General features: G+C 39.9%; 1 protein-coding gene across 1 annotated transcript; it reads left to right on the plus strand.

Annotated features, from left to right (window-relative positions):
* Window positions 1–23,291: 23,291 nt before the first annotated feature.
* TMEM170B (transmembrane protein 170B) lies at window positions 23,292–43,457 on the plus strand. Its single transcript, XM_021536525.4, has 3 exons — window positions 23,292–23,858; window positions 31,131–31,301; window positions 35,235–43,457. The coding sequence occupies exons 1-3, from the start codon at window positions 23,762–23,764 to the stop codon at window positions 35,363–35,365; spliced, it is 399 nt and encodes a 132-aa protein (XP_021392200.1). The 5' UTR covers window positions 23,292–23,761; the 3' UTR covers window positions 35,366–43,457.
* Window positions 43,458–62,277: the final 18,820 nt, after the last annotated feature.

Raw genomic sequence — 62,277 nt, forward strand, 5'->3', positions numbered from 1 at the left:
GTCCCTCAATGGGAGATTAGTGCTTTAACAAGATGTCTCTTTATTAGTATTGTTGTTTGCTCACTAATGAAACAGGCTTGTGCTGTGTGCTGTTGATTACATCACAAATCATGTAATGTAATGACTCAATACGTTTTGTTTTTTTTTCCTTAAAGAAAATGTCACTGCAAGTTTTATTCAGTCTGGTTGTTTCATGGCTTCAGAATTGAATGGCTTCAAATTCAGAATGTCCAAGTTCCTCATTACTGCAGGTGTAGATAAAAATGTGAAAATCTGAATCTCTTAAGGGGCAGGAATGTGATGGAAAATAGCTCCCAAAAGGTCACACACAGTTTGGTTCTCTGGGAGAGGACAAGGTGAGGAAGAGGAGGAGGAGATACAAAAGCTGGTGCAGGCTATTTGCAGCTAACACTGTTGTCTCAGTGGGGGTGCTGGCAACATGTGGCTCTTGGGGCTTCTTGGACAGTTTATGCTGTTTAGCCTCAGAATCTGGATTCTTCCAGCCTTGTTTAGTCTTTCTGGGCTCTTTTAAAGGTCAGCTGAGGGAAAGCATGAATTAGCTCTTCCAGAGGGACCTGCTGCTCCTCTCTCTCTATTTGGCAATGCAGGGGAAGTGTTTAAAGCATGGTGTTGGGAGAGAAAATAGCTGCTTTTGCTTTCTCCCCTTCTCTTGTAGGGAATCTTGTTCCCTGAATGAATGAGATAGATCTAGTACAAATTTTATTCCCAACAGTCCCCAAAAGGCAACCTAAAAATACCTCCAACCCCACATATGTCCCATGTATTCCACAGCTTTTTCCAGAGCTGAGGCAAAACAGAGCTGATGTCATGGGCTATTTTTATACAGTGACATCTAAAATATTTTTATAATAGTAAAAGAGCACACTAGACTTTTGGTAAATAATTTCGATGTTATTATTTCCATTTATGTAAATTGATGAATAAATGAACTTAGATGGAGCAAGTGGGGTTTTTTTCTTGTTTTTGGGGGGTGGGTTTGGTTTTAGGTTTTTTGGAAATTCTTTTCAACTTCTTAAGCACCAGTTCCACTCCTGAGTCTCCTCCAACAGCAAACACCAAGGTAACACCCGCCAGGCATGGGTCAAGACAGTGGCCTTTGGTCTCCAAGTGATAGCAGGTGAGTAACTGCACGCCTACTGCCCCAGACATGGGCAGGGAGTGCTGCAGCAGAGCTGCTCCTTCACTCACAGCTCCTGTGGTCCTGTCAGCCTCACATCCTCATGCTGTCCTGGCAGCTGTGAAAAGCCACCAAAGCTTCACAGAAGGAGTTCCTGGTATGGTGGCAAAGAGCAAGAATCCAGATGTCCAACTTTGAAACATGATGAATAGTTGTCATTAGGCATGTCAGATACAGGCTGGGTGCTTTTCCAGCTTCTGGTTTTCTTCTCCCTCAGTGCCGCTGAAGTGTTGGAGCAGACAGTCTGTTCCCTGTCAACTCCCACTGTCACTTTTTCCTTTAAGGTAATATCAAAAGTGCTTGTATTTTTTTTTTTTTTAATATCAAGAGTATCCCAGTCTCTCCTGCTGTGTTTACACTTCTGCCAGCAAATCACTGCTTCTCTCATGTACTTGGCATCCACTTGCTGCTCACTAGCAACCCAGGTGAGCACAGCACAGCCTTTGTCTCAGAGTCATCCATTGGAGTAAAAAGCTTTTTTTGGCAATTCAAGTGATTACTAGTCTGCAAAATTGGAAAATAGAATTTTGCTAACTGATGAATGCAGCGCTATTTCAAAAAAGAAATGGAAGCAGTGCAGGTTCTCTCCATTTTTTATTTTCTAAAAGTCAAATCAAGGAAATTAACATGTTGTCGGTTTTATTCAGGCCCTACTTTAGCAGCATCTGTCTTACCTGAGGGAAACAGGTGTGGCATCTATGTTACCAGAGAAAATGAAGTGGTAAGCAAAGGGCTTTTCTCCTAAAGGATTCAGGTACCTAATGTCAGTTTGAGATACTTCTGTCTAAAAACATCCCCAAAACCTCCATGCTGCACTAGGGGACCTGAAAACCTGACTCCAAGCCTCAGGCAATTATCACAGAGCTCTGCCTGGGCAGAGCTGCACGAAATGGTGGTGGCAGCTTTTTAGCCACCCATTTCTGAAAGGGGAGCCAAAACCATTGGTATTTCTTTACTGCTCAAGGACATTTGAATTGGTGGCTTTCACTTCCTCAGGGAACATCCTAAGCAGCCAACTAGAGCGTATCCTGACCTGGCCCTCTCTTTGTTACAGCTCTTCCTGGTTCAGAGTAATTACATGTGTAATTATCAGGGTAGAGACAGCCATGGAAGGCTGACTCTGCCTGGGTGGTGGCTGAACAGTCACTGCAGGCCACAGGTCTTACTCCGAGGATTGTGAGGTTTATTTATCTAACTAGTATTCAGTGAATTGTTTAGAAAGGAACAAAGTTTACTGAATCTTCATAAGCACTTATATTGATTCAGATGCAATGTTTGAGTCCTTTCTACATACAGAGCGCACAGCCTCTAAAGGTCCATGAGATTTAGCTGAGCAATGTTTTGAGACAGCCGTGTCCCGCTGCAGACCAGCACTGGCAGCAAGCACCAGCCTCATGACAGAAAGGAAATACACTTTAAAAAGGAGAGGAAAACACAGTGTCATACTTCATTTACATCTTCATACACTTCATACTTGCATCTCCATCATTTAAAGGAAAATAAAAGGCTAATCTTCCTGTTGCCATCTTCTCTGCTTCCAGCTTTCTGAATTACTTTCACTGATTTCATGGCAGGACATGCTCATCCGGTGTTGCAAGATGTAGCCCGGCCTGGAATAGTAATTTAATTTTGAATCCTCAAGGTAGAAAACATTCCATTAACGTCTTGCCATCTAAAGGGTCATGCTAATCAACTTCTAGCAGTTTCTTCTTCAAGTCTTACTCAAGTAATTATTAATAATATATGTTTTCCACTGTTTTTTTTGATATAAAATTTTCTGACCACTATTGCTAAACCATCTGCATCTGGAGCAAGTACAAATACTTTCTCTGAACCTGCACCATTCTTACATATCTGTGGACAAGCAGTCATTGACAACAGCTGCTGAAACCCTTGGTTGTCACCAAGATGAGTGTGTTGTACTTCCTTGAGACATCACTGGACAGTCTGCCTACCTTCCTCAGCTGCTGTGAGACAGGGAAGGGGAATCTGGGCTGGGAGAACTGGGAACAACCTGAAAGGGTTTAAGTGCTTCTGTCCACTGAGGCTGAAGGAAGAAAGAGATGAACCAGTGACTGGCAAAGAGCAGAGCCATCTGCATCACGAGAGAACGAGAGGGGGACTGCACACCCAAGGTCCGTGTGATTTACATAGTGTGTCACATGTACATGGCAAAACACTGCTTAGAAGATCTTGACCACATCTTGGCCACTAGAAAGGTGCCTTTAGTATTTTTAGTTCAACCTGCTAAGAAAATACAGTCCCTCAAGCAGGGCACTGTAACTAACCTGCAGAGCCAGGGCAAGCATAGGGCAAATTTCACACTGTGCAATTTCACTCTGCATTTACTAAGACAGTTACTTCCCTCTCAGGAGTTTGTCCTTTTGAATGCCCAAGTGTGACCTCAAAATCTCCATCCTTCATGGGTACTTGCAATTGTGACCTGCCTCCTCTGTGTCTTCTGGTTTGGTGAAAATGAGCATAAACCTGCATGGTGTGGCTGCCCTTAATTCTCTCTCACTTTGAGATTGAGCAGCAGTTTTTTATGAAGAACCAGTCTTTCCTTTTTCCAAGCCTAGCCCTTCTGCACTGGAGAAATGCCTTCTCCTCAGAACCATGCCACTTTCCTCAGAGTGTTTATGTCCTCTCCCCAGGAAAAGATTACAAATTATGTCGGGAATGGATTTTTTTTTAAACACACAACCTCTTATTACTCAGTGTTTTAAGTAAAATAGCACGTGAACTTGTTAACTCTGTCTGCCCTTCATCTCATGGAGGACATGTTTTTTAAACAAGTTTTAATATCCTTTACTAAATAAAAGTTGTTTTCAACAGGAATACCTTGAGCATAATCATTATATATATACCTACCCCTTTTTTTAGTTAAAAAAAAAAAAAAAAGAAAAAAACAATAATTGCCATCTGCCACTTTCTTGTAAACATTGTGATATGTCATGAACTCAATTACACAGATCACTGGGGTGTGGACAACTGGTTGCTGCTTTTTAAAAACAAGTGTTGAAATAAAACTTTGCTTTAGGTGTAGCAAATCCATTACTGAATGTCCATCAAGGGAAGGGGCTCCTTTCAGCCAGCTGTGTGTGTTCCCTTATGTCAGTGGAAAACTGCCTGGGTAAAACCAGCTCACTTCTCATTGACTCCTGTAACTGCAGGCAGGGTTAACGAGTGGCAGCAGTTACTGCAAAGGCCGCCCAAATTCTGCATTCTGTCTGGCTGAGTTGAGGAGCAATGATAAATTTCACCAGATCTTCTTTTTGGCTAAAAGTTCTCTGTGGCAGGGGAGGCCACATTCCCTGCTGAATGAGATGCCGTGGTCTCGGTTTTAGAAATAGGTTTATTTATTTGAAAAAGTCCAGACTGAAGGACTGAGGCACTGCTAGTACAGGAGAGAAAGAGGAATCAAAAGAGAATATGAGGAGAAAATTCTGTGATCCCCTTGAAATCTGAATTTGGAAGCTGCTGGGAAAGATGAAAAATGGGACTCAGAATCGGTGGGAGGGTGTCTAAATTATGAGAGCAAAGGCACTGCATAGAGGTAGAGCCATGAAAACAAAAGGCAGAAAAGTGGTAAAAATATTCAACAATCATTTAATGAATGTGTGGTGGGAGTCCCTTGTCCCTTTTCCCCAGCTCCTAAGAAATCATAGCTAATTTATTAAAGGAACAGTGAAAGCTTGAAAGCTAAGAACTCCAAGGTTAAGATTTGCTTGTTTTAATTTGAGTCTTTTTAGACAGAAACAGTTAGAAATAATTCTTAATTGCACAATAGATGAGACCATGCAGTGATCCACATCTGCTAATTGAACAAGGGGAACATCTTCTAGAATGGGAAACAAGTTACAAGTCCAGAGGCAAACTATATTGCAAATATAAGAGATGAGTCATGGTTATGATTCCTAATTTATGGTTCACTGGTTCAATGGTTTAGGGCATTGAATCATCTTCTCTGGAAAACATACAGAAATCTGCCGTCTTACACCAGATTCTGAAAAAAAATTGTATCCTTTTTCAAATTACTACTGGCATCACTTTCAGATGACACTTCAGGTGTCTCTAAATATCTATGTAATTGCCTTATTTTATATTCATAGAACATATGGGTCAGACTCCTGTCACCCTGCCTCAGTATTCATTGTATGTTGATATTACGTTGGTGAAACAACTTCTGGGACAATTTAACACCTTCTTTCTCTCTTTCATTTTGGCCTATCTTCTTTCACCTTTCTACACAAACCAACCTGCTCTCTCTCAATGATATTTTGATCAACTAACATGGTGGGGAGGAAGCCAGTTTGTGAGAGCTTTGATGCACACAACAAAACTCCTGCTGACTTTATTGGAAGAAGGATCAGTCCAGAACCTGTCTCTGCTTGTTGTTTTTGTTGTTTTTATTGGGGGGGGGGGGGGGGGTATCAGTTTTTAGTTATTTTATTTCATTTTGTGTTTATTTTTGGCCAAGATGCACCAACATGCTCTGAATATGTGTGCGTTCAGTAAGGCACAAAAAAGAGCTTTATAAGGTTCCTGTTTATTGTTCAGGAGCTATCTGTATTTGATGTGGTTCTCACATTGTGCCCAGTTTGTCACACCTATTTGCTTCTCAGCTGAAACCCGCTGGTGCAAAGCTGCAGCCCATTGTGCTAAGCACACTGGCCTCTTGTGAGAAAATTTAATGTATTGCCCTAGTTGAGTGAGACCTTGATGAACTTGTATCAAAGGGTTTTCTGAACTCATTTTTAGGAGCGTGATGTGAATTATATGGAGCAGGTGTGAGTGCCAGGGGAAGGTGGAGGTCGGTGTCACACTTCACAGCAGAAAGCCACCCACCATCAAGGCTGCTTTTCATGTGCTCAGCCAGTGTGAACCCTCCTGAAAACAGAAGGCCCTCTGAGGCTGTGTGCAGCCCTGAAGGAACAGAGCAGGCTTTTGAGGGAGGAAATCAAAGACATTGGAAAAATTCCTGCTTCAAATCAAGGTAATTTTTAATGACTCGTAAGTCAAGACTGGACTGAAGAAAGAAAAACATAATGATTTTTAAAAGGCCTCTCCATTGCCTTCAAAGTAAGGAGGACACTTTCCAGATCAAATCAGCCACCTCAGTCACCTTGGCAGAGCAGAGGATGACTCTGTAAAGGGAGCTGGTCACAATTCCTGCACTGGGGTGCTGCCCTCTGTGAGGAGGGGGCTTGTGCTCTCCTGACCTGAGAGAGCATTCTTGAGGGTGGCAAACAATTGCCTTGACTGGGAAACAGAGTCATGCTGTGTGCTTTCCTCCCAAAAGGAGCAGTAATGCTTGGGTTTGACCTTTTTGTGCTGTTAGTGTTGGGTTAGAGCTACCCAACCCCTGGAGTCTTTCCTCCTGGACATATGATGTCTGATGATGTCCTAAGGCTACCATATCTTAGGTAAAGTGCCTTGCAAGGGAAAGCCTCTGCCTTTACTTACAACAAAATTCGTGAGTTACTACAGCTGACAGAAGTTTTTGAAGTGTGGGGGGAAAGTGTGTAAGGGTTGACGAAACTTTATTTTAGCAAAGCAATTTTGGATGGCTCCCAGTGGTTTGTACACATTCAATAAGGTCAGCTGGGAAATCATTCTTGTTACCATGTTTCCCAAGACACTGATATCTTAATTGCTGTTGTTCGGATAATACTCCTGTGTATTAGTGTTTGATGCTGTGAAAGCCACCTCAGCTTACAGGAGAAATTCCTATGCATTTCATGGAGACTTCATCTCTGGTTCACTGTGGGATAAACCTGAATTATGAGTAAGAGAGCCTTGGATATCCATGCTCTTTGACCTGCTCTGGGAAGGTATTTGGATTTTGTACCTTTTTTCCTTTTTTTTTTTTTTTTTTTTTTTTTTTTTTTTTTTTAAAGTGAATTGGCTTTTTCTTCCTTTGAGGAAAGGAAGCCCCAGGAAAATCCTGCCATAAAATATTTCTTTGCAGCAGTCCCACTTGGCTAAAATGGAAACCCATCACCATGAAATTGTTGTGCCTCTGTGAGAAGTTTCGCCTGTTAAATCCTAGTGTTTCCAGCATATTTTGGTGTTCAAGGTCTTTACATTCTGCTTGAAGGGAGTTAGGAAAGGGGGACACCTGCAGTGATTATGACTTAATTGTTTGATTTCAGCAACTGGAATTGGGGGTGGAGGAAACAAACAGAAAAGTAGAAGTGTTATGAAAAGAGTACATTACTAAGAATGGCAAAAGGAGTCTGAAAGACTGACATACAAAGCAGACTTCTATCTAAAGCTACATAATTTCTTTGCTATGTTGGCATACATCTGAAAAGTTTGGTAAGATTTCTTATGTATTTCTGATTACTTAAAAAAATTGGGAGAGCCGGATCACTCAGATTAGTGTTACCCAATATCAGCCTGCATTATGTAATTCTAAGGCAGTAGAGCTACAAAAATTCCAAGAGAGTTTGTTCAAGGGTTTGCTAGAAGATGTTAAATGGTACAATGTGTAATAACAGTTGCTACCTGTGAAGGGGGGAAGAACATTTTCTGCCAGTTCTGAAATCAAGGGTTATGTAATTTGCAGAAGTGGCTTTGGCTGAGGCTTTGCACTTCAAAGCTGCAATCTTCTGAAGCTGCTCCTAGTAGAGCTGGGTTCTGTTGGTGCAAACTGTCGTGCCTCACATGCAACAGGTAGTGTTTGAACAAAGCCTTCTGGCTGGATTGAAACCTCTCATAATATGCAGATAATAAAAAAAAATCCAGTTTCTCAAAGCCAGCATAAACCCCCACCAACCTTATTGCTTAAATTATGCAAGAGAAGATCTCAAGTAATGCACTGACATCTGCACATCAGAGTTCATTATTGTTTGCAATACACTTTAAAGGAGAAAAATCTCCTTTATCACTTCTTGGTGAGAAGCATCATCTGCCAGTAGAAAGAGCAGGGATAGACCACAATCAAGTATGACACACAGAGCAGCAGAATGCGGCAAGAAGTAGAGTTGGGTTAGCCAAAACTAAATATTTCACCTCTCTGTAGCCTTCATTTGGTACCTTGCTTTAACCTTCAACAAGTGTCAGTTGTGCTGTGCACATCCTCTTAAACTTTGCAGTCTGGAAATACACTGAAGAATATCCTTACTTCTCAGATTAAAATCCTCCTATCAGGGCTCATTTGAAAGAACACAATGCCACAATGAAGTCCAGATGATGAAGTAGCAAAATAAAAGGTAATAGAATAGCAAATTTATAACCATGAAGTAGGGGGTACTTGACATCAGTAAGTCTTGGGATGCTAAGAATGATGACTCTAATTCTCCTGATGTTTTATTAAGGATAGAGCAGCAGAAAGGACTCTAGGTTGCTATAAGAAAGGTGAGAACTGATGCTTTTCCAGGCTAGCATTTGCCAGCCAACACAGGCTGCACAGGATTTTTAAGAACATAGGTGAGTGCAAAGGACATTGAAAATAAGTGCCTGAGGGAGGGTTAGGCTCTTAATTTTCCCTCTCCTGGGAGGAAGATGAATGATGTAACACCTTCAACCACCAAATGTGCTTTGTATTTGTTTGCATTGTTTTCTATTAGCCCCATCTCTTTCACCAGTTCCTTCTATGCGAATGCTTTTGGATGCACATTTACACTTTGATGGCAAGAGTAAGAACAGCAAGGACAGAGAAACCTTTTCTTGGACATCCTGCTGCATTCTAGAGTTCTTCAAACTTCATGGTGGCCTGGTTGCATTGCTGGTTTCTTTTCCCTGTAAGTGTTGAGTGACGCTGTCCATGATGGAAATCACAGATGTAGGCCAGTTTAACACTCCCTCCCTCTCATCTCCACCCATGGCTTATGGTCAGCTTAGGTTCCTTTGCCTTTTTTAATATAAAAAGGGGCAGGTGCTGGTGGCCTAGACTAAGGAAGTGTGATGTAATTAGCATTAAATATGATTTATGTTTTCTAGCTACTCATTAGGCTAGCAAGGGGTATTCCTTCTTGCATCAACCTAAAACATAGTTGAAAACTACAACTATCAATCAGAAGCAAAGACTAGGAAAACTAAAACCAGTAATTTGGTGCTCCATACAGCTCATTTTTTGAGTGGATATATTGGAGGTACTTCCTTAGATGCCTCCTCTGGACCAGACACCATGAGCTGCACTTAGGTTAAATCCAGTTTCTGAAGTAGTCCCAGCGCAGTTCAGGCATGGACAAGAGGCACAGAGCATGGCAGTGCTTGGAACAAATATATATAGGACAGAAGCAAGGCCCTCTCTTTCTGGTGTAAATGTGTCAACATGCACCTTGCTCATATTTTACCAGTGACTTAGTCAAAAGAGGGGGGCGGTGATGGTGAACACAAGCTAGTAAACTTAAAAGCCTTCTTCTCATGAATATGTTCACTCTGTCAGCCTTGTTTGAATTCAGCTGGGTTAAACCATGAACAAACAATTAATAATTGTTTGCCAGGAGTATGATGATCCACAACAACAACTGTGTAAAAGAAACAAGCTGAAATGCACAATAACCTCCTCAACACCCAGCAATTATGCTGGCACATCATAGAGCATAACTGAAGTGCTGGTTAATAAAACAGTTAATGAAGTAATTCTAAAACATTTTTTCTACTTTTCTGCTGAGCAACATGTGAGAGGTTCCTAACTATCGGTGGCATAGAGGGGCCTTTACAGGAACAGGGATGAAAGGAGGGAAAATCTAGATAAAGAGTCCAGATATCTGAGCGTAGAGTTTCCCCTTGAACATAGACAAATATTTTATTTTTTCATTTTCTTTTCTAGAAATACGAAAGTTGTAGGATGCAGTTACCTGAAGCATTTTCTGTGTCAGCAAGTCTCATTTAAAGAGACTACTGTTCTCTTGCTCCTGTGTCTGTGCTGACACATCCCAGCCTCTCTCTCCATAAGTGCACCTATCTGTGGTGCTGCATGCTGGATAACTTCCCCTGGCATGAGAAAGGCCCCTGACCACCTCCATGTGCAGCAGCAGATGCTGTATTGAAGAACCTGACTGGTTTTTCTGGATACAGACACAAAAAACCAGTAGCTGATAGTGCAGTAATAGGCCATTCAAAGACACAGAAAGTAGATCTAGGAACTTTGAGGAGAAGCCCTTAGGAGGGCATGGGCCTTTGATTTCTGCTTACAGATGTGCTGTTAATTTTTGAAAGATCATGTTACTTTCCAGAACATTGTTCTGATCCTTGTTGCCATATTTTCAGAAGTAAAACATATCATATTGGGATATCTAAAACCTCTGCTTCCTGCCTTCCTGATAAGATCTCTGTGAACCTTCTCTTTTCCTTTATTCAGGAGACAGAAGCTACAGACGTGAATGAAAGCTTAGACAAGTAAACATTCAGCAAAATTTCATTGCCCTGCAGGAAGAAAATGTGCCTGACTGTCCTCAATTACTAGTTTCTGTGCACAGACTAGTCTTTTACAACTTCAGTGCCTTGTCACAGATATTGTTGTCGATTAATCAACACCTTGTCACAGATACTGTGTCGATTAACCAACACTTACCGCTAATAAATATTCTAATTGTCCTGAGGTATAAATTGGGAGCAGGGGAGGATTGCAGATCATATCTTACATTGTTGACAAAGAATATGCAAAAGCTTTGTCGACCTCCTGAATAAATGTAAGGTATATCTGCATTTTCATTAGAGTAACCTCCTCCTAAGCAAGGCAGAAAACGATTTGTGCCCTGAGGAGAGGTACGTGACAGAGGTCTGTGTTCTTAGAAGGCAGCAGTAAGCAGCGCCAGCAATATCCGGTAGATCAAATGTTTCTAGGCTCTCGTGTTTCTTGTCTGTGAAATCAGATTCAACTGATGGCTCCCAGGGAACTTACAGCGTAGCATTCTCAGCTAAAATACTGCTTTGAAAACTAAACAGCACTCAATGCATATTATGTCTCCTTCACCACTACTGCTGGGCATCACAGCAGGCAGTGGTTAATTACAGCTGCATCTATAAGTGGGCTCTTGGGCAATGAAACATTAATTCTCCAATGTCATTTGTTATGCTGGCCATAAAGTCAATGCTGAATTACTCACATGTCTGTCAATGTTTGGTTATTGTACCTGAAGAGATTCTCATAAGCTCAATCCCCTTGTTGTCTTTGCTAACTAAATCAAAAAGTGAAATAAAATTGTCTTTCAGCCAAAGCCTATAGTGGCATATGGAGGATCTCTTCCTTATGACTAGGAAAAATGATGCACAAAGACAAGTATATGTGTCTCCAGACTTGCTATACACCTCCAGCTAAAAAAAAAAGGTTATATATATATATGTGTGTGTGTGTGTGTGTGTGTGTGTGTGTGTTTGTGTGTATCTGTGTGTCTGTGTGTGTGATGTGATATATACATATATATATATATATATATATATATATATATATATATATATATAATGCCTTGATATTTGAATTTTCCTTCCACTTCAGCCTATGGCTGAGTCAGCAGAGGAGTCAAAATGAGTTGCAGATGAATGTTATGGAGGTTAGATGTAAAGGGAGCAAATGGCTGTGCCCAGTGATATAGTATAAGAATCAGAAAGGAAATCAGAGTAAATCCAGGGGATTGGCTTTAAAACACTGAAAGCAGCAGGTTATAGTCACTCACAGGCTTTTTCTAGGCTTCTGGTGTTATTATGTGAGTCACATGAAGACATGTTTTGGACTACATTTAATGTGTTGGTGATAATAATTGTGGTGTTAATTACGCAACGATCTCACCCTTCGTATGTGATGCACAGCTGATGTTATCTCAAAGGCAACCTTTTAATTTGGCACTGAGACCTCCATGATCCTCAGCATATTGAAAGAAGCCTGATAGTGAAACCCAGTAGGCACTGCAACAGAAAGCAGTATGATAAATTGAGTGATTTCTGAAATGTGCTTTTTTGGTTGTTGTTTCTGTTTTCATCAAGGGTGACATTTCAGCCTTAAATATATAGCCTAACTAAAGCCCAGGCAATACTTATGCACCATCTAAGCTTTAACTTATTTGGAACACTGTCAGAGCAGTGTGTTTTTGGACTACTCACTCTGGTGTGGAATTTCAATCTTTAGGTTTATATTATCATGCCTCATTGCAAAAACCTGGTAAAAACTCAGCCTGAATATGACTACACTATTCAAATATGCCTCCCTGAAGCTGACCTTTTTGCGCTCCTTACCTGGCTACATGTAAAGCTGCTGACACTTTAATGTAAAATTTGGTATCATTTACCTGAAATGGAAGACAAAATCCATCTGTGTTCTGCAGTAAATAAGAACAGCTACTGTAACTTATTTGTCCAAGTGGTTGTACAACACTCCCTGACCTTTTGTTAGGTTTTCTGGTTGTTGGACTTTTCCAATTAGCATCCTAGAATGGAAAATTTGTATTGAAACAAAAGTTTAAGCACTAAGGATCACTATCTCCTCTTTAATGCCATGGCAGGGGAAGCTCTGTTGGACAATTTTGTTTTTCACAAATGACATGGCATTACTATCAATACTGAAGCCTGTAACAGGGTAAAGCAAATGGGGTGTCAGAACCTGGCCTTGCACCATACCTTCTTTTGGAATCTTTTGTATTTTCATTGTATTAATGATTCACTCCATGAATATCAGAGAGAGCTTTTAATGCTGACATTGCAAACCACTGGATCCAACATCAGGATAACTTCCTGCTTAGCAAAAAGACTTCCATGGAGGGTAGACACAAAAGGATTATCTGCTCTGTTAAATCCCATCCCTGCAATCTCATGTACCAGAGGCTACAAAACTTCTTCCAGCATCTTGTAGCAGCTGTGAGGTCTGTGGTGAAAGACATGCCATGCACCAACCCATTTACCTTTGCCTGCCCCTCTTTTCTGGGTCTTTTAACGTCTAACTAACATTTTGTTCTTACAAAATTACTCTGAATGTGATAAGCTTTTGCCACATTGTGGTATATTACAAAAGGGCATTAGGTGCAATTCACCACTGTGAGGCATCTGGTCTTGCCTGTACACCATTTGCCAATGAGATCTCAGCTCAGTTTGGAAATGTGAGTGATGTTCTAATTTTGCACTTATTTCTTCTTTTCATAGAAATCCTTACAAAACTGCACTATCAAAATTTAATATAATCAGGAACCCCATGGCACAAAAACCAGATTGTATTTGCATTGGTCAAAATAAGAGTAATACAGCTGAAAAGAGTCAAAAGTGATCAAAGCACCTTCCACTATAAAACTCTAGGAATAGGCTAGGAATTTTATAACTAAAAGATGCTTTAACTTTGCTTTAAAGCAAGGGCTGTAACTCTAGTCTCTACAATCCCCTGCATGCTTATAGATGCTGCTGGACAGAGTGGTTTGCCTCTGAACATGTACAAGCAGAAGAGTTGAAGGTGAGAGAGGAGTTGCAGGGAAGATTCCATCTGAACAGCAAGGAAGGCAGACAGCAACTTTAAGGTACATCTTCAGTGAGCACCTTTCCCTGAGCAAGCCTTGCAGGTATCACATTTCCAGTACAGCGCCCTGCAGGCTGGAAAGGAGGGTGGGTGAAGGGAGGGCAGCTGTGAGTCCTGGGCAGCCCTCCGGGGGTTGCCGGTGGGCACTGCTGAACCATTGCAGCCTGGCAGCACAGCTCTGCTCAGCCAGCACCCCCGGATCCTGAGCAGCTCTGGTCTCCTCTGGTAGCTCTGGCTGCAAGAAGGCTGCAGCCACTCTCTCCAGCTTCCTCCCCAGACAGACAGTCTGTCTGGGAGGCTACGTGCCAGGGTTCGTGCTGTCCCAGGGGTTCAGCCCCTAGTTAGGAGGCTTTAGTTACTAACACATTTGTAATTCTGATGCTGTGAGTACTTGCAGCACCGTCATGGGTTTTACAGAAGCTGCATTTGTTTGCTCCTACATGATCGAGTAGAAACAGAAAGGCTAAATTTTCCTTTGTAGTGGGAAGTGGAAACCAGCGCTTAAAACCTTTTCCCTGGTGTCCTCACCCACTGTGCCGCTTCACCATAGAGGCTGACAGAAACAGAGAACTTGGGCCAACATGCATTTCTCCTCGTTTTGCAAACTGACCAAGTTCCCCTTTCAGATGTGAGGCAGTACGTGTGTGTGCACACTGCGAGACCAAACAGTTAGCTAATCCTCTGCTCTGGAATCTGTCTGACAAAGTAGTAGAGCACTGGGACATTTTTCTAAGTTGTTTAAGTAAACAGAATTAAATCTCTTCTTGGCCAGTTTTAAAAATCAAGTCGTAAAAGCCTGGAATAGTTCTGTTGTATACATTTTCCTTGGAAAGTATCTGCTTCAGTTTTTCTCTTTGTTAATCAGGTCCGAGACCTCCATTCGAGAAATAGTTTATTCCCAGCTTTAGTTAATATTTTTCAAGTGTGCTGTATTTGTGTACATTAATTCCCGCCCTCTCAGCTCTCAGAGATTATCTAAGGACAAGACATCTAATGGCTATCTGAAACCAGTCAACTTTTTTTCCTGATCAGAGTAAGGACAGGTAAAATAGCAATAGTCTTAAATTTGCTGTGGCCCTTTTCCCTTTTGTAAGATTCTTCTGATTTTTCTGTTGTTTTCCTTGAGTTGTAGATTGTTTAAAAGTGGGTGCATTATTCAGTGCATATGACTAGAAAACCTATTTAAATTCTGATGTCTTTGGGAAGTTTGTTCACATTATGCATTTATCTTGTGTTATAATTTCTGTGATAACTGCTACCTGAATGCACAAATTCTGCTGTACTGATTCTGATACTTTCCAAGCAAGCATAAGGTGAGGAAAATCTTTGTGAGATGATCTTTATCATCTTACCTGGACTTGAAATATTTTTAGAGCACAGTGATAGCAGCTGGTGTAGTCAAAAGCTAACATTGTGTAAAGTGGGAATATTACCATTTCATTTGTTGCTGCTTTGGGTCAGATCCCACCTTTCCTAGCAGTAGTAAGTTTGTTTTACTTCTTTCTCTTCCACTACTGCCACAGGAAGCAAGGAATTAGAACATACTCATGTCCAGTTCCATCTACAAACATTTTCAGAGTGATGCCACTTTAACTGCTCATTTGTTTCCCTTCCTACAGGTGTATTTGTTTTCAGACCAATCTGTTTATTATTCTAGTCTCAGAATAATCTCTGCATGGCTTTGTCAGTGCTGTTTTCAGGGAAGAGTAGGAGGATGGTCATTTTCAGGGTCAGCGCATCTGTGGGCATCCTCACACCGATTGTGATCTACACCTCTAATTAGGGCTTTGGACAGGGAGCCTGGCCTGCATTGAGTACATTTGTTTGCAAAAGCCCCTGACCTAAGGCACTCCCATGCAGGCAGGTGCACATTACTTTCATGTAGTTCAGCCTGAATGAATCCTTGAACTGTCAGTGCAGGAGAATGAAATGCAGAAGGCAGAGCTCCTCCTGTTGGGCACAGCTCTGTGCAAATGTGGCCAGGCTGCTGCCAGACCCAGGGCAGCAAGAGGATGCTGCACGTGTGGCCCTCTCGGGTCAAGTCTCCATCAGCTATCTGTGCTCTGCACAGCTAAAGTGGCAAAATTTTACCATCCTGTAAGAAGGAGATTTCTTAGATTCGATCAAAGAGGACATTGTAGCCCAGACATAGTTCATTCTTTGAGTGAGAGAACACACTTCCCATCCTCACCTGACTCTTTCACCCTGTTCTTAAGACTACTGAGTATCATGACAGCCCATTTTAGAGGGAACTGGAAGAGTGCGTCTGGAAAAATACTGACAATGAAGTACTTCACCTTTTTTTCCCTCTCCCCACCTAAGTTTTTTTATCAGATAGAGCTTACAACTCTATAAAATCAAATATTTCTCCTCCTGGTGGCAATAAATTGCATGCAAAGCTCTGTGGGCAGGTAGCCAGAACAAAAACAAAGCCACCTTGAAAGTATTTCTCTCTGGCAATACTTCTGACTTCTGTTTGTCTGAATTTTTCAGTGCATTTTAAACTGTCCATTAATTAAACCCTGCAAGTAAGGTTACCTCATTTTTCCAATTGTAGAAACCAAATACCAAATGGGTTACAAATAGAATTAGGAGACTTCTTTGTGTTTGAGCACTATGCAAGGCCACTGGTGATAAGAGGGCTGTTCACAGAGCGTGATACTGCCCGAAGTGATTCTGGTCCTGTGACTCACCTGTCAGCATGAGTGATGCTGCTGACTCTTTATTTTCTATAGAAATAATGTTACTCAAGAGTTGGGGAATATTCAAGGAAGTACAAACAACAAGAAAATATTTGGTGTCCTGTTGGATCATACCTGCAGAATTTTATGCAGTATCAAGACCTGATCCAAAATTGTTACAATTATCCATAGTTACACATGATTTTGGTTTTCTTTTCCAGCAATGGGACTCCCTTGCTCTAGGAATGAGCTATTTTTTTTTTTCTCTTTATGTCTCCCTTGAGTTTTGCTCAGCACTGCAGAGGGAGGTATTTTTGAAAGCATAGTTCTGTGACATATTTATATGATCAGCTTGAACTGCGAACTAGGAGAGGAAAATCTAAAGGGGATGACAGGAAGTCAAAGGCTTCTTTAAATAGTTTGAAAATTCCAGGAATTCAAATGGGACTCTCACAACAGTCGGAACTCATCTATGCTTGTGGTGGTACCAAAAATTTCTAATTAACCCATAAATTAAAACCATGGGTCATATTTTGAATTTCATGGGATTGTGGTAGGGTTGAAGGAATCAGCAGTCTTAAAAAAAATGTTGACAACACAGGTGTTTTTTTAAAAAATGAGGGAGATGCCCTCAAAGACCTTCTCTGCAGTAGACTGTACTGATAAAATGGAAGTTAGGGTAAATAAACCAGTGCTGAAAACATACTGGGGTAATCAAATAAGTGGGTAAAACTTGTTAGAACTGGCCTACACTAAAGAGGAACAAAAATATATGGCCCTTACTGGCAGAACAGAATTGTTTCTGCCCTAAGGCAGCTGAATCTCTAGAAACACCTGTAACAATTCTGCTAAACATAATTATAGTTGTCAGATGAAAAGGAGACACGATAAGATCAGATAATTCCCCCATTGAGAACTGGAGTCCACTGAAATCAATTAGGCGTTTCCAGGTTTCTTTAGAGGGTGCTGTGTCAGGGGGAGTAGGACCTGCTTAGGAACTGAAATATTTGTGGTTTTGCAGGTTTGTTGTATCAAAAAGCACTGCTAAGAGGGGGAAGACTAGAAGTTTTGAGGAAATATCCTGCTCTGTGATGCTGATGTGTCCTCTCCTGCCTGCTCAAGAATGCATCAATTGAGAGGCAAACAAGGGGAGAGGAGGAGCTCAGTGTGAGGATATGAGCAGATACAGCTTCAATTGTGAAGCTTGAAGTTACAGGTATTTCAACTAAACTCACATATTTTGAAGCAGAGTTTTCTTCAGTTCTAAATCAGAAAAAAAATGCAAATGTATTGCAAATCAGATGAGCCAGAGTTTAGGGCTATATGCAGAAGCTAAACTTAAATGCCTATGTACTATCTGGACCATGGCATGCATATGTGAGGGTTAAACAAGAATTAGTTTAATGAAGGAGCAGGTTTCTCTATCAAACTTCCAGCAACTCCAAAACAATCTAAAAATAGAATATTTCAAAACATAATAGCTTGACAATGTTTTTGATAGCTAATGACCTAAGCATATGAGAAACCTGATGTGGCTACCACACATCAAATTGTTGACATGGACTGTGAGAGTCCGGTATGTTATTTAAAAAATAATTGAAGGAGGGAGGGCTATTCTGAAAGAAATAAGTCTTGCTGGAAGCAAGTTTTTTTGCATTTTAGCCAAACAACCTTTTTGAACATGACAATGAAGAGAACAAAGAACAAAAGTTGTCCCTCACTTTATCTTCTGAAGGAACAGTGAAACTGGTTTCATCCATGTCTTGAAATATGGTTGTCCCTGCTAGACTGTTCCAAATGTCTCCTAATGATAATGTTAATGATAATTGCCTGCTTTGAGTCAACTTATAAATGAAAACACAAACGATAATTTAGAATTCACAAGAACCCCGATAACATTCTTAGTCATAAGAAAGGATTCCTGTGGAGTTCACAAGGAGTAATAAAATTCTTTTATAAGTAATGGCATAGTAGATATTAACAGTAATCCTTACTTTAAACTGCTGCATGCATGTGAATGCACACGTGTGTGCATGTGTCTGTGAGTGTGTGCAGAGAGAGAGTAGGAGAAAGCTTTATTTTTCTGAATAATGGTATTGTTTAAAAAAAATAGGTGAGTTGATCTTTTAAGCAGTGCAGATTTAAATGTTAAAAAAAACATAGATACAAGTCTAGGTAGTTTTACTTACGACTGTACTTGACAAATCTTTTTAGAGTAGTCAGTGGGACTTTTCTATTTCATGGTGGGTCCAACCCTTCAGACATTTCAATACATGCAAACCATTGGCTGAAAATCAATGTATTTTACAGAGGGATATTCTCTAAACAGACCAAGCAGGATTTTTATTCTTTTTCCCTCTAAAGTTTTAATTAAAAAAAAATCTGACTGCCGTTTCTAAGTTGTGTTCTTGCAGCAGCATTGCCAAGGAAGCCCTGGAGCGCTCCGGCTGTGCGGAGCAGCCTCGGCACCGCCGCGCTCCATCTGCCGGTGCGTGGGGAAAGTCTCCCGTGCGCCTCTGCCTCCCTCTGCCGCCCTGGCAGCCGGCTCGGGATGATTTCTGACCGCTCAGATCGACCTGCGACGCCGCTTTCATGCTGGGGAGAGTTGCGGTATTTAGCCCGTGGTGTTACCTTACTTCCTTCCTCTCCTACAGGGCTGCCCCGGCATCTTCATCCGTCATCGAGGTTAGAGGCTGAGATCGCGTTTCAGCCTTTTGAGAGCTGCGATTAGGAGGCCAAGGATGTCTGAAAGACCCACTTCTCCAGCCACAACTAGCTGTGACTGCCAATTCTTCTGATTGAGTAGCGACTGCTGTGCATAAATTGGTGGTCTAGAAAAGGGACAAGTAGGAAGAAAACTATTGCTAACGTCAGAGAAATTAATTTATTATCTGTACTTGTAACATCTTGTCAGTGACTTGGGTCAAAGGCCAAAAAACCCCTTTGAACTGAGGGAAAAGTGTCTGCAGATATGAGCAGTGCTGGGATTATCCATTCAGTTAAAACAGATCTTTAGCTGCAGTGCCAGTCAATCTACATGGCCAGCTCTGGCTAGAAAATCTCAAGTGAGAATTCTGTTCTTCAAGGAGGTCAAAAGGGGTTGCTATTTGGATTCTGATGTTTTACTATGATGAAAAGCCGTATTCACCATGGAAAATAAAATATTTGTTTCAGAACATGGCAATAGAACATATTCAGTCTTGTCTGTTTCTCTAAAAAGATGTGACTTAAGAAATCAGTTCATTTTGAAGAGCATTACCTTTGCAAGTGGAAAATCATTCAGCCAAGGGCCCTCCAATTAAATTTATCATTATTTCTTCAGCTTCTGAAAACAATACCAGAAGTTAATAACAACTTATGTATTCTGATCTTTTGCAGGGCAGAGAAACTAAGCTGACCCTACTTTTACACCTGTAAAACTAATTTCCTTTGGCTGAAGTCAGTTTACAGCTGTCTCCTTGCAGTGCTTTGCACACATGCAGCATGGGGAAGCTCCCAAATCTCCCAGCTGCTGTGAGGGAATAGGGGAATGGGGGAAGGAAAATGAGCTCATCTGGGATGAAGATCAGTTCCTGCATAAGCTTTCAGGTTTTCCCCATGGACCCTTTCACTGGTGGGTTTGCATGTGTAAAGGAGGCCTGGAGTCTCTCAGGCATTTGTGGTGGCTCAGGGCTGGCTGTCAGGCACTTTTTGAGTTGTGTCCTGACCCCTGGAATACCCCACAGGAGTGGAAGCTTGGGATTTCTACACAAATTGGGAAGGTTTTTTTGTAAGTTTCTCTCCCCTCCCCTGCTGTTTTCCCTGCAGTTCCAAGCCTTGTCCTGATCCCTGCTCTGCAGAGGGTTATCAGAACTGGTCGTACCCCACGCCTGCCAGCCCTCCCTCTGCCACCCTACCATCAAGCCCTCTGACACAGTCACCTTTCCTGATCCATCCCCACGTTCTCTGCTGTGCCTGTCCTCCCCATGCTCAGGGTGCCACAACAATGAAAGTGGTTTTACCAGGCCCTTGCAAAAGGTTTTTTTAATCATTAATATTTTATGGTATGCATCTACCTTATCTGATGAAATTCTGAGATTATGTCCTCCTCCTTCTTCTTCTTTCTTCTTCTTTTTTTTTCTTTCCTGTTTTACTTATCATAACTGTGCTGTCCTTTGTGGTTTCTCCTCCCTGAGATGTTTTCAGCCCTCACCACCTTTGCTTGCCTTACTCAAGCACATGTGGTTTATTCTTCCCCTGAATCACAGTTTCAGCAGAAGCCTAAGCCCTGCTGGGTCCCTTGCCATCACTTCTGTTGCTCTGTACATTGCTGACTACAGAGCCCATAATAATCCTTGCAGGGAGCTGATACACTCAGGACTTCTGTGGTAATACCACCCATGTGGGACGTCTTGCTGAGGACACAGCTTGCTGCAGTTCCCCGCTCCTACAGTTTGGAAGAGTGAATTTTGGTTGTTTCTGCTGTCTCATTCAAGGCACTCTGTACTCCACAATGACATCTTCTCAGTGTTGTGCTACTGGCAACTGTCACTGCCGTGTACCATCCCCCCCACTTTTTTTTTTTTTGCTTTCAAGTCAATACTTTAGCAATATTTTCCTGAATCATCCAGTTAGCTTTGTGTTCACATGATGAATTTGTATTCAAATTTGTATCCAGCTCACCTGCTGGATGATGGACTGAGGATTAAGTTGAATATATTACATTAATTATGGCCATTTTTAAGATGAGTGCCCATCCCTTTACCACTTGTACACTATCCAAGTGTGTTGGCGGTATTTGATAGAAAATGCTCAGTTAATTTAGATGTTGCATGCCTGAGGTTTGACAACCATTTTAGCCTCCTTAGATGTAGTTTCAGTGGAAGCTGGACTGTGGTTTTGGTGGATCTCTGTTGGGAAGAAAGCTGGTTTGTTCTCCTAGGACTTAGAGGAGCAGCTCTGTGTTCCTGCTGTCCGTGCACTGCTGCAGAATGATCAGCCCTCCCTGGGAGGAGAGAGCAAATATTGCAAGAATCTGCAAACTACAGAGATACTCACTCGACCTTTACATGAATGTGTTCCCTGTACTTCTACTGTAAAAGCTCGAGGAAGGGGTTCTAGCAAGTTCTGGACACGAGTGTTTCAAAGCCAGTATTCCCAGTGCATTCTTCCTTGTGTGGAACACAAAAAATCATCCCTGTGCAGGTTGAAAGGTCACTGGGCACCAATGCAGCATTGCTTACAGATACATGCATTTTTCCATGCATGCCTCTGGCCTATCAGATAGTCTTGATGGCATCTGCCAGTAAGTTCTCATAGGAGATTTATGAGACAAAATGGTCACCAAAAGTAGTCTTCCTTTTTACTGTAAGTTTGATTACACCATAGTGTCCTGCAGAGTGTGCCTTGTTCTTGGGACACTGGTCTACAAAAAAATAAATTTAGGGGTGGGGATTTTATTTAAGGATATTTAAAAAATGTTTGTTTTCTCAAAGTTTGGCATACAGAAGTTAAAAAGAATAAATCAGAAAAACTGTTCCTAAATAATTAATTGTACGTTTCACATTCAAACTTAAATTATATGCTATTTTCTCACTGAGCCCTATTCCAAGTACAGAATAATTCTGCCCTAAAAATGAATCATTACTGTATAATGAAGGGAACTGTTTTCTGTAAAGCCTGAATTACACAGCTGTGAAGTGGTGGGGTTACAAGAAGAGGAAGAGAGAAGACCTTCCCTTGGTCATGGAACAGGGACCTGGCCCAGCAGCTGAGTTATTTCTCCATCAGTGATCCCATGCTTAACCAGTGAAACATCGAGCCCCCTAGGGAGCTGTTCCCTGTGAGCTTCTCATTGCCTGGCTTGATACCTACTTGTAGAAATGCCAAGCACTGTGAGCTGCAAAAGGCTTTGGAAGCACTCCCCTGAATCAGACATCCTGCAAAAATCTATCTGAAAAAAAACCAGGTCATTGGCATCAAGCAGGATATGAGTTGATTTATCTGTCATGACCCTTCATCTATAAATTGCAAATTTTATTACTAATTGCTTTACCTCTCCAACCATTTCCATCAAAGGATGCTGACAAGATACTGTAGCAAGCACTGTTGAAGAAATGCCAGCGAGGAAGTGTGGGCACTAAATGTGGCCTAGGGATGCATATTTAAGAATGGATGGGGGATGATTGCTGGCTTTTACATCGGTAAGCACCGTGCATCCCGTGCTTTGAGAGAAGACGAGTACAGCTTAAAGGCTCTGTTCTTTTATAACATAAAGAAAGCAAAGGCACAGAATAAAGATTCGCTGACGATTCCTGACGTTTTCTAACTTTCTGTGGCTTTAATCTTCGGCAACACTGACGGCGGAGCTACGAGGTTCAAAGGGACAGGCAGGGACGTCACGCAGCGTTGCCTGGATGTTGCCTCGGGATGACAGCTCGGGATGACAGCTTCTCCGCTGCCACCTGAGCTCCAGCAGCCCCGGCACCCCCGAGCGGCACTCCCGCTGTGCGCACCGCTTCTTTGGCTCTGTCCCGTCCTGCTCCGCCGGGGCTGGTCCCCAGAGCCGCCGCGGCAGCCGCGGAGGTGCGTCCGCCCGCGCTCTCTGGAGCTCCGTGTGCTGAGGCCGTGAGCGGCGAGCTGAAAACACTGCTCTCATCAGAACAGAACAGAACAGAGCAGAACAGAGCAGAACCTGCATTTTGCTCTTCTCCGCACTCAGCGGCATCAACTTAAACACCAGCTTTAACACCGTGGAATGTTATCACTTTATTTTCCCCTTTAAATCGACCCACAGGTGTACGTAGATTTTATTTGAGACACTTCTTGCTAACGCAAGTTTCTCTGGGGGGTCCACAACATCGCCAGTGTTTCCCGCCCGCTTTGACTCAAACCGCGATTCCCAGCTCTGGTTCCTCGGTTGGAGGGAGGAGCCCGCGCCCCCCGGCTCCTCCCGCCGCGCCTGCGCGGGGCCGCCCGCCGCTCCCGGCGCTCCCGGCGCTCCCGCTGCCGCTGCCCCGCTCCCGCGGCCCCGCTCCCTCCCCGCCGGCAGCCGCCGCCGCCGGGAGCCTCCCCGCTGCCGCCGCTCTCCCGCATGGAGCCGCCCGCCTGAGGGACGGCCCGCGGCCGCCCCGCCCTCGCTCCAGGTGATGCCGGTGACCGGGGTGACGATGCCGCCGGCGAGCCGGCGGCGGCCACTGCTGGTAGAGGAGGCGGAGATGATGATGGTGATGATGATGATGATGGGCTCCGCCGCCCGGCCCTGCCCCTGAGCGGCGGGGAAGCGCCAGCGGCCGGCTCCCCTCCTCCCCCGAGATCGCCCGGCTCCCCCGGCCGCCGCCGCCCGCACTCCGTCCTCGATGTCTCCACCGCGGCGCGGAGCTCCCGTGGCCGCCTCCCCGCCCTCTCGCTCCTCGCCGCCGCCTCCCTCCCGCCCCGCGGTCCGGCGGCGGCACCATGAAGGTGGAAGCGGGGGACAACTCCATGATCAACCTGTCGGTGCAGCAAGTGCTGAGCCTGTGGGCTCACGGCACCGTCCTCCGCAGCCTCACGGGTAACGGGGCAGTGCGGGGCCGGGCGGCTGCGAGGGTGCGCCCGGGGCTGGGCACAATGGAGGGCGTGGGGGCGGCGGTGGTCTCCGTGTGCTGCGCAGGGAGGGCTGGTGCTTGTGTTCCCCAGTCTCCCCGGGTGCCTCCGTGCGTGTTCTGTGAGCAGATATATCGTGTGTGTGTATGTTTGTGTGTGTGTACGCCTGCTGTGGGGTAGGGAATCGGGAGGGGTCTGTGTGAGGTGTTGGTTGGTCTGGGTGTGTGCCCGGTGTCTGGGATGCCTGCCCGTGCGAAGGACGCGAGCGTGTGGGATGTGCTCGCTCACTTTTCTGTGCCCATGTAGAATAAAAGAAGGCTATTAGCATAGGGTGTGTTTATGCGAGTGAAGTGATGGGTACCTGTGTGTGTGTGTGTGAGTGTATAAAAATATATGGAAGGCTGGAGTATGTTTGTGGAGGTGGTTGGTTTTTTATTTTATTTTTTCCCCTTGTAGATATATCCTCCTTGGCATTTGACAGAGAGCAATAAAACAAACAAACAAACAAACAAAAAAAAAACCACCAAAAAAACCCAACAACTAGAAAACCATAAAATTGAATGTGGAGAATCAGAGACTCTCCCCCGCTACCTCCGAGTATACCTGTGGATAATAAGACCTGTGGGAGTGAATGAGGTGGCAGTTGTTTTCTGACAAGTAGTTGTAATCTTAAGCATCTGGGATTCTTAAAGGCTGAGCTGTTACGAAAAAATTCTGTGAACCAAAGTAGAGTCAGGTCCTCACCCCCTGTTAGGAGAAGGGAGCTTTGGCTGGCTTTTGGTAAGAGCTGGCTTTTTTCTACTCAGTCTCAGGCTGAAAAATGGGTGTGGACTACTGTGAGACCCAAAGCATATGGTGGAGAGGGGTATCTTCTGTTATTCTGTCCTTGTGTAAAGAAAAGCATAAGCTTCCAGCTCTGAACAAGCAGGGATTGGGTGTCAATAGCAGAGATGTAATTGGGTGAATTCTTTCTGCTCAGTTGTAGGGGTGTATTAGGTGGTGACAGATTAGTGGAAAACGTTCCTTAGGGATAGGTTTTAAACAGTTATGGAAATAGTCTAGTATATATGAAAGAATATTATGTCACCTTTTTGCACTCTATAGTAATGGTTGATATATTCTGTTTTCTTTTTTAATGTTTCAGAGGTGGAGGAAGTGTGATGGAAATAGAAGTGTAGCTGAAGTTGGAGCTGTAGCAAACAGAAAGTGATTGTCTTTCTTGTTCTTTTAACTTTCAGGATGCATCTTAGATAATATTAAAAGGTTAATCTTTTTTATCTATGAACTTTGTAGTTTATGTCTCAGAGTTTCCAGGTATTAGTGTGGTGGCACACTAAATACAGCTCACTTCCTGAGCAATTACTTTAACATATCTACTTTAAAAATTTGTACACTTAAAGGAAAACGTTCACAATGGACTTCACTTTGCTTTGTGCCAGACATCCTCAGTAAAATTGTTCTTATTAGATCATTCAGCATAGGCGTTTCTATGAAATTCAGTGCTGAGAGTTAAAATCAGCTCGTTTCTAAGTGCTTGTGCAATAAGATAAGGACTTGCATAAGGTATTTTTTATGTAGAATGTCTTTTCTTTTTAACTTAAAAAATATGAAAAATAAATTTTTAGCAATTGTAATGTTCTTGGAGAATGTGTCAGTGCCAGTTGTAATTAGAGTTTCTAAATTTATGTTTAAAAACATGGCTGGTCTTACAGCCATAACCTGTTGAGCTGAATGGTCTTATGGACTGTTAGCAGTCCAAAACTTGCACTGGACTTAAAAATCTTTTCCACAGGTTAGAATATATATTGATATAATCATTGATATTAACAAAAAGCTGAACTAGTTACATAAGTCCTTCCTTACTTCTTATTGAAGTAAACTTTGTTCAAGACCAGAAATTCTGTTCTTTTCCCTGCCAAGAAAATAGGTTTGTGAATGAGTTTATCTTCTTTGACTACTTAATCCATTCCCTTTTGCTTCTGTTATGTATAAGGAGAAACTTCTCCAGAATACTGGGAAAAGAAAATCATTAATATGCCATGTTCCATGAATATTCCAGACTGCTTTGTGTCTACTTTCAGACTTAATGTTGTGGTCTGGACTAGACTTTCAAGTTGCACAAGTGCAGAATTATCTCCTTTAGATAAACTATATTGATTATGTTTTCACAAGCATGTTGCAAAATGTTACCAGCTTCCTTCTAAAAATATGTTAATTTTCTGAATTTTTCAACAGGGTCCTGATATGAACTCCAGCCTAAGCCAGGAATGCTTCATATAGTCAGGAATACTTCACAGTTTAGTTTTGGTGGGCTCTTTTTCCTGTCAATGAGAAACTGAAAGATTATTTTTATACCATCCGGGTGAATCAGGTTCAACATAAAAAAATAAAAACCCGTATTTAATTTGTGGCCTCAAATACCCAGGAGACCACAGACAAGTTCATTGCTGCCACATACACATCACACCTTGCAACAGATAAAGCTGCTGGTGTTGTTCCTTTTAGCTGAACATAGGCCCATCACCATGGTGTGCGTGCTTCCTATCTTCCTGACCTCTCTTGGGAGGTGGAAGTAAGGCTTTAGGAATCATGGGAAAAGTGGGGTGGCTTTTGTCTCACTCTGTTACATCCTCCAGTATATCCCAAGAACACCTTTATATGAGCTGCTTGTGTTTTACAGTTAGTGCTAGATCAGGGTTTACTAGAACAAATCAGATAGCAGCTGAATTTGAACTGGAAAAGGAGAAAAAAATTCCCATTATTAGTATCCAGTAAACTAAAAATTGCTTAAAGGCTGTTTTCACAATAAGGGACTTGGCAATATTTCTACTAATAGAAGCTTCTAAGCTCCATCCTGTGCTCTTTTGTCCCAGATTGTCTGGATTTTCTTTGCCCCCTATCCTGTTATTTGAGAGGACTAGTCTGTAATTTGAGATTTACATGGTCCCCAGCTAAGTGCTTTTTTCCCCACTTAATGCAGCAAAAATGTTAGCATCTCCAAACAAGAATTTGGCTGTATTTTTGATAACTTTGAAAGTACTAGTTAATACAATAATTAAGGACAGGACCTGGTGCTGAAGAAAAAAATGTAGCATGTAAAGAGCTGAGTTACATTTGCAGTTATCGTATGCTGTCACTTCATTCGAGTGCTTTGAGTTTATAAGCTACAGGAATCTAATGTTACTGGTTTTTTGATAATTCTAAATTTGACATGAGCAACCTTGTTGACTTCAATGTGTATTTTTGTATTCTTAGTACAGGTGCTGATTGCTTGATTTACCTCTGTAACTAATAGTAGTAGGCTGGGTACTGGGTTTAGAATGGAGAGAGAAAGAGAGAGACATTTTGGAATAATCACTTTTGATTTATGACATGTTGTAGGCAATCATTATTCATCTGGCAAAACAAGCTTAGAACTTAGAGGAAAAGTACTGAAGATTAAGGACTAAGGAGATACTCCATGTTTAATGAAGCTGTGTATCTGTAGTACATAAGCATGATATCTGATAGATGTAAATATAAAAATTAACAAAGTGCTCTAAAACTGGTGTGATTGGGCATTAATTGCAAGGTATTTTGAGTTTTGCAGCTTTTCTGGCAGGACAAAAATCCCTAACTGAGGCAAACCAGAGGAAAGGAACATAAACACTGTCTTAAATCTTCTTTTCAGTTTAAGCACTAAGAATTTTAAACATGAAAAATGTATCTCAGTTGTTCCTATTAGAAGAGAGCTGTGACATCTTTATTGTATACTGAATGTCACTGTACTTGTAAACTACTGGGCTTTCCCTAGTTCCTGTATTTCTCTAGGAGCTGTGGAGTTTTGATACATGTATGTTGTGTTTTGGTGACTTCAAGTAATTTGGATACACTAAAAGTAAACTCTGAAATTTTCTTAGGGTCAAGCAAAAGAAGTTGCAAGTGTTTTGTTAAAACTTTTTTTTTGTATTCTATTCATATTTCTTTAGGGATGCTCTTTGAGGGCATCACTAAATAAACTGAGGCTAGGTGAGTATTTGAATCTCCCTGACAGATACAGGTAAATCATTACCTCCGTAACAGTGAAGTACTCTATGCAGCTCATGTTGTCAAAAGAGCCAGCTAATTAAATAGCTGCACAAAGACTGAAATTGGACTGTGCTTTTTCTTGTCAGAGTAGCAATATATAAATTTATGCTGCTTAAAGGATCAGTCAGTGTATAGGACATAAATAGCTGAAACACTTCAGTCTCGCTTCCTCTTTCTTAGAGGTGTTGCAACTCAATTCAGCAATCAAACTACTCAGTCATTTTTGAGCAAGTGAAGTCTTGACCATTTGTGTTCAGAGGCGCACATTCTTTCTCTATTCTTTAGTGGCATCTCTCAGGGTTATTCCCATCCAATTCTTTGTGTCTTTCAGTGTTACTCTCAGATACTGCTTTTGAGAGTCATCTCTCTTCATGATTCAGGGGTTAGATGATACTGAATTTTACAGAACATGAGTAATTCTCTGCCCTCGCCGTATCAGGGTAAGAGTGTTTATGTTGTCCTCTAGATGAATGGAGCTTAAGGTCTCCTCTGATTTGCTTGAAGGGCTGTCTCTCTCTCCTTACCTTGTTCATCCCTGTTAAACAACTTACTTGGTTGGCTTCATTACTCGTCCTATGAGCAGAAGAAATTACTGGGGTGAGCTATCAGGTATAGAAAGAGTAAATAAAAGAGGATAAGAAATTATAACTTCTGGCCTTTCCTAGGAAAGGTGCTTGGAAGTGATTTGTCCTGTTTCATGCTCCTACATGATGTTTTAAGACATACATGATATTTTAAAGAAGGGAGGTCATAGTTTAACAAAGCTCCAGATGCTTTTGTGTCAAACAAAGGATATTTCTGGATGTTCTCTAATTTCCTTTTCAATATGCCTGCTGCTTTTAGGGAGTAGGAGGAGAAAGTGAAAGAACTGAAGTTTATGCTTCTTTAGCCAACAGGACACTGGTGCTGGTTCTATTCTCAAGCCTCCTGCCCTAAATATAAAGTGAGGGGTGATACAAATTTTCCTTGAGCCTTATTGGGAATGTAAATAAGACCGAAGATAGTTGTTCACTGTGGAGCTATTTTGTTGTGTAAGAGTTTGTAAATATTTTTGGTTTCTTAGTTACAGGAGAGTAGTTAGCCTTCCTAGTGAGCTTTCCTAAGACTGGAAGTCATTTGTCTTTTCTACCTGATGAAGGTTGACAATACCTACAAACACCAATTTCCTAAACGGTGATGCAGTGCCTAAGAAATCCTGTAGAAATTACAGGATATGACAGTGTCAGATTCCCACAGACTTTCTTGGTCCAGATTGGTTAATAGATCCTAAGGTTTGTTTCTCTGTTGTCCAACTGTAGGTCTGACAGGGCTGCCATGTTCTATATTGGTAGATCTTTGGTTAATCCTCTTGTTTATGTGCTTCCACTTGAATAAAACAATGGAAACACCCAGGCTGTGCTAGTAATGGACCAGGCCTGTTAGGACAGCAGGAGAGGTTCCCCTCCCACAGATTAGGTCAGCCAGTCTTTCTTCATTTTAGTGAGGGCATTTGTGGAGTTACTGCTTGACACTCCTGCCACTGTTCTGTCACAGTAGCTTCTGAGAATGATGAGATTCATTTAGTGGAACAGTACCATGGTCATGATCCTTTTGCCAAGATTTTTGATGCCCATTTTGGGGCCAGGGGTGAAGGGATGGAGGATCTGAGGAGAGCTGCTCCAAGCCACTTTCAGGATGAGAACATATATACCCAGGCACTCAGAAGGAATAGCTGCACCTTGAACTGCAGTTGAAGTATTAATTGGATGTAGATTTGCCAACAACTTTCCTTGCTGCTCTCTTAAAAGACCCTTTTGGCTATCATGATTTAGAGGAGCTGTTTGTCCTTGGGCAAACATAGTGTGAAATGGAAAGGGCTGAGCTACTCCCAAGGTACTGCTGAATAAAAAAAGCTTGAACTCTGTATCTATGCTATCTGTATACATAACCTACTGACAATGGATTCCCAGGGCTGTGGTTATTGTGTAGCAACATTTTCTTCGTAGCATCTTTTCACAGTATGTTTTGTGCTGCTCAGTATTTTTAAGTTAACTAATTGGGATGTATTTTTTCCTCAAATAATTGATACGAGTCAAGCTGCATTAATACAGGCTTGCCTCATAAGCAATAAGTGTCTTGCCTTTGTAAGGAAGCTGGGATTTTTATTCTATTTTTGAGGAGAACTGCAGCAAAAACTGAATTAATGGCAGTGTCATGGGATTATGGAATATGTATCCTAATTTGTTAAGTTCTGTAATGATACATACCTACTGTACTTGACTAAAAACAAAAGGGATTTTTTCTTTTATTTACTCACCCTCTTGATTTATAGAAAGTTTTTAGAAAGTTGACACTAAGTGAGAAAGGTTCTTGAGTTATTGTGTAGCTCCATTGATGGCTCCAGGGTTTCAGCTCTTTTCTTTGAAGGTGCTCATCATGTCTGCCATTCTTCAAAGAATTGTTTGTGCTCCAAACATTCTCATGATCTGACACCCTTTGTAGTAATTCAAATAATAGTCTCTAGCTCTCTCTGAAGTTCTGTACTAAGCAATTAGAAGCTGGGAGTTAGATGTCTTAAAATTTCTTGTTAAACTGATAGTGCTTTTATTTGCATTATTGAAGTTAATTTGATGGAGCACCCTATTACAGCTCCTGGTTGTAGATAAGCTAAAGTTTTTAATCTCAGTTTTCCCATCTGATGTTACCTGATGTTGTCTCTTATTTGTGAGGGTGGGGGGTTGGGAAACAACAAAAGATCCACACCTGCCCCAAATAAAAGCTCATGACCCAAACAAACCCCAGACCAGTTCTTGACTTTTTCCTCCTTCAGTCTTTGTATCAGAGGATATTTCATCTGACAGAAGCAGTTACAATGCCTACTATGAAATTGCAATCAACACTATTTAAAGAAGCCATTAAAGGAATTATGGCTACTTGTAAAAATATATCTGAATTAAGATTTTTGCCAGAATCCTTTTTATAATTTTTAATATAATACAGATAATCCTTTATGACAGACTGCTGAAGTGAGGAAAGAGTCTTGAACATGTGCTGATGGTGTCACATATGTCACTTTTAAGATGGAAATCAGTATTGATTTTCTCTTGCTGTTGATTGTTTGTAATGTTTTAAAGTTTCTTATAAAGTTTTTGTCTTAAGAATATTAACCCTTTATTTGACTGCTTTCTTTCAGAGATGTGGTACTGGGTTTTCCTCTGGGCTCTCTTCTCCTCTCTCTTTGTCCATGGTGCTGTGGGAGTATTAATGTTTGTGATGCTGCAGAGGCATAGGCAGGGGAGGCTGATATCTGTCATTGTGGTCAGCATTGGATTTCTGGGTTCTGTAACTGGAGCAATGATAACCAGTAAGTCTGCCTTTTGTTCTTGTTCGGGTTTTTTTTTGTTTGTTTTGTTGTTGTTTTAGGGTTTTTTCCCCTTTGTTATTTTACATCTAACTTCTAAAAAAAAAAAAACAAATAAGCTTTGCTGATATTCTAACTGAAATACTGTTTAGCAATGGCATCTGTTACAGTTTCTTATGGTATTAGATGAATGTCTACCACTGAAGATACATTTTTTCATTTTTTTATTTCTTGACATTGTATCCTCAGAGAGATGCAACAATTTTTTCTGTTAAAGCCCAAAGGTTCACAGAGCTGTAGTTAAAAACATTCATGTTTAAAACATTGCAGAAAAACATTGCAGAAAGTAGGAGTGTGTTATGTAGTAAAGTGTAGAGAAGGCTTACACCTGACCAAATATGACACGAGCGGTGTTGCAAGAATGTTTTGAGGAAATGCTGCTCATCTGTCTTCGTCGTTATTGGTATCAGATGCAGCTTTTCCATCTTTCCCAAGAAATTGCATTATCTATATCAGCATAGATATAACACATGGGTCAAAAAACCTGTAGGACACTTTATTCATTCTTTGGTTTTATAATATCCAGCTCTGTTTATCCAACTTATAAATAGACTACAGTAGCTTTCCCAAGCAAGTAGGAGCATGCTGATTTTTCTCTTGCGGGGGAAAAATAGTGAATGCTATTTTTTCAGGAAAGAAGCACATGCTTGTCTGCAACAGTGCTGGTAAGGAGTTCTCAGCATTAAAAACTGTGTCTATGTGTTGAATGGTTCCTATGTTAACTGAGCAGTCATTTCTGCCCCAAAAATCTTCAATGTTGCAGAAAAGATTGCCTAACTTGAAAGGTCTCCGAGGGTAAGGAACCATAAATCTAGCAAACACCATATAGTCTGAAGGCAAAACTTCCCACCTTTCATTTTGGTTTTCCTGTGTTCTGCCCGGGTTATCAGAATAGTGGTATCACTATCAGCTTTGGACACATTGATAGAGGATTTGTGTCAGATTATACCTTATTGCCTCTGGAAGCTCCCTAATTACTGTTTTGCAAGGCTAAATAAAAATGCAAATGTCATGAGAAGTTTCACTAAGACTTTCCTGAAAAGGTTGTTTTAATTGCTGCAGATTTCTTAGCTTAGAATTTCCACTAGTTAACACAGTATAATTCAGTATAACTATTTTTTTGTTGGGTTTTTGCAGGGGGGTTGGGTTGCATTGTGTTTTTTTTTCACTAAGATAAGTTGGAACCAGTTGATTGCCTTATGTTATATGTTATGCTGATTTTTGTTTTAGGATTAAAAGGTAGTGGCCTGTTACAAGGTCAGCCATGCAGGAACATTTCTGAAGAACTGAGATAGGAAATGTTGTGTTGAAAGATCCAAGCAGAGACTTCCACAGCTTTGTGTGGTGGGGAGGTTTCAGGATCAGTGTCTCTCAAATGAAAGTACTTTGTATCTTCTATCTATGCATAAAAAGAGTAGGAACACAGTTGTATTTTTGGCATCCAGTTTTGCAGGTCAAAACATTTAGCACGTAAGCAATCCTGTTTGTGTGCATATTCATCTGAGAACTTCTCCAAGCTTACACTGTAGACTTGTTATGCTGTTCCCAAAGGTTTTGCAGAGAGTATTGCAATTAGCTTAGGCAAGTACTTTTACCTTGAAGTATTTTTTGTTTCTGGCCAGAACTCAGTTGTTTCATACTGAAAGAAATTCTGTGGGGAGCTTTTGAAGGCAAATTATGGTGATCAAATATTAAAGAGGATTTTTAATAACTATTATGCTGTAAACTGAGAGATGTCAGTTGAAATATCAGCTATTTGAATACGCCTGGTCCAGTGCTTAAGGAATTGAAATAACATACTGACTTCAATTTCCACTTTGCATTTCCAGTCTTCTGCATTTTTTTGTGTAGGAGAATGAAGGCAGCATAGACTATTGCAGAATGTGAGTTTAATTTTGCTCAGGGAGATCTTTCAAACTTTCTGATGTTCTGGAACATTTTTAGCAGCATATAGAAAAGCAGGAGACTTCTCTGTTTCTTAGTTTTGAAAAGTCATGGAAATTAAGGGTAATTAATCAGAAGGGAATACAGTAAAAAAGAAAAAAACAACCAAAAAAACCTAAAACCATAACAAAACCAAAGAAACCCACAAAGCAACAACCAAAAAATCCCCACCAAGCCAAACAGAAATATATAAATACCAGGCAGCTTAAGGCAAGAATTTTAGCTGTATTTGATCAAGAAGGACCTGTCCTTCCTCTTCTTCCCCAGCACACTCCTTTTTGGTGAAAAATTCTCATTTCCCTCGTTGGCAGCTTATAGTACATACTTTTGGCTCAATACCAGTTGTGCTGGGTTATGGATTACAGGTTGTACTGCACACTGTTATTTGTGTAATAATACCTAATTAGCAAACTATCAAATTTTTATTGTTTTATTCTGAATACTTCCCAGAGTATCTCAGTGTTTTCTCAAAGCCCCAAATTTCTGTTATTGATCTACTAGTGACAATTCTGATATACTTTTGTGGCCAATTTGAATTTGCTTTGAGAGTTCAATCTGAAAAATAATTTTAATGTCAGTGTGGGCTCAATCTAAAGGATCTTTTTCACATTTTGACAACAGCTAGCCAAGAAACAAATGGAAAAGCTTATGAAAGGTAGCTGAATGAAATACCATCATAAGGCTAGCCTTCTGGTGAGATACTTCAGATGAAATATACTTTACAGAATATGTTTAAAATAAACCAAAAAACCACAAAAAACCCAATAAAAATAAATTAACCCAAAATTTGTCTAATAATATGATTAAGAGTGTTTTTAAGTATCATTATGGCCACAATGATTAGTAAATTCTACTCTTCCAAAGCTATTGTGAAACTGAAGTGTTACTTTTTGAAGATGTCAGATGATTCAGATGCTGACTGTAGTTTCAGAAAATCTGTTGCGACTCAATGTATTTCTGTGTCACTAATGGATTTTTGATCATTCTAGCAGACTATTCCCATTAGTGACTGTGCAAGACCAAAAAAAAAATTCCTTTTTTTAAAACTCTTGCTTATTATTTAAAAAAAATTATGATGACTTTTCAGTTCTCTTTGAGCCTGAAAGAGCCTCTGTGATCTCTGAAGGCATTTAATTATGACTAGATAGCATCTGAGACAATGCATACTGAAGGTCTACAGTTAAATTTTGTGTTTGGTTTTGGTTGATCCTGGCCTCTTGATATTATATTTCAAATGTGAATTTGCACACAAATGTACAAGAAAAATGATCTGTTGAGTTTGGAGTTTATGTGCTGCAGCTCAAAATTTAATTGTATTGGTTAGAAATTTCCTCTCATACACATTTATGGAAAACACTGCAATACTTCAAACTTTTTCATGTTTTGCTGGATTTGCTAAACAATTGTTAACAATTCAGGAGTTTAAATCAAAAGAAACTCATTTACTATGACCAATTTATTCAGCTAAAATATTAAATGAAGCTGGAAAATGTGTGTTTAAAATTGTTTTGTTGACACTAGCAGCTTTATTGTTCTTGTCTTCTCCCTGCCAATACAAGCAGTATTAAAGCACTCTTCAGACTTGGTCAATTTTTAGAGGACTGTCTTGCTACCTTTTCAAACTGGCACAAAGCAAAAAATGTTGGGAAAAAAATTGAAGATGTGTACAGGGAAACAACAAGATTTTATTTTCTTAAATCTAACTGATGATGGAAAAGTTGATCTGGTTCAATTGGGAAAATAATTCCTGAAGGATATATATATAACTAGAAAAATACGAGCAAGGCTGGTAATTGTGTAATGTCATGAAGTAATGCAGTGTTTGGTAATGCTCTATAAATAGCTGATGCATAGACAGAGTAGATAATTTGTCACATATTTCAACCTTGGCTTTTCCTGTGATTTGATCATTGTTTTCCTTGTGATTCTTAGGTGCTGCAGTAGCTGGAATTTACAGAGTAGCAGGAAAGAATATGGCTCCCCTAGAAGCTCTTGTCTTTGGCGTTGGACAGACAGTACTGACGTTAATTATCTCATTTTCACGAATTCTTGCAACGCTTTGAAACTTATGTAGAAAGGGGGGAGAAAAACATCTTTAATCTGAAGAGAAGCTTCCTGAAAGTGGATTCATCAGCTTATGGACTCGAATTCTAGTGCAAGAGGAAGGAAGCTATGTGGAAAGTGCACTACAAATCTCGAGGCTCAGTCAAATGAGCAGGCTGTCCTCTAGTGTTGGAACTGCTGCACTCCTGCACTGCGCCTTAGCGTGCCTCCGTCACGGGCCAGGGGGATCTCCGTGTGCCAAGCAGACACGGAGCACCTCCAGCAGCTGCCAGGCAGGTCCTTGCTTGGTGCTGGGATCACTGTCCTTAACACCTTGGAACGAAACAGAGGGGACGTCCTGAAGGTTGCTTCGTGTGCCAGACTTGAAGATGTTTGGTTTAACTCTGAGCGGGTGGCTGGGTAAGCTCTGGAATGTAGAAGAATTCTGTGAATGTGCACAATTCTCCTTGAATTCAGGTGAAATAGCGAGGTAACTGACTTTTGTGTATTAGAAGAATCTCTCTGAATGCTGAATATTCTTGTTCAGCATTCAAAACAACTTTAGATCTCTTTCAAAATGTAGATTAATTTTGATGGGGTTTAAGAACCGCAGCTTTAACAACCCTGATATAATTAGCACTATGTGAAGAATGGTTCGTGGCAGTTTTGTTCCTTGGCACATTTCTTTGTGACTTTAGCTAGTCAGAAATCAGGAGTTTAAGGTGACTGTATGAAGGTTATTAAGTACAAGCTGTTGTGTATGCACATAAAAATCTTAAACTGTTGTTTTCCTTGAAATTACTTTGTCTTAAACATACACGTTTACCAGCCCTTCTGCAAACCTCAGAAAAAGGATTCTCATTGCAAATAAACTTCCTATATTTAATTAAGCACTGGTAGGACCCTTACCCCTACATATATTCTGTAAGGAAAACACAAATACAACAAACTCTCAGAATACACCTATGAGGAAAATGAAAAGGGTTAACAATATGATATATTGGTTTTCTACTGAACAAAAATATTAAGTGTAATAAAATAGTTACCATACTCCAAAAATTCTTAAGTGGGGCAGCACTAATGTATTTACTACCTTGTTTCTGAACACTTTGTATCTTTGGAAAGATTAAGATACCTGGAACTTTCAAATACTTAGCTTTCAGTGGTTTGTGCTTCTCTAGTTTAAAAGGGACCGAGTGGTGTTGTGCATGTGAAATGTCATAAATGTGAGTGTTTGGAGTAAAGAGAAATTTTAAGTCTAATGACTAATTATTTATGAAATACAAAATTTAAAGGGCATAAAGTTCTGTGAAGAATAAGGAATCTTTTACATCTTTTCTCAGTTTAATGCTTTTCACAAGTTGTCTCTTAATGATGACAGGGATCACACAAAGGTTTTGCTGTTATGATGTCAAAAAGAATTTCAGGACTGTCACAAACACTGGCACCTACTGCACACCTAAAAGAATATGTTTAAAATATAATTTGCAATCCAGTCATTGCTTGCACTGATTGCATCAATTTATCAGTATGATAGTATTTTAAAATGTAATGAATTAACCCGTCTGCCTTTATCTTATTCCATATACATTTCTTTAAAATACTAGGAATGCTAATAGTATTTGTTTTCTTTAAAAACATCAAAGTCTTGTTTGGAAAACACACAAAGTTATGGGCTTTGCAGGGAACAAGTTAAAATATAGGTTTATAAATATTTTCAGTGTTATTTTTACTTTTAATTGCTTCAAAAATGTGGCTGAATACATATATTGTCACTGATCTTTAATGTCTTCAAAAACTTTCCTGTTTGTTTTTTTGTCTTTCTGCTTATTATTTTTGGCACACAACCATTGCACTTTAATAGACAATGAAATTACGACATCTGTAACAAGCAATGGAAACTTCTCCCCATTGTCTTAAATTGTGAGAAAACTGGTTTCAGGTATTTAAGTCAAACTGAATAATAAAGTGATTGAAGATATTTCTCCTAATGTGCCTTGTTACATGTATGTTTAGGGGAGAGGATTTAAAAAAATTTTCGCATCTTCATTCTTGTTCTATTTTGATTATTTCTAATTAATTTGGTTACTTGATACAGTGTCTTGTTCAACAGACTTTAAAACATATTTGACAATCTGGAAATGCTTGTCTGGATCAAAACCAACCACAGTACGAAGCACTATGTTCACTAATTTAGATTGTCTCATGCCTTTATCTCACACTGAAATTTACTCACAGGTTCCAAATTTCCTTGAACATCTCAATCCTTATATTTATAGGAGGCTATTATGCTGCCACTGCTCAATGGCTTGCTGTCTTTCACTAAGTTAAACTACAGCAGACTGCTCCTAGCTGATGAGATACATATGCTTGTACTGATGAACTTCATTCTTCATTTTAATTACTGTGCCAATGAAGTTGTTGCCATTGTAACTCTCCCCCTTGGACAAGGAGGCATCTTTGAAGGTTTTAAGCTACCTTTCTTCAAATAATTTTTATTGCATAGGTACTTGTATTCACTTTTAAGATGTTGTCATGTGCTTAGTTGTCTTTGCATTGTATAGCATTATTGCCTGGCAACAAAGGACAGGCAGATAATGTAATGCTTATGTGGCCTAACAGGGACAAAGCTTTATTTGACAGAAGTTTGTTTTCAGCTGTTTCCTGTGAGGAGTTTATAATGATGAAAAGTTTGCCTGTGAAGTGTTCTTTAATCACAGCATGAACATACTGCTTAATAACTCCAACAGTGAAAGAAATTGTAAGTGGCCTTATGTCTGCAAAACTTGGAACTTTCATTCCATATCCCTAGAAACAACGTTGTTAAGCATAAGGTGCTTTAGGGTTTAGGTGTGTGTGTGTGTATATATATATATATGAATGAATGGTGGCTTTGTGGAGTGTGTTTTTATACCTGACACACTAACAACTAAATTAGATTTTCCAATAAGAAATAAAATTACTTTAGATAGCCTCCCCTCCTCCTGCCCCTTTTAACTAAGCTACAAAGATATCTTGTGTGTGAGTGAATGGCACAGATGGTACCCTGGTTCACCCTTGGACAATGCAGTGTTGTCCACACAGGATGTTTTAGCACTATCTTCAATCAGCTCTGCCTGTCTCTGCATTGTGTCACTGGGCACATTCTGCATTGTGCAGAAAAATAATGCATCGACACAGTTTAATATTTGGAAGAAGGGTGAGTACTGAATATATTATTTAATGTGGAAAAACTACTGTTTATTTAGAAGCTGCTTCTAGCAAAGATTTAAACTTTGCACACATTTTCAATTCATCAGTATTATCATAGAATTATAGAATACCAGGTTGGAGGGGACCTCATCAATGGTCTGGTCCAACCTTTCCTGGCAATAGCATGGTCTAAACAAGGTAGCCCAGTGCCCTGACCAGCCAAGTCTTTAAAATGTCCAGTGCTGGGGAGTCCAGTACTTCCCTGTGGATTTTGTTCCAATGGCATTATTCCGGTGTCCAACTGGAATATCACAAAGTAATTTGTACGCATGACCCCTCATCTTTTCCATGTGACTGCTTGTAAAAAGGGAATCTTCTTTGTAGCCACCCTTTGAACATTGGAATATGGTGATAAAGGCTGCTTTAAGCCTTCTTTCTTCAAGGCAGAATCAAGCTAGTTCTTTGCCTTTTCTCATATGTCAGTCTTCCCAGACCTTTGATTATCCCTGTGGCCTTTTTCTGGAGCCTTTCCAGTCTATCCATGGATTTGTGTGTTTTTTGCATGTCAGGGACCAAAGCTGAACACAGAGCACCCAAGTATTGCAGGTGTGGCCTGTGATGAGGCTGAGTGAGATAATGGGGATTTTATCTCTGCTGGTTATGCCCTTGTTGATGCAGTCCATCACATCAATGATCCTGTTGGCTTTGTTTGCCATAACAGTACACTGCTCACTCACATGGAGCTGCTTGTTCACCAGGACCCCCAGATCCCTTTCCACAGAGCTGCTTCTCAGACAAGTCCATCCCAGCCTGTGCTGCACTCCTGGATTGTGTTTTGCCAAGTGCAAGATCTTGTCCTTGTTGAACTTCCTAAAGTTCTCTCTGCATCTTTTTAGTTCTCAATGTGTATTTTTCTGCTTTTCTAGCTCTGGTACACTTCTCTTCTGGGTTTGAGCAAATTCAGAGGTTCACAGTTAAGCCAAAGAGGTCTCTTGCTCTGCCTCTCGTGACCTTAAAGAGGATGAGCTGGTGAAAAAGAGGAGACTGCTGGTGAAAAACTCCCAGCACTCGCTAGCTTCTTTATCCTCCGTGGCATCCCTTCCCATGGGCTATGAGTGTAGTGAAGCCTTCTCTTCTAAATCTGAATTGTTTGTTTTTACACTGACCTTCAGCATGCTCAGCAGAATCCCACTACTGTGATCATGGCACCTGAGGCTGTCACTGTTTGGGATTTTGCAGGTTTCCAAGCAGGTTTCCTTGGCTTGTGAGTAGCAAGGCCAGCAGTGCCTCACCCTTGACTGGTACATCTAACCATCTGTATTCCAAATATGTCCTCTACATACTCCAGGAACGTGATGGATAACATGTGGGCTGCTGTATTGTTCTTCCAACAAGTGTCTAGGCCACCAAAATCACTCATAGAACCAGGTTCTATTGACCCAAAGCTTAAGTGACCCAAACATTGTTTAATTGGTGTTATTTCCGTGGTTTGGAGATCAGTAGCAGATGCTTACGTGGAGATTCCTCTTGGAGACAACCTCTCTGACCCTGACTCAGGCATTCAGTAGAGCTTCCACAATCGCTGTGCATTGGTACACATATACTGGAGGTGGTTGCTCTTTTGGTTCTCATCTTGGGAAGCAGCTAAAGAACATTTTGCACCACTCTAGTTGGCTTGACTTATTCCCTAGATCAAAAAAAATTGTTTTTATTCAAAACCTGCAGCTGTGTTTCTGGGAAAAAAGCTTCTAAATAATTATTGTCTTTAATTTTCTGAGTAATTTTGAGTTTATGAAACTAAGCTGTATGCTGTGGCTAGCCATGATTTGCTGTTGACTTTTATTTAAGAAACCAATGATTTAACCAGTTTTGAACATTCAACGAGGATGAGAAGCTTGTCTACACTTGTCTAAAGTAGCTTTCTGTTTTTGAAGTACAGTTTTGATTTTGATAAGGAAAATAGTATTTCCCTCTCAATATATTGTACATTGTTATTTATTTTGCTTACAATTTTTGAGTTCTGTTGTGGGGGGCACATATATAATGCCCTTTGAGCAGAAACTGTAATGAAGTCTGAATAACGATAGGAACTGTTTTCTTTTTGTTTTAATGTATGTATTTCATGCACTAGACATATTTTAATAATACCTTGCCTGCATTAAATCTAAGTATATCATGAGCATATTAAACTGGATGTTTTTGTGCACAGCCATCCAACATCACACATGTATAATTCCGGATGAATAGACACAATAGTACTGCTTGGTGTAATGAATTGTGGCTTAATCAGTTAGCCCCTCTCCCCAGAAAGTGACTCTATAAGGCCTAGAAATGCAATTGTGAACCTGACAATTTTTTTCAGTTGGTCTTCTGTTTCTAGAAATAGGTTTTTTCATCTAATGTGTATTTCAGTTAAGGGGAAAAACATGGAGCTAGGTCACAGTTGTCATCCTAATAGCACATCTAATTCCAAGCAATTTGAGACAAAACTGAATTCTGAATGTTGATCATAAATTATGATGTATTATTACATACACAAAAATGCTAAAGCTTAACTTTTTTCAGAGTTACCAAAATTTAACATACATGCATCAGCATATTGACCTTTTGAATTAAAACTTTTTCTTAGTCTTTATATTGGGAGCAGCCCAAGGTGGAAAGACACTTCAAATCCTCATCTGAAGTAATCAATGTTCTTTGAATAGAGATGAATTTAAGAGAGCTGAACATTTTTTTTTGGGCTAATGGTCAAATATTTGGTGGTGATATTGGTCACCACCATCACAACTTTTAAAGTCAGTGGGAAAACTATTCTGCCCTCTATTACAGCAGTGAAATCTTCATCTGGGTTCATTAATTTGTGTATGTAACTGCACACACTTTTGGAAAAATGAAATTATCGTAGAAAGTAGAATTCAACCTGAGTACATATGTTTGATATCCTAAAATTGTGACAGATTATGTCCTGAAGCATCCTGTTTCTGCTGTTTCCCACAATTGTACCTGAAGTTATACATGAAATTCAAGCTGTGCATTAATTCTTAATGCAATCGCAAGGACATCTCAAAGTCTGTGAAGATGTATTACTGCTTGGGGTATTCTCCCAGTGTAGCAGGTGTAAAAACAATTTGGCTCTAAAAAATGATCTAAAGAAGTATTTTCTTTCAGGAGCATAAATTTTGTCACTTCTAATTGTTCATCTTGTAGTTACTGAAGACTTTGGGAAGCTACTGTATGAATCCTAGCTGGATTTGACAGCTGTTGAAGGGAATGGATACTATATCCTTTTGTAATCCTTTTGTGGACAGGAAAACACCAACTCTAAGGCAAAGTAAATACTGAATAGACATTTTCAGTAAAATAAACAATACTTGATTGATACAAATGGCATTCCTTTTTATTTGAGACTTAACTTTCTAGGTTTACCTGAGAAATTTAGTGTCAACACTGTAAAATCCATTTTGGATTATCCATCAATATGAGATATATGGGAGCTAAAAATTTAAAATCTTTTAAAATTACTTGGCTAGAGGTTTTAGTTGTTTGAAATGTGCCTAAATTTTATACAGATAATGAAATTTTGAAGGTCCTTAATATTTTGGGTGTTTTAGAGGATGATCAGGTATCTACAGAACTAAACTTTTGACTGTGACAATATATAGAATAGCACACAATTCTTCAGAAGTGATTCCAGAAACCTTAAGAATAAATACCTATTTTACAGTTAGAAAAAGTATTTAGAATCTGTATTCATAACTTGAGCAGTTGTACTATAAGCTTTAAAAATGCAAGTATTATAACCATTTGGATTTGGCTGAACAAATAGGAGGAGACGAAAACAGGAATTTGAAAATCTTTAAAAATGACAAAAGTAAAAAATATCCATTAGTCCACTGACAGACTTGTGCTCCTTCAGTACTGCTTTTCATCAAGCATGACTTAAACAATAGAACATTGTTAGTGTCTCGCCATAAACTGTCTTGTTGATAGAGTGCATTTTTTGAACTTGTATTAGAAATAGATGTTCATATCTTCACTTTTTGAAGTTACCTAAGCTAAAGTGTTGTGACCTAGGCATTGTTACTAAGCTCAAAGGTAGTAACAGCAATGATGGAGAAGAGTGATTTAACATTTAGTTGACTTATGCTTTGTACAGGACTCTCTTATAGTGTGCTAAAGGTACTTGTTTTGAGTGGTGGATGTACTGCATGCTCATGTAACAGTTTAGCTCCAGTTACAAAAAAGATGGCATTTAAGTTGTAAATAATGTATACTACTATATTTCATTTTTTTAACCAACTTTTTTATTTCCCTGTTTGTGTACAGTTCACTGTGTACATATTAAAAAAACCACAACATTTTGAGGAACTTTTGTAGTTACCTTTTGCATTTTGTGTTAATAACCTCAATATGTCCATTCAGCTGTCTGTTTAGTTTGAAGTTTTCATTGCATGCTTTCAGGTTTTTTTTGAAAAACAGCAATAACATTTGGACAATTATTTAAAGTAAAATATTCTTCTGCACAATTTCCACTTGCATTCTTTAGAATGTAGACACAGTGGAACAGTTGTCCAACTGTAAGATTTAAAGAATCTTTATGTAATTATTTATATTTCTTTTATTTTTTTTTTTTGGTTGTAGGAAATGTCTTATAATAGCTTATAAACAGAATTTACAAGTTAAACATGGTTTCTCATGCTCCTTTATTTAACTAAAGTTTTCTATTAAAATATTTTCATAAACTTTCTGTAGCTTATTGCATGTTCTTCTGAGTAATCATGAAGCAATGTGTCAACCTCTGTATGAAATACTCCGACAACACAAGTTTTACCTTTTGTGAATCTGGTTGAAATGTACAGATGTACACATAAAATAAAGCTAAAATTAGTAATTAAATGATGTACCTTCTTGTAGACCACATTGGTGTCTTCCTGCAGTTGTCTTAATTGTGGTTTATAGATAGAAAAAACTCCTCACTGGTACCTGTGTTAGCAGGTTGTGGGAAATACCTTTATTTCTCCATTGTTTCCACACACAGCTTTATAAGCTATGGCCTCTGTTTCTTACAGTTAAACTTTAGCATGGGGGGGGAAAAAAATTCGGGAGCAAATGAATCATCTGTAAATGGCTGGTTACAGCAGAAACTGAGGCAGCTGCTTCTGTGGTTATAATAAGGATTTGTTTATGCAACTGGGTGTATGTAGTTTAGAAAATAAATTGGTTGCAGAAATGAGAACCAGACTGATACAGTTCATCGGGTTAAGCCAGCTGACAAAGGAAAGCTGTTTGGGAAAAATATGCTTAGTCAATGTGATGTAAATGTTTTTATAGGTTTTTGTGGGCCTGCTGAGGTATATAGCTGTTAGTTATTCCTGCTTTTGTCCTATGTACTTAATTTTTAAGGAAGTCTAATTTACCATGATTAGTCATTATCTCTTGGAGATATTTGACTTTTTAATTGCTTATTTTAAAGGAAAAAAGTTTGATTTGCTTTATATTTTCTTAAATAACCTGTCTGAGAACAGACGCTTGTAAATGTGTGTTTCTTCCATGGAGACTGAAAATACTGCTTTTAGAGATGGCATTGCAGGAGCTGACTTATGAAGTGCTTAAGGGGCTTTAGGGAGCATGAAACTAGGTTGCTTTGTCTCAAAGTAGTGGTGGGTTGTGAGGTTTTTTGTTTTCTTGGTCGTATTTTTTTGTGTATTTGAAATTTTGGTTTTGGGTTTTTTTAATGTGTAATTTAAAGTTGCTTTCAAGATGAGCTTTTACTGTGAGTGATGGAGGTACAAAAAGGGAAATCAATCTAAGGGAAAGGATTCAAAATACCTGAATCTTCTGATTATAAACTCTGGAGGAAGTCGTGTCAGGCACAAAGCAATGCTGTGCTGAAGTATCAGCTTAAGAGTAACTGCCAGAAGCAAGCAGCTACTTGCATTTTGCACCCTCTGTGGGGTGGGGTACCTGCCTCTGCACAACAGCTGGGCACCCTCTGGATCTGCCTCTGGACACAGCAGGGATGTTCCACTGCCACCCTGCTCCCTGGCTGCCTGCCCGGGATCTCTGCGAACATCTGTGACATCTGGGCTGTGTCCCCAGCGGGAGCCAGGGGACAGCAGGAGCTGAGAGCTGCTCCAAGGTAAGGCATCTCTGTGCCCAAACTGGAGCCCTCACCCCAGGAAAAGCAATGTCCAAATGCCATTTCCATTACCCCACAATGGCTCATTCACAATTGATTTTTTTTTTCCTTCTTAAAAAATAAGATGTGCTTATTTGTAAGACACATACTCTCCCAAAGAACAGATTTTCTTGTTTTCTGAGAAGCTTTGTTTCAGGAAATGCTGTTAAGTATTGCATCTTACATTGCTTCACAGAAAGGTTTTTGAATCAGTTTCCCTCTTGCTGACACAATGAGAGAAGTAATATGTCAACTTCACAATACCAGAAGTAATTACCCTGGTGGGTTGGGTGCAACCAGAATAAAGCTGTGTTAAAGTGTTCTACATATTTTAACATATATAATATGTCTACAAACATATATGTAAATATAGATACACAAATATATGTATCTCCATATTTATTTATTTAAGCTTCTCTTTCTGGCTATACATTGTAGTGGTGGGGTCTATCTTTTCTTTTAGAAGTATTTGTTATTTTTCAAGTATTCCTAGTAAGCTTGGGCACAGAAGTACAGTGTAGGTGAAGCTTGTTCAACTGTAAAATAGGATACGAGTTTAAATTTTTCAGACAGCATGAGGACATGATTTTTATTTCAAGTATGTTCCTTTTGTCCAAATAAATTATGGCATGTGTCAGCTCAACTCTGTTGATGGATAATAGAACAACACTGATAACTGACATTCCAGGCATGATAGATACTGGCACTATCAGGGCTTTTTAAAATTGTTAAAAGCTGACTGAAAATATTATTGTAGAATAGCAGCTTGAAATGTTATCAGTGGAAGGGGAGCCAGAGTAATCAGTAGTCTGAGCCTATAGCTTCCTATTTAACATGGAATTTATCCCAACACAACTGTTTCAGAACCAGACAAAGCTGCCCCTTTGCTCAGTGCCTATCAGCTGAGTAGCACCTTTGTACTGTGGTTGCATTTTGCTTTAGAGCTGCCTAAACTGTCCCTGGTGCTATCTAAAAATAAACAAATAAATAAATAAAATAGTGCCTTAAAAAAATGTTTCTAGTGCCTGCACTATTTGTTCTCTCTTTAGCGTTGGAGCAGTTACAGCTAATGGATGCCTTTCCATTTCCAAACCTTGCTGGGCACAGCTTCTGCTTTTAGCACAATTCCAGCTACCCTCCCTCATTAGAGGTTATTTGTTGTTCCCTAACTACCCTGGCAGAGGTGTGCAGCCTTGCTCCTAGCACAGGACAGCCTAGAGCCTTGGTCCCTGACTGTAGTCCTTTTGTGCTGGTATGCATGCACAGGATCTACCCTACAGAGGCTGTAACAAAGTGTGAGACTGTAGAAAACTGTCATCTAAAGGCAGGATGGGGAAAGGCCTTAAAGCATTGTTCAGCATGCTAAAATGATAGGATTTAGAAAATTGTGTTTTTAAAAGTCAAAATTGAGGCCGTTATCACGTAGCTAAGTAACTTGAGTGATTATGGATAAAGCATAACAGTGCTTGAGAAGTCAGTCACTGGTAGACAGTGACATGACAGGCTCACTGGGTGTGGGTGAAAATGCCCTGCTAGTCCATTAGGTGGCCTGAGTGGCACATGCTTTGGAATAGCTTGAAATAAAAGCATGGAACTTAGCTAGGGCGAGGAAGCAGGGCAAGAGACGGGGGTGGGCAAGACCAGGATGCACTGAATTATGGTGGGGATCTTTGTTGAGTGTGAGAGGAAGCAAGGAAAGGTGTATTTCTCTGAATGGGAGAAAAGGATGCTGCAATAACAAGATGGGAGGCTGCACAAGCTTCATCTGGAAGGCTAGGAGAGTTTTATTATTCTATATATATAAAGGTAGATGTCCACATCAAAGATCATGACTCAAGTTTAGCATTTTTAATTATGGCAGTTCTGTACAGGAAGAGAAAGAAAACAGTGAGAAATGAAAGAAAATAATAATGCACTGAAGAATTAAAGACAGATTCCAGACCCATCTTCATACTTCACCCTGCTCTCCTTTGGAGTCAGGTGCTGCACAAAGGTACACAGCCAGGGCTGTTTCCCTCATGCAGAAAGAACACTTCCTCTTTCATGTAGTACTTATTCTGTGCTTTTTGGGATCCCACCAGTTTAGAAAATTCACGCCACTATTAACTACTGACAAAATAATTAATTAAAAATCTGTTCAGGTTCCAATAATATTTAAGTTATTTTTTTACCTAAATTGTTACTTTGGGGGATATTAGAACAAGTGCTACATTGATTTTCCACAAATACTAGAAAATATTTTTCTTGATAGTTTTCAAAACAAGCAAACAAAAAGAACTTATGCAGTGCTACATACTTCACTGTACCAGATTGTGCGCTATGATTTTTTCGGAATCCTGAAGCAATATATAATCCTTATTTTAGAGGACTGTTGTTGTATAAGGGTTGGATTATTTGTTTCTCTGGCACCAGGAGTTTGTCTGGTATTTAAGCAAAGCAGAAGTTCTGTCACTAGGTGGTGATCTTGGCCTGTCCATGATTTCTCTCCCTCCTTTCCTCCCACGCTGCACTTCCCGATAATGACCAAAGAAACAATCCTGTTTTAATGCTACTTCTGAATATTATGTCTACAAAGGTAAATAGTCCTAGCATTTAAAAACTTAGGGCAGACTGAAGCTATTCGTTCTTACAGTTTTCCTCATAACTTTATCTTTGTTTATGATGTCTGGTACTCAAGGGATTATTTATTCTTTATTCCTGGTTGCATGTTTAACATTGTGCTATATGACACAAATGTTTCTAAAATTCAAACTAAAAAATACAGGAGCAGATGAGAAAATCCAGATCTCAAACACTTAAATGTTAAATTACTCTTTACCCGACTCAAAAGAGAAATATGGTTTTGGTGGTGGTGGTGGGTGTTTTTCCAAATAAAGGAACAGAACAGTAGTGTGTTGACTTGGGAATTTAGGGTACAAGATTTTACCCAGTGAGACGTAGTAAGGAAACAGGAAAAGTGGGAGAGTGCAACAAACTGGGACAGAAGGGAACCTCTTCTTGAGGCTATACTACTATCTGACTTGCCACAGCAGGTGCTTTCTTTGGAACACCTCCTTTCTTTCCATGCAGTGCAGCTCTGCAGGCTGACGAGGTGGGCCTGTAAAACGGGGAGTTTTCGGGAGCTGAATGTGAGTGATGGTTTTGCCATCTGTGTTGGCCCGTGCAAGCTGGGACTCCGAATCCCATAGGCCAGCTTTAGGCTTGCCTCTCTCTGTGCCCAGCCATTGCATGAAGTGCTCTCATTTCACCGTGTGTTTTGGAAAGTGAAGTCCTGCTTGGCGTTCTAGTTGGTCAGATTGAGATATGAGATCCTTCAGGAAGAAGCACTTCAGTGCCAAGACAGGGTCTGGCATTTAAATCTTTGCAAAGCACTTCCCAAGGATTTGGCAGTCAAATTACTTTGCAGACAGAAAGGGTCTTGGTCTAAGAACTAATGCCTTGACTGGCATGTCTGAGGAAGATCAGCCTGAAAACAGCCAGATCATCAAAGTCACATTAAAATCTCAGTCAACTGCAAGAGAAACTTACCAGTTCCCACTCGAAGTAGAACTATTTCACGGGATTTCATGTCCCATGGGAAAGATTCCAAACAGTTCTGTAGTGAACTTCAACTCCAATAGCTTTACAGTAGAGAGGGAAAGTGCCTGAAATTCTTCATATAAGCATTAAGCCCTCCATACTTCCACTTATCTGCCTAAACAGTCCCATAATCACAGTGATTGCATATTGCCAGAGCTGAGCCACCCATTTTCATATTGAAGATCTATGACTATTTTTATTGATTTTATAATAGTGTATTATCCTGGAACCCATCAAGGGGCAAATAAGAACTTCAGCCTATGACAATCGTCTTGATTTCAAATTAACTCCTTTTTGGATCAGTAAGCTAGTCAGCTCCTTATATTTAACTTTGTCAGATTCTGAGTACAGATTTCAAGTAGGTTAATAAGATAAAGAAGACTTCAAATCTCCAAATTTAAAAGCTGTAGGGGCTGTTTGTTGGAGTTCCCCCCCCCCCCCCCCTTTTTTTCTTTTTCAAGTAGGTTAAAGAGTCTTTGGAGTGCTTCTTCTAACTGAAGTCATCCAACTAATTCTTTCAACACGGTGAATTCTGTTAAATCTAAGCTATAAACATCATTTAGATATCCCATGGAAACTTCCAGTTGAAAAAATAAATGTTGAGTCCCTGTTGTAAACTTCCAACAGTGCCAATAACAGCAATATTCTGCCTTTTGCCATGAGTCTTAAGAGTGAGTTTTCTAGTAATTTTACAATTCAATAGTAGTTGAATGCTCTTGCTTTTGCTGAGGGGCCTCTAAGCACAAACAATGTAGTGCGTGGATCATGTGCTTGGAAGGTACTTTAAATAAACTATAAAGGAGAGATTTATTACTTCAGTAATTAAACAGAAAGAGTAAAGCAAGCAGGTATTTAATGCCAGAGATTGCATGAGGGATCATTGTTCTATGTCAAAACACAAACTTACAAGTGGTAGAAGAGCCATTAAGTTCACATAGTTCCACTTTTGAACCTGAAACTTGTAGGGCTATGAGTTTTGAAGACATCATTCCTTAATTTAAAAACAAAACAAGCAAACAAAAGGCTAAATAGTCTGAGCTATTGCAAAACAAGTCCATACTCAAAGGTCAGATTGAGCTCGGGAAGTGCAGGAGGGACGAGCATGAATATTCATCTGAGAGCAGAGCCCAGCCCAACCCTCTGAACACCCAGAGCTCCTCAGCAGAGCACTCAGGGTGGACATGTGCAACTGTGTCTGCTCAAGAGCCTGTTTCCCTGACTTTTCTCCAGGTGAGAGAAGGGGACAGCCTCCTTTAGTGAAGTCTTCGTGTTAGCTAAACAATGAGCCCTATTCACCTGTAAAAATGTCCATTTGAGGCTTTATCTGCTGTTTGATAAAATGGCTATTACAAATCTTATACCACAGATCTGCAAGGTCTGGTCTCCAGCTTCTTAATAGCTCTCTGTTCTGATCTTCCTTCAAGTGTTTGACACTGGTCTCCCTTGGTTTGCAAAGATTCAACGTACCAATTTCATCCTATACCTAAATCAGGGAGCTAGGACTGAACATCTAATAGCCCCATGCCAAAAAGAGCAGAAGCAGATGGTGCTGCACCTGTGTGAAAGTATTAGTGATTGTAACAATTCCTACCCAATTGCTTCCTATGAATAACAGATGGGTCACAACCAGGTTATATCAATTGATCTTTCCAGCTTCTCTTCTGTATTTGCCAGGAGATTTCCCTTTCCAGGCTCAGTTTCACATCATGTAATTTAATGGGGGCACGGTTGAATTGCTTGGCTCCTATGGTTATATTAAAATAAATGCTGAGAGCTCAACACCAGAGCATCCACAGTTTGGGGGGACAGGGTGGAGTGTCATAACGCTTATTGTTAGTCTGTAGTGAAAACCAAAATGAAAACAAAGTGAACAACAAAATCCAAATATGGTATAAATTTTAGGTGCTCCTTTCTGTGGCAATGAATATTCTGTGAAATCTCCCCACTGCCTGCACAGTTTCTGCTGTTGTGTAAACAGTACAGGGAGTTGTGTGTAGGCAGTGGTTAGTGGTAGCCTGCCATAAATTCCAGGTGTGAGTAGCTTTAAGGCTAGCTTCTTTCTCAATAGTTCCTGCTCACTAACAGCTGCTACTCTCTTGCCTTCTCTTTCACAGGTTCTTGATGTGGTTTTTGCAGCAGGATTCTTCTAAAAGGCTACCTACCTGCACTGGTTCCTGCTCCCTACTGGTCCCCCTGGCCTCCAGTAACTCATTCCTTACAGTGAGCATGAGATTAAGAAAAAATACAGGATCCATTTTTTTCATTGTCATAGTCAGCTGAGATGTTTTGATACAAAGCAATAATCCTCTATGTATGCCCTGTCTCATACGTACATTCATTTATTAGAGCAACACAAGCTGGGGTGAAGGAGTAATTCAGTCCTGCATCACACACAATAATACTCAGCTGCTCTTAACAGAGCACTTAAAGGATTTCTAAGTTTCAGTAGTCTGCTGGGTCATATACATGTTGTATGTTTGCCAGCACACATGCTGACTATATGCCTCTTTTTCTTTCAAAGAGCTTCTAATACTTCCGGAGACTTCTCTCTGACATGCTCTGTTTTATTTAAGGTGACACATTTTTTTAATGTTTTCATTTATGTTCTGATGTGAAATTGCAACTGCCTTAGCATGCTCCTGCATTACTCTCCCCTCCACCCCCAGTTCTAATAAAGCTTGCTGCAAAATATTCAAAATTATTTGACTTGAACTGCTTGGGATAGTAGATATTACAAATATGATGCTATGTATAAGTACTGTCAGATATTCCTTTCCACCTAGGTTTATTTTGGCTGGATTCCTTAAATGAGCTGTGGAAAAGAGAACTTCATGTTCATGCAGCTTGAGATAGAACTTATGCAGCTTATAACTATCTTTTAGAAATATATTTTTAAAATTAATGAAAAATCCCACCATTATATTAAGGGCAAGCAAAATTACTGTTTTTTCCCGAGATACCCCTGAGTAATTTTTCCAGGTGCTTTAAGGACATGCAGCATCTGTCTGACTCTATGCATTTATGACTCATTTAGTTATATAATAGGAAAGAAGTAACTGACTTATGCCAGACAAAAGGACACCAGTACAGAGAATGTGCCTTGGATTTTAGGAATGAGGGGAAACATATGGGTGCACAACAGTAAAATCTCCTCTCCTTCTTGTTCTGTGGTGCTCTAGGAAAGGCAATCTGCCAGGGAGCAATAAGGAATTTCAAGCTGAGGATGAGCAATATTATTGCAAATGTGTCTATCTTACAGAATATTGTTGTTCATTTGCTTTCCTGCCATGAGGACTTAGTGTTGCAACTAGAGTGAAGAAAAGGGGAAAGATGTACTGTTGTAGTACAATCTTTTATTCTGAGACCCGGAGTTATTTTAGAAAATGGCAATTCTTGGATAACAGCTTAAGTTAGCAATAATCCTTATCTCAATGAGCACTACCACAGCTTTAGTTAGCACATGTACAGGGTTTTAAATTTACTTTTGTAGATACGCATATCTTAAAATCTCTTATATCTTTTTTTCTAAGCCAAAAGACACTTAGAATAAAAAGAAACCAAACCAAATAATAAAAAAAAAAACAACAGCGAGCAAACAAATAATGCCTAAAACCCTAAACAAACAAAACCCCAAACCCAGACATGGATATTTCAAAACTTTTTGATTATGCAGGATATATTTAAGAGTATATTGATGATTTTAGGCTTTGCAGATGGCTGTTCATATTGCAAATGCCACCAGAACAAGCTATTAGTACAGTCTGAAGGATGACATGTAATGAACAGGCTTGGCAGTAGAACAGCTTTCTTCCTGTAAGAAGTGTTCATCATTTTCCTGCAGCAATGATATCACGAGAGAAGTGGTGAAGGTGTAGAGAATGAGAATATGAAGAAGTCCTGTTGCTTTTTTCTGTGGCATCTTGATTGATGGGTAGAGAGAGTGCTCCCTGTCTCAGTACCAAGTAGTATTTGTCAGCCCTTTAGGAGAAATACTGTTATTTTAAGCATGTTTTGATTTATTTTCATAGAAAAACTTTTGATAGATGTTTCATGCCACTGACCTTTGTAAGTAAGTGCTCCGTGTTTCACTGAAGCAGCAGTAAAAGCAAACCATACATTAGGGAATGCATTTCACTCATGATTCTTCATTGCAGCACACTTCACAGGGGTATCAACCCAATGTCAGAAGAAGGGGTCAATTTAGTTTTAAATGCTTAGCCTTGTGACAGCAGTTCTAGATCTCAAAAATGATGAGGTGTACCAGCTGCAATGGCTACAGAAACAAATTGCCTATGGATAGGCACAATCTCAAAACACTTCAAAAACCACAGAGGCTTGCAAGGTAAGATGTGTAGGGCCTGGCTTCCTATGGATGACTTTCACATTATGAAGTTTAGGTGGAAAAGTAATTAATTCTGAAGGAAGAGTGTCTACAGAAAGTTACATGGGAGTGGTTAGCCTAGATCAAGTGTAGACAAGTGCTGTTAAAACAGGCCTCTAAAACTCATGTGTCATGTGAAAGACTTAATTGATGGGTCCTGTATGGTGCTGACAGGTATCTAAAGACCCTTACGACTTACAAAAAGTGATTGCACTAATTACTGGCTAAAGCAGCAGTGACAAAGCCCTAAAACTTTTTCCTTTTTTCTTTTCTTATTTAAAGAACACAGTGAACATGAAGTAGCAGCTGATCACCATGCCACCTACCCGTGCCTGCAGTGCACACCCTGTTGCACACCCCTACTCCTCTTCTCCTACGTGAAGCAGCAACCTCTATTCCTGCAGAAGTGACTTCTGCTGTCAACAACAGTATGTTATGTCATATCTGGAGGGAAAAAAAGCTCAATGCGTCCATTAGGATATATTTTGTTATGGGCAAATGAATAACTGGTGAGAGGAAATGTCCTGTGGAAAAAGTTGGTGAGTGATGTAGGATGGTGAAAGGAAGCAAACGAGCAGTTGGTGATTTAGACAGAAAGCAACAAAGATGTTACAGGTCAGTTCTGGGAGTAACAAACAAAGTATTTCACTCTAATTAGCTAAAAAAATATTGGCAGTTTTAATTTCCTGACCAATTAGAACAATTAGAAATGTCTTTTGCTTGCTCTGAAAAACATCAAAGAACATCAGGTTACATAAAGAACTAAGGATCTACAATAACAGTAATGGGAAGTGTAATAATCAGCTAATTACACCTGGACAATAGATCCAGACCTCATAAATAAGATCACTGTCTGTCTTCTGGTTGGCACTGAATGAAATCAAACCTTTTGCAAAACATGTTTTGAATGAAGGCTAATTCATTTCCATATAGTGTCTGGTTATTTTCTCAGTAAGAAAAAAAAATAATACAATAAAGCAAAGTACAGGGAATTGATCTTGTAAACTGGAAAGAGAAGTGTGAAATTTCAACAGTGAAATTTTATGGAATGCCAGTAATCCTTGGGAGAACAGGTACAAATATTCAGAGAGTTGGTACAAATATTCAGAACTTCATTATTCAGCTTAATTTTGTAGGTGGCTTTGCAGAAGCTGTAGATTGCCCCTGGGCAACACAGATGCCAAGTCAAATTGTTCCACAAATGGTATAAATGGATAAAAATGTTCCACAAAAGGTATAAATGGATAAAATCATTAGCTCTGCGTTCCAGCTACGTGGGAGGGAAGCACTGCTTCTCTGCACAACTTAATGGCTCACCCCCCATTTCATTCTCAAACCCCAGAGCATCCTCATGGCAACCTCATTATTACTTTGCTGGGAAGCTACTGCTAAATGTAACTTGTGGCCTCCTTGAGTATGATGGGCTTTCTGTCCTTGCAGGACTGTCCCCTCTGCCACTGTGAAGCAATGGACAGCGGAGCCGTGCATGTGGCTCTCTGTGCCATATCAGCACTACCAGCCCTGCTCAGAGGCCCCTGCACTGAGCTGTTTTCCTCTTCTTAAATTAATCATTTTGGGTTAAGCTTTGCCAGAGTGAGTTCCTGGGATAGGTCTTGTTTTTCACCTTTGAACAATAACAGAACTGGCGCACTACCAGGAAGGGCAGTGGCTGGGGTGGGTAGGAAGGAAAGAATCATATAGGAAATAATTGTGTAGGAGGTTTTAAGTATGAGGAAACAGAAAATAAGAGCCAGGATTTATATAGATTTGTGATGAATACATATGTTCAGCTATAAGTGATATCAGCATAGAAAACGGATCTATTTTTAGTTGTCAGGCTTTGAATCACTGTTCTAATTTGTATTCTTGTTTTTCCCAAATGTATTAATCCCTGCAGGTGACCCTAAACTGGAAGATTAAATGTGAGCAATTTATAGCAATGGGGAAAATTCAGGCTACAAATCCCAACCTGAGATTCATACTCATCTCTGGTATGTGTGAGACTTTGAGAGATAATATCACCTGGAGATTTGATCTTTGTTGGAAAAGTGGATAACTGCCCAGGATAGCGAAGAGATGGAGCAAAGGAAACCTGTGATTGTTGCACAGCTCAGGTACTCACAAAGATGGTTTTCTCTGTAGCTGCAGAAACAATATGTCCTGGCTTCCCAAACCCCTGTAATGCTCTGGCCAGTTGATGGATAACTTTTTCTGTCTATCCAGAGTGGGAAGACTACTGCCAGCAGACATTATCTGGGAGGGAGGGGAGGTCTGTGAAAGTGAAGGACTGACATTGCAACTTTCTTAGAAACTTAATTTCTAAGGCTCTGTGTTTCCTCAGAGGCACAGATGGGGGCAGCGGGGAAAGGGAAAGCTTTTTCAGTGTGTGGATTACCAGTGAAGCTGATTGTCTTTAATGCACTTCTGGGAAGAGAAAGTAAAATTAATGGCAACCTTTGAATTTTCTTCAGTTACAAGACAGTTATGAAGGCAAATTGCACTTGTTAAAGAGCTTATTAGCACTGCCTATGCTCCAGCTGACACTTTCTCTATTCTTAGTTAGAAGCTTCTGGAGTGCTTGAGGATGATTTTTGGTCCTTGCAAGATACGAATGACTGGTAACTTGCTAGCCTTTATTTAATTTTTTAAAATATGGTGGTTCAAACAGTTCCTTCTGAGGGCTGTTAGAGGTTGTCATGTAACTGTAGTCAGAAAATGGAGCACTACATAAACAGTAAGACAGGCAGAAAAATGCCATAAGAAACAGTGCCAGAAATGGAAGTCATTGTACAGGACATCTACCTGGTTTTGAGCACTGCTGGTTTCCTGGCTGTATGGTGTTACACTCGTGCACAGCAGATCCTGTTCTAGAGGCTCTCTTTGTTGTTGTTTTCTGATGTAGCTGTGGATGTGTGTTTCATGTTCACCTATGTGTGAATGCTGTGTGCTTTAGAGAGTAAGGAGTCAGTGCCTACCTTAGCCTGACTTAACAGCTTTTGGGGATCCACGTGAAAAACACGGCCTTGCTACAGACAGCTCAGCTGTGATCTTGGCAGTCTTTCAAGCCTTCAGTTTTGCTATTTTTTTTCTTTTCTTCTTCCTGGTTTTCTACTTTTTTTTTTCTTTGCAATTCAGCTAATCATCTCTGGCTCTAGAGCTTGGCACAAAGGCCTTTATCCTGCTGCTGAAGTGGTGTGTTGTGAGGTGCACTGTGATACTCTGCTAGGGAGAAGGGATCTTTGATGATATCAAAGAATTTTTATGAAGCAACACCACAAAGATCTGTGTTGTTTGTACTGCTATTGGCAGGAATATCTGGAACAGAGGAGCATATGAGCTCAGATAACCTTCAGATCTGAAAGAGGAGCAGCAAACCTCAAACTTGAAAGCAGGGTGAGGCAGTAAGCTTGATCTGATTCACTAAAGAACAGTGTAGTTACTTTCTGAATTCTGGGGCACACTTGATCTTTTCTTCCTTGATTCTCAGGACACCATAAGTTATGCTCTATCTGTGGAATTTTGTGCTTCATACACACATCAGGATTTTGTCTGTCACCTTAGCAAGGGTGATTTATTTGGTCTCCCATTCCTTGTTTCCCTCTCCCACAGATCATGGGACTTGGCCAGTCAGCCAACATCAGTAATTAATAGTAAATAACATCTCCTCTGTGCAGTTATTTCATGATCTGTTTGCACAAACTCGTCCCTGAACAGTGGCAAACAGAAGGAGTACATATCTTGAACTGTTTACTCTCAATTTATCAGCAACAATGAAGTGACTACTTATTTATGAAAGCAGAGCAATATGCAAGTGAGAAAGGTAAGAAAGCAATTAAAGAGATGGCTTAGTCTAGCCGATGGCTAACACTATATTAAAACAGGTAATTATTTGTAATGTACTGTGGAAATATCTGTTTACCACCTCCTTATTGTGGCATTTACTTTCTTTTCAGTGTGTGGCTGCATATGCATATCAATTTTTTAACCTCTTAAAGGTTAGAGATTCTTACATCTCTTTTCTGCTGTCACTTACACAGAGGCTTCAAGACAGACTAATCCTAAACCGTTCGGTGTTGTTTTCAGAAAATAGCCAGAAGTGACAGAACCTGCCAAATCTTTCCTTTTCCTTGAAAGCACAGTTGTCTTGAGGGAGTGCTGCTTTGCAAGGACTTTTGCAACCTTTGTTTTTGACTCCTCTGGAATGTGACACATTGTTATCGCACTTGCCTAAGAAGGCTTTGGTTGCAGGTTTATCATATTCTCCAGGCTCATGAACTATTTCCCTGGGGACCACGCTGCATTCTTGATTTTCATGGCGTCTAGTGGCCAGCCAGCACCATTCAATTCCTGTCCTCTTGGCATCCTGTCTTAGAAAATGACCTTCTATTCTCCCTCAGTATCTCCAAGGCGCTATTGAAAAAGTGCCTGCTGTTCAGGAAGACCCACAGGCGAGTCTGGCAAGAGAAAACAGCATTTGAGTCTAGGAAGTTTCAGTGATGCATATACACACACACGCACACACACACACACACACACAGTCATCTCAGGAAAAGCTAAGCTGTTTATGTTCCTGTCTTTGAAATGATGAAGAATACAGAAAAATTCCAAATATGTACAGTATGAAACAGGTGCAGAGCAGCCCAGTGACAAACAAAGGGCAACGCAGAAAACCCTTCCAAAACACAGGCTGAGTTTGTACTTTACAAAATGCTAATTCATAAGTTATTTCCAACATACAGCTGGGCAGGTGCCAAGTTTTCTTTGATTCTGCCTTTTTATTTTTTTTTAAGAACTCAGTTTTGAGAGGAAAACAGTAAATAATCCTTTTTTAGGAATTCATTGCCAAACCATCTTGCAGCTCTCACATGATAATACTGTAAGGCATTTGTACAGTTGACAGGATCCTCCTAGAATGTAATCCTTAATCCAATATGCATTTAATCAATTATCTTAGTTGAGGACACAGTGAAGCTGTCACATTTTTGGAAACAGGTACCCACTATCTCCTCTCCACCAAGTAATGGCTGCCTAAAAATCACACTTTGCTGACAGGAAAAGTTCTTCTTTCCTTAACTACCTCAGGAAAAAATGTCAATTGTAATATATTTATTTTTAATCAATGAGAATTTTCAACATTAACAACATGGAAAAACATTTCTTTCATCTTACATTAATTAAACTGGTATTCCAAGTTTTAACAGCACATTCCTACTTGAGAAAATGGAGCAATATATACCTGATTTATATTGTAGCAGTCTCTTGCAGATCTTACCCTTTCCAATTCAGCAAGATGGATAAATGCACATGCAGCTGCACACAGGTTGTTTTTAACAAGTTAAAGATGGGGCACACACTCAAGTTCCTTGCTGATAGGGATCTGTATGTGCAGTCCATGCAGTCTGGTATTTTTAACAAACACAGCCAAGCTGCATTCTAGAAGAGCATTGCTCTTAAGGAAAGCCAGTCTGTAGGGAGGAAAGGAGCAGTTTTCCCCCATTTACTGCAGTCCTAGCTGGGCTCCACGTGTGGGGTTAATGTCCCTGCTAATTAGTGACCCTAACAGAGCATGATTAACCAAGTTTCTGATTGCAGCCCTTTCACCTACCTGGAGGACAAGGGGATTTCTGAGGCACAGAAACAGCTTCCTCTGGCATGGCTGTGTCTCCCCTGAGTGCCCCAAAGGTGAGCAGCCCCCAGTGCTGGAGCAGGGGGTGCCCTGACTGCCTCCAGCTGCATTCGAGCATCTCCAGGGCTGGTTTAGCCTTGTCAAGGAGCATTGTACTATGTCTATAACCTAAAAAAAAAAAACAAAACAAAACAAAAAACCAAAGAGTTAAAAACAATAAACTTTTTGAAGTTGTTTTCTACAATGTTTAAAAACCCAGCTAAGGAACAGTGCCCTAGGAAACCTTGGCTCAGTACCCAAGAATTTTTCACCCATGTTTCAGTTTCAAAAATAGCTCTTGTTTTTAAGGCTAATCTCAAGACAATAACAAAGTAATGATGATGATGATGATGATGATGATAAAAAGATCTCCACTTCTCTCAGAGATTGGGTAGCAGTTCATGCCTCTTTCAAACCTTATTTTAAATGTAGCCTTTTCCCATCATAGCCCTTAAGGCAATTTGAATGCTATTAGTGACCAAACTAAGTCACATCACTGTGGAGCAAGAAGCAGGAGATTTTTCCTTTATTGTTTTAGCAAAGAAAATTTTAAAAGTGTTTTTCTCTTCAAATATTTATCTTTAGCACTAACAAAACTGATATGAAAAGCCATATGTCCACATGTATGTGCTTTTCCAATCTTCTCAGTCTCAACAAGTTTTAAACTAGTGCTACATCAGTTGTGGTGGGCAGCTTTTGGGGTGAGAAAGGCCTAAAGTACAACATCTTTCCCTGATTTCAGACTTAGAGGGCACCCTGCTCCATGCTGCTGCTCCACGTCAAGCTGAGGCCTCCCCAGTTTTCTCAATAGCTCCACTCTCAGTGTTATTCCCAGGTCTTTGCCTCAAAAACTGAAAGCAGAGGTGAAGTGTGCCTACGTCTGGCATGGTTATATGCTCCTGTGCTGATTTTTATGTTAATCCTTTGATTTGGTTTAACCATGTAGGTTCAAATTGATTATGCAATAAGCTCTTCTGGGAATGCTGAATCTAAATTGCAGTCAACTATCACCACTTTAGTCATTAGTAACATTTGTTCTGATAAGTTCTCAGGACTTGCTATCAAAACAGACCAGTTGTGCTTCTTTTTATTAAAATAAAACAACATTAAAATGTTGGTATTTCCTTTTCCCTCACAGGAAATAGATGGATATGATTGACATTTACTGTTATTTTTTAAAATCTCTTATGACACTTTAATGTACTGTTGAATAGAAAGATATAAATAAAAAACTTGCCTATAATGTTGCTGAAAAAATTTGTAACAATTTAAAAGGAAATCTTTCTTATTTTAAAACTTAACAAAAAAGTTTTTTTCTAAAACCTGCGTTTTTTTTAGTTAAAAACTTTCCAGCATAGAAATATTTATAAAGTTTCCTGAAAAGTTCTTTTTCATTCAGGTAGTGTTAACAATAGCAGTACAGGCATTTCTAGTTATTACTATAGTCACTGATTTTTAGAGAGGAGGCATACTCAGTGAAGAGACTATCTGAAACACGTTGCCATTTCTTCCCAAAACAAAATTTTGCTTATCTGATAATGATAGAATTAAAAAAAAAATTATAAAATATACTGCTGAATTAAACTGTTCCTCTGAAATTTAAAAATATTTGAAATCTGGGAGATTCTTTGCTAAGAGGTATAGAAAGCCTAGTTGAAATGGATCACATCAGGAAATTGTTGATGATAAAGGAAAAAAAATAATATAAGGAATTTCTCAACTGGTCTAATACTGGCTCAGTGTACAATAACTTTTCATTCCTGACTAGTTAGATGATGTTTCTTTGCTGGAGCAATTACACATTCACCTTCCCCAGGGGCCCATGTCCTCATGGAAGTGTTAACACACATTCATCTCTAAAAGAATTTGGGCATGTCCAGCTGAGGTCATGGTAATTAGAGATAGAAAAGACCCTTTGGATCACAACATCTTTCTCCCTGCCAGTGCAATTCTGTTTCTTCAGGAGGTGTATTTACAATTGACTTGACAAAGTTTTGGAAAAGTGACTCAAGATGAGGCTATGGAGACTGTTACACAACCAAGAGATCATAAGAATATTCTTCTTTTTTGTAATTTTTTTTTGCATTTTCCCTGCTGCAATTATTTTTTCATCTGATAGGCACCTGGGAATCCCCAGGAACAATCCAGTTTGGTGCTTGTCTCTCATTAGCAGCTTCCTACATCGTCACATTGCACATTAGCTCACTCCTCGAGCAGACGTTCAGAACTCAGCACATGATGTGGACTTCCTTACCATTTTATTACTCTGTTGTTGAGGCACTTTCTTTCCTAGAAACGCTTAAGCTGTCCTGGGCTTAAACTCAAGGTCACTACATGTGAACAACAGCATCAAAGTCAGACCTGAAAGTAAAATTATTGTTTTGAGGGAGGTTTGTGGGGGGCAAAAATATTTTTTCTGATTTCTTCTGCTACTTCTTTTTCACGATGCTGCCTCAGTTATACTTTAGTTACTTGTCAGCATTACCTCTCCCCAACACCTCCTTTGACTAGATTGAAAAGCCTGATTATGAGCTCACTTAGTCTGATCTTACATCGCTGTAATTCCATATGGCAAAGCTATAACTATAGATGGGCAATACTGTTTTTTACCTCTTTTCCCTGGAGTTTACTGGTACAAGTCAGATGTCCACATTTCCACTGTCTCCACAAATCCTTGCTTCTATGTGCTGATGTATTTATTTGCCAAGAGAGGCTTTTCTTTCCCTGCCTTGTTCACTGCTCGATGGAAAAGGCTTCATATTAAAATAAATACCCTTGTATCTAAAGAAGAAACAGAAATTAATATGTAATTGTTTTCAGAAGCTTGATGAGGAGTAGGCTGCCTTCCAGTCCTAAGAGGTGGTTAAGATATAAAGAAAAGGAATTGAGAGATTTGTTTTTTGAAACCCCCATGTTCACAGCTGACTGTTTTGTCAGGAGGCTGGACTGGATGATCTCCTTAGGCTTCTTCTAACCTGGCTTAGTCCATGATCCTATAAACCTGCTTGAGGTGACAGCAGGTAATCTAAATGCATCACTTGAGGAAATTTCAGTAAAAAAATTATTTGGTAGAAGTTCATTTTATGCTTCTCTCTTGCATAGCTGTTTTTTCACAGGGAGACAGTATTTTAGAAGTAGGTATTTTAAAATAATTTTCAGAATTTATCTCCATGTTTCATTTGTTTTATTATGATATCAGACACTATATGATACCAGTTTTGTTACTTGAGAGTTAAATTGTCTGCCAAACTCTGCTTTAATGTCAAACTGTTGCTTTTACAGAGAAGATAAAAGCTCAAAACAAACAAAAATTTAAAATAAAATCACACAAATTCACAGCAAATTTCAAATAGCATGCAGACAGCAGGGTGCCTTATAAACATCCCTGCTTACAAAGTCACCTTTTGAAATACCAGCAATTATACTGCATGAGGCACAGTTGCTACTCATGTGCCAGTTGTCACTTTTTAAAAGATGACTCTTAGTTATACTTCCTCCCTATGTGAGGAAATTGTGAAGCTGCTTAGCATTTTAAGCAAGCAAGTATGTTTTCCAAAATGCATATATCCCAGGAAAAGAAAAACCAAATAAAAACAACAACAAAAAAAAAACACACACAAAAAAAAACACAAAACAAAACAAAACAAAACAAAACAAAACAAAACAAAACAACAAACAAAAACCCCCACCCCAAAAACAACAATGACAAAAAAAAAGCCAAACCCACAACAAAACAACTTGGCATTTATAAATGGCATAGGATATTCATTGCATAACTAGAAGCTCATTTTCTGTTGCAGGTGAGGGCTGCTGTCTGCACTCTCACTGCAACCTCACCATGGGAAGACTGCCATAAATATGTGCAACATGTAGGAGACCAAAAAGGAAGAAAGCAGGAGCAAGTTGTGGAATAGAAAGTAAGTCTATAACACCAGCT

Source organism: Lonchura striata, chromosome 2 (genome assembly GCF_050655825.1).
Source record: "Lonchura striata isolate lonStrDom1 chromosome 2, ASM5065582v1, whole genome shotgun sequence".
Lineage (NCBI taxonomy): Eukaryota > Metazoa > Chordata > Aves > Passeriformes > Estrildidae > Lonchura > Lonchura striata.

What these genes read in the sequence shown, in the direction of transcription:
- TMEM170B (XM_021536525.4), top strand. Translation starts at nt 23,762, where the DNA reads ATGAAGGTGGAAGCGGGGGACAACTCCATGATCAACCTGTCGGTGCAG. An exon ending in CGTCCTCCGCAGCCTCACGG is followed by an intron (nt 23,859 to 31,130) that starts GTAACGGGGCAG and finishes GCTTTCTTTCAG; the next exon opens with AGATGTGGTACTGGGTTTTC. An exon ending in AACTGGAGCAATGATAACCA is followed by an intron (nt 31,302 to 35,234) that starts GTAAGTCTGCCT and finishes TGTGATTCTTAG; the next exon opens with GTGCTGCAGTAGCTGGAATT.